Source organism: Berghia stephanieae, chromosome 6 (assembly GCF_034508935.2).
Source record: "Berghia stephanieae isolate SIO BIC M18660-M18661 chromosome 6, UCSD_Bste_1.3, whole genome shotgun sequence".
NCBI lineage: Eukaryota > Metazoa > Mollusca > Gastropoda > Nudibranchia > Aeolidiidae > Berghia > Berghia stephanieae.
The window spans coordinates 17,858,900-17,930,988 of record NC_088365.1 but is presented as its reverse complement, the minus strand read 5'-3'; the positions used below and the strand labels follow the sequence as shown (position 1 = coordinate 17,930,988).

Genomic DNA, 72,089 nt, shown 5'->3' with positions numbered 1-72,089 from the left:
TCTGATCATTTTTTTTTTTTCAACAGTGTGTAATTAAAATAACATCTTATTCTTGATCTTTTATATAGAGCAATATCCACTTAATGTGCTCAAAGCGCTTTACAAGGGGCGCCTGACCAACAGTAACATGTAACATGTAGAACGAGACATGGCGCCTGTTAAGCGATATTAGTCTTTTTTTCCGACAGAGACAACGCTGTTAACGGCCAGGTACTCATTTTACACCGGAGTAGGGTGAGATAATGTGAGTAAAGAGCCTTTTCCAAGGACTCAACTATGCACCGAGCGAGGCTCGAACTCGGGTCCTTCCGATCCGAAAGCGAATGTCATACCACTAGCTGGGTGGGGATCCTGACCTCCCATAGTGGGCAGGGAGGTACATGCTGTGTCTTCTATCCCCCCGTACCCGTTTTCCAATTGTTTACTGCCTTTGTTTTGGAGTGAGATTACTTAGTTTTGTCCTGAACCTTGCCGGAGTTCCTTGGCTGGGAGGGAAACAGTCGAATGTATAGTTATAGTTTTGGGAGATGATATTTTTTCCCTTGTAAATCATCTCTCTGTTATGCATTGTATTGTGTTTTCATTATATTATATATGATTTGTAAAACATTTGAGTGTATTCCTCTTAGTGGGGGCCTGTGCTTGTGTCTGGATGAGAAGTTAAGTGATCTCAAACTAAGTACACTGATAGTGTACTCTTGGAATCTACATCTGTTCCCTATTTGAACCAATTCCCCTTTGTCTGCCTTATTCTTGGATGCTTTAATTGTAATTCTAGAACTTTTTACTATCCCATTTTCTACCTTTTTACTGGCGCTGATATAACCTTAATGTGTTGCAAGCGCCGTAAAACACTTAAAAACAAAAACATCATACCATTAGACCACATAGCCGCGTATTCATATATATATATATATATAAATATATATATATATATATATATATATATATATATATATATATATATATATATATATATATATATATATATATATATATATACACACACACACATATTCATTACTTCGCCATGCACAACTTTTGTTGGTGGACGATGAAATTGCTTTGATCGAGGGTAATTATATCACCGTAATTTTTAAGCTTTAAGGACAACATGCCTACCCTGTATTATAATATAATGGTTTTGATGAAGTTTCTTAAATGCCATTTTAAAATAAATTAAGACGTCTTTTATTTTAAAGACCATTCGTTTAATAATAGAATAAAAAAAATAAAAAAATTGAGCATTTATATAGCGCGATACCCACTTAACGTGCTCAATGCGCTTTACAAGGGGTCCCTGGTCAACAGCAACATTTAACATGTGGGACGAGACATGACGCCTGTTAGGCGATATTACAATTTTTCTGACAAAGACAACGCTGTTAACGGCCAGGTACTCATTTTACACCTGAGTACGGTGAGAGAATGTGAGTAAAGAGTCTTTTCCAAGGACTCAACTATGCGTCGAGCGAGGCTCGAACCCAGGACCTTCCGATCCGAAAGCGAGTGTCATACCACAAGACCACATAGCCGCACCAAGAATAGACCAAGGACTAACAGGAAGTACTGACAATGGGCGCTGAAAGAAAGTTGGCTAGGTCTTTTGGACTTTTTTATAGTGAACAAATGAGTAACAAACAAAAAAAAACAACGCTTGTAAAGGATTTGATTTAAATAGTGCTCACAATATTTATCGGCAATTTGTCATGTATTTTTTTTTTAATTTATTGATGTATTCATTTTGAACTTTCAGACTACATGAAGAATGTTCACCTACCCAAAGACCACGTCGTTATGCTGTATGTACCAGAGTATCATACGGTCATCCAGTCACGTAAGTACTAACAAAATTAAATATAGAATGAATACGTGCGCATGGCATCATTTTAATTTCTAGATAATATGACACAGCTCTATGATGATAGCACTGTGTCAAGATAAGATTTAATTATAGGGAATAAAGATAATATTATATTAATATTATTATCTCTATGTCATGCGTGCACATCCGTTCATTGTACTATGTACGTGTACTACTAACCTCTATCCCCCCTCTCTCTCAATCTCTCTCTATCTCTCTGAGTGTCTCTCTCTTTCTTTCTTTCTCTCTCTCTCTCTCTCTCTCTCTCTCTCTCTCTTTCTCTCTCGGTGTCTCTCTCTCTATCTGAGTGTCTCTCTCCGTCTCTCTCTCTTTTTTCTTTCTCTCTCTCTCTCTATCTATCTGAGTGTCTCTCTCTCTCTCTGTCTGTCTCTCTCTCTCTCTTTGTCTCTTTTTCTTTCTCTCTCTCTCTCTCTCTCTCTCTCTCTCTCTCTCTCTCTCTCTCCTCTCTCTCTCTCTCTCTCTCTCTTTCTCCCTCTCTCTTTCTTTCTCTCTCTCTTTCTTTCTTTCTTTCTCGCTCTTTCTCTCTCTCTCCCTCTCTCTCTCTCTTACCCCCCCCCCTCTCTCTCCTCTCTCTCTCTCTCTCTCTCTTCTCTCTCTTCTCTCTCTCTCTCTCTCTCTCTCTCTCTCTCTCTCTCTCTCTCTCTTTCTCTCTCTCTATTTCTTTCTTTCTTTCTTTCTCTCGCTTTCTCGCTCTCTTTATACTTATCGGCTTTTCAAATTACACACCAACATATCCACTTAACTATCTGTCTGTCTGTCTGTCTATCGTTCTGTGCCATTCTCTGTAATCCCCCTTGTGTCACATACACGCACGCACACACACACACACACACACACACACACAGAGAGAGAGAGAGAGAGAGAGAGAGAGAGAGAGAGAGAGAGAGAGGCAGAGTATATTATATTATAATTCGGCTACTATAATTTTGGTGAACCCAAAAGTTGAGTTATCCGCCATTTTGACTATAAAACCAGCATCGTAACAGACAATTTTAAAACAAAATAATATTTTTAATTTCACGTCATTGGGACAAGTGGATGGGTTTTAATTGGATTAACTTTGGAATATCATTGCTTCAGTCCTCCAATGTTATCCCAGTATATATAATAATATTATACGTATTGGGTACATCATACAAACCTGTTACATTTAATTATGCGTACTGGTGCATGACCAATTACACAAGTTTGCATTTCATTATAGGGTTGTGCCCGGTAATTTGTGCCACAATTTAATTTCATATAACCGTTGCCATGACATCGAATTATGATGGCGATACAGTCATATGTAAATTGATTATGGATTATGCACCAACTATATAGCACATTTTAAAACAGTTCTGTATGATAATAGGATTCAATAGTCTGATGTCACGTCCGCCTAGCAGCGAGCAGCTTGGTTCTAAACAAAGAAAATCGGTACTTTTTATTTTTCATGCTGGCTAGAACTTTTTCACTGTATAGCACATTTTCAACAGTTCCGTATGATAATAGGATAGGATTCAATAGTCTGATGTCACTTCCGCCCAGCAACGAGCAGCTTGGTTCTAAACAACGAAAATCGGTACTTTTTATTTTTCATGCTGGTTAGAACTTTTTCACTGTATAGCACATTTTCAACAGTTCTGTATGATAATAGGATAGGATTCAAAAGTCTGATGTCACTTCCGCCCAGCAACGAGCAGCTTGGTTCTAAACAAAGAAAATTGGTACTTTTTATTCTTCGTGCTGGCGAGAAATTTGTCACATGTCATGTGATGATAATGTATAAAAGTCAAAACATGATCAGATTTATAATGCTTTTCTCCTCTGGATACACTTTAAGGCTCGTCGGAGAAGTATTTCATAAGGGCGTCCGCCATTGTTCCGATAGTTTAGACGTGTGTGTGTGTGTGTGTTTGTGAGTGTGTGTGTATGTATTTCGTCAGTGATCTCAGCAGGCTACGTGGAACCGAATCTCCAAGATATCTGATATACGCCCCTTTTTGTATTGAGAGTCCAAAAATATCCGCCAATGCCTCGTGTCAGGTACTCATTCACACTCTAAGTCGAATCGACTGATTTTAACACTTTTTTTCTCGTCATGATCTTAAGCAGAAGCACTGGGTAGGTTCCTGACCTCCCATATTGGGCAGGGAGATACTTACTGTGCCTGTATCTGCTGTTTTCCAATTGCTTTCTGTCTTTGTCTTGGAATGAGATTACTAAGTTCTGTCTTGACCCTGGCCGGAGTCCTTGGCTGGGAGGGAAATAGTTGAATGTATATAGTTATAGTTTTGGGAGATGATATTTATTTCTTGTAAAGCATCTCTATTATGTAGTTATTTTTTATTTTAACATATGGTTGTAAACATTTGAGTGTATTCCTCTTAGTGGGATTTTGTGCTGGTGTCTGGGTAAGGCATTAAACATTTTCGTAATCCCAAACTAAGTACAGTGATAGTGTGCTCTTGGAATATACATCTGTTCCCTTTTTGTACCATTCCCCTTTTGTATTACTTTTTCCTCGAGTCCTTTTAATTGTACATCTAGATTGTTTTTTACTATCCAATTTTCATCCTTTTTACTGGCGCTGATATGACCTAAATGTTTTGAAGCGCCGTAAAACTCTTAAAAACAAAACAAAGCATATTTAATGTTATGTAGGTAGGGGGGCAACGTGGATCAGCGGTACGGTCTTTGCTTCCTACCCGAAAGGTATCGAGTTCGATCACCCGCCGCTGCGCTGTGTGGCCTTGAGCAAGTCACCTCGCCTTAGCTCAAGTTGCGGCGCTGCATTGCGGCTGACGCCTGAGTTATTCCAGTCCTCCTTTGGAATAGACCCTAGAGACAAATTTCCCCTATGGGATGAATAAAGGGAATTTTATTTTATTTTATTTATTTAGTTAGAAATGTTGCCTTTCGCATTACTTTGGATCACTTTGTGTCGTGAACCCGAGAGAGATTGGAGACCACGAGTTTGAAAAAAAAAAAAAAAGGCTGTGACGAATTGAATCAATTTAAATAATCGGGCTTTCTTGAGATGGTGTAGGTACTCGAGTCTCGGTGACATTCGTTTATCATTAGGATTGTATCTACAATGGAAGATTTGCTTGGCTTGCATATTTCCCCGTATGAATTTCGTCGTCGTATCGCCTGTTCCAATTCTGATTTTAAAACATAAAAACAAAAATAAATAAATAAATAATGGTAATAAAAAAAATTAATATTTAAAAAAAAAAAGAAATGATTTTTTTTAAAATTTATAAAAAATAGAAAAAAAAAAAAATAGAATGCTGCGTCAGACGACATAACGTAATCGGATCTTCTCTTATAAGATATAACAACGACCGCTATCATTAAACTTTAGTTTTGACTTTGCCTGAACCAAATCATAACAATGTATGGTCAGAATTAATAAGGCCACACTGCTTTACTGTCGTTTTCAAAATATTCAAAAGATCTCTGATTTTCCTCCATTTTCTTCTTTCCCCTCCTCCTCCACCGCCTCCTCCTCTCATCGTTGTCCTCCCCTCCCCCATCCTCTCATATTTATATGTATACTCTCCTCCGCTTTCCTCATAATAATTTGAACGGAACTGACGCCGCTCAGCTCTTTGGGTTTGTTTTCTTTTGTTTGTTTTTAGACATTCTTTTTACTGATTAGTTCTCGCTACATTATACCAATCAGACAATAAACGTTCAAGGTTACACATAGTTTTGTTTTGTGTGCTGGTACGTTATGTCCGGCTGGCGGATGTTGTGCGTATTTTACCTAAACACCCAGCATCAATACCCCCTCCTTCTTCCTCACGCCTCTTGTTTCTCTCTCCTCCCTCTTCTATGCTTATTCCTATTTCCTCATCCGTCTCCTCTCATCTCTGTATTTAATTCTTCTTTAATCCATTGCTCCCCCCCCCCCCTCCCCACCACCCCTTTCTCCCCTACGATTCATTCTCATTGTAATTGGGTTTTGTTTTTTTTCTCCAGCCATGGTCATGACTGACACCAGCGTTGTCACAGACATCCTCAAAGAGGAGGAACATCGCATCAAAGGATTCCTGGAGCAGCTTGGTCTCAAGATGAAGACAGCCGGGGTATGTGAAGTGAACGTTCTCCGTCCTTTTAATAGGATTCATCAATAGTCTGATGTCAGTGCCCAGCAACGAGCAGTTTGGTTCTAAACAAAGAAAATTGGTACTTTTTATTCTCCACGCTGGCGAGACCGTTTTCACGTTCATGTGATCAGAATGTTAAAAAAAAGTCAAAACTGATCAGATTTATATGTTTTTCTCCTCTGGACACACATTTTGCTCTTGGAAAATATTTCATAAGGGCATCCGCCATTGTTCCGATAGTTTAGAACCAGTTGCTAAGTTACCATGCTTATTACGAGGGAAGTGACGTCACGACTGTTGAAGGCTATTAGATCATAATAAGATACAACGATCTTCACCTCATCTATTATGAAAATGTGCACGAGCAACAATGTCAATTCTTTTCTATAGGGAATGAGATTAGCGCACAACCAACATGACGTTCTCTCTCTAAAAACTTTTCCGCCGGTGACGTCACAGACTATGGGTGACGTCCAATCAAGGGACGCTGCTCATTCTCTATTGCTTTTTTTTTCTCTCCTAAAAAGATAGGAGGGAAAAATAAGAACATCGTATATCTGAATAGGGCTGGTGGTTGGTTGGGGGGCTATTGGCAGTCTTGTATCTCCTTAGACTGTAACCCCTGTTTTTGATAAGATAGAAGTCATTTGAATCGTTGGTTGTGTGAAGCAAGAGTATTCTGGCCAACGTTCTCATTACATGTCTGTTTGTTTTTTTGGGGGTTTTTTTTTGTTTGTTTGTTTGGTTGTTTTTTATTTTTTTGTTTTTTTTTGTTTGTTTGTTGTTTTTTTTTGTTTGTTTTTATTTGTTTATTATTTTCGGAGTACAGTAGACGGTATTAATGAAAACTGTTTAATAACTTGTCAACTTTTTGTTTCCTCAGATTGGCGGTAAAGTCAAGAGTGTGGGCGGTAAACCAGGCGAGGTTGTGGTCAGGGTGGCCAACGACGAGAAGGCCAATCTGATCGTGATCGGGTCACGTGGTATGGGGACCATCAGGAGGACTCTACTCGGAAGCGTCAGCGACTACGTCATGCACCACTCACATATCCCTGTCCTCGTATGCAAGCACCCAGATCACCACAAGCATTGATTAGTCGGAACAAAATGGCCGGCCGTACACTGACAAAACTCGAAACGCTTTATTTTTCATTTAGGCCAGAAAACATTTAACTCTCAAATATGTGACCCTTCGTCTCAAAACAGTATTAAGTCAGGATGGTTAAGATGTTGAAAATTGAACTTATAGCCAGAAATATCAAACTTGTGTCGAATTTGTATGTTTTATTGAGGATAAAGGATGCCATATTTTAGGATACTATTCCCAACGATTTATATTCCTGACCAGTTTAACATTTAATTCGGCTTTTGAGCATATGGTTTGTTCAGACTTAACCCATAGAGGCCCGGTGTTTACTAAAAAAAATTCCCATGAGGCCCAGTGTAAGGGGCATAACTCTTAACAAAAAAATACCAACACAAAGTTAAAAAATTATTAAACGAGAACCAAATGACATAAAATTATAATTTTAATTCCTTTTTATAGCCAGATAAATTTGCTTTCGAATGATATATAACATGACATGTTTTGATTTCAATAAATTGGGAAAAAAGTATTAAAAAAAAAAACTCGTTCCCCGCACCCCCATTCCCGTCATTTTCGTCAATCTCGGACTCCGATTCAGTGTCCGAATCACCTTGATCGGGTGCTAACGCCTTGTCTTGTCCATCCCCCCCATCGTTTACATCTTCTCTTTCTAGTTCGATATCGCTTTCATTTCCAAAATCCTCTTCATCGTCCACACCACTCTCCAAAACATCATTTCTAGCGCCACGCAACGTACGGGAATGCCATTTTTCTGAATTCGATTACTCACTTTTATCAAACGATATAACGTCGGTAAAAATGAAAAATAGAACATCGCATTACTTTACGATTTTCCGGTTTAGAATAAAACGAAGTGATTCTTGCATAACAAAGTAAACATGATCCGTTTTTTCTCGGGGGGCCGCGGGCGATGACGGGCGATGCGGGCCTCAACAGTCGCGGGCGACTCCAGGGGAAGCGGGCCTCTATGGGTTAATACCGTTTTGAGACGATGGGTCACATATTGAATGTTGAAAGATAACTCTTACTTGTCAAAAAGTCTTAAACCCGAGACTTCTAGGTCGTGTCAGTTTTAGAGAGTTTGACAAATCGTCTGAATTGATCAATGTTTGAAGTAAAAGGTCTTGAGTCAACATCATAAAAAAATTTAAAAAAGAAAAGTTTTGTCAGTTTGCCTTAGAGGGAGAAGGAGGACGTTGTCATGCTTTTAGTCCACATCATTTTGATTTCATCACAATAGGAATGTCAAATATCCGACAATAAACATAACATTGATATTATGATATCGTAGGTTGTAGATTAATTTGTTCTATCTCCACTTTTGGAAGATTTTGAAATACTGCATGTATTACGGCCAGATTTTAAAGGCCATCTTATGACCAAAAAAAAAAAATGGTTAAAATTGGGAAATTGGCTCAAATTTTATGAAAAAAAGAGTTGCCGAAGTTTATATACAATTGTCAACAATAAATAAACTTTAAATAATTTTTTTCTCAATTTAAAGAAATGTGGAGACAGAACCAGTAAATCTTCAACCCACGATATGCTGACATAACTACTACACATTTATTTATATATACTATATCTGTTACCATTGGAAGCAACCCTGCAATGTTGTATCTGTCAAAATATACAAACACCCTCATATTTTCTATAAGGGATGATAATATGTATTTGTAGAACAGCACCGAATATATTCTGTAAACAGGTTCGGTTCCCCTGATAGAAATATACCATTTATCATAATGCACGCAATTTATTCTTCAAAATCCATACATTCTTTCTTACTTACTTATCCGAACCAGCGACCACCTGAGCTCTAGCCCTTCGGTCTTGTGCCATGACGTAGTAGTTAGACGTCTTTTGTAGTTGTTCCAGGTGACTATAAAGTGTGTTACTGATGTTTGGATTTGGTGTGAGGAATGTGCATCTCATCCATCCATTCAGATTTAGCTACCATTCATTCCCGAAACAGTTTAAACGTCAACAATCAACACTTTTTCTGACATTTTAAAATTATTGATATATTATTTTAAAAATCTAAATGATGTTCCAGCTCCTGCTCAGATTATATTTATATTATCAATTTTTTACCTCAATCACTTATCACTTCAGTTTCTAAATGTATAATGGTATGTAGCTATAGACAATTGCTTCTCTAAAAGATATAGCCTTGAGTTCATTTGACTTAATTAAGGAGAAGAAACTAAGTAAACTAATAAGAAACAATCTGCTTTGGAATTCAAGGTTCTTGCAGAATATGTCTTTAAGAAATGTTTTGATATAACTTATGAAGGTGATTAATTAATACTTTCACATCCTTGTATTCAACGTTGAGATATTTTGTTTTCTTTCTCTCAGTAAAACTTACAATTATTCTGTTAGTTAACTATCCACTTGCGGGGTTTGGGTATTCCAACCAGACATACATCTTACCTTTTTCACCAAGAAAGTATTAACAGTGATACAACTCGAAACCTGGAGCCGTTGAGGTCTTTTCTTTCATTACTGCTACTGTTGTCTTGGAGGGGAAAATAGCAACAAAACGTTGTGATAGTATGTCTGGTTGTAGACCAATTACATCTGACCTTGGGATTTAATTCTCTAGTCCTGGCATTTAAAATTATAAGCAGAAATATACGTATCTGGACATTATAGTCCATTTAAGCAGATATTCACTAAGTTATGTATCTCATAGTTTACGTTTTATACTATTTTGTAGAAGGCATTTTTTGACATCTTCGAGAAATGTATTTATTTATTAAGGATTTCGAATTTTGATTTAATTTCAGAGCAAATACTTAGGTCAAGTGATAAGTTATCAATGTATTTTTTTCTCTTAGTGTCTTTTAAATTTGATTCCTTTATTCCTCAGTCGGTTAAGCAACACTGGTTTGTTTATGCTTTATTTTGTTTTGTTGACTGTATTACTAGTCGGATCTTTATGTTAAGGGAAATCCTACATGGACAGATAAGTGCTTTGATTCATGGACAGATAAGTGCTTTGATTTTGTGTTCAGGGGTAAATATAATTTGTTCATGCTCTATACCTCTGTTAAAGGGACTATTAAGTTTTTTGTTATTGCAAAATTATGTTGTTTTTTTTTAATAGTATTAATTCCAATTAAGACTTGTAATGTCATAATAAATTCTCTATGAAAGTCAACAGCTTTGAGTTATTTAATCTGATTGGTCAAGATGGTTGGTTGAAGTATTTTGACCTCCCTTATATCTCTTTTCCTTTTGTCTTAGAATGATACTGGTCCAAAGAGAAACGGTCAAATGCATAGTTTCAGTTTCTGAGAGGTGCGATTTTTTTTTACATTTTAAATCATCTGTTATTTAATATCATAGGTTTTGCTTTGAATATAGTATTTTTTGTAAGCATTTAAGTTAATTCCGCATGATGGGATCATGTGCTTATGTCATGATGGGACGTGTGTGTGTGTGTGTATATTTTGTAGAGATATTTCTTCCCTGTAACTCCTGTATAACTTCTTTTTGGAGGGGAAGGGGGGGGGGGGGTGTTCCTGTGCCTGCATCTGTAAGTAACCTTCATAGAATCATTGCCTGACACTGACTAAAAAATTACATCACAATAAATAATAGATGGCGTCTAACAAAAGAAAATGTTCAAGTGGAAGATGTTTAAATGTAAAACCACTCTCTTTTGGTGTCAAGCTATAAGTCAATAAAGGCTAAGATTTGTATGGCTTTGGGTGGCATTAGGCATACGCGTAAATTACTGCTGGGATCGGCTTTTCTTTCCTTGAAATAATCCCTAAATAATTACAAGCCTACTTGTGAAAAATAGAAAGTAAAGAAATGTGGACATTTATTTTTGTTTTAGATAATGTTGCAAGGGAAAACGAATCTTGGCGCCAGCCACAGTGCAGCGCCTCAAAGTGAGCTATGTCGAAATGACTTGCTAAGGCCACACGGCGTGGCAGAGAATTATGAAGAAAAGACCTTGCCATTGTAAGATCAGCTCGTCTTTAGTTCTTTTCTTCTCGGCGCCTGTGGCCATGTATGTGGCTGGCATTGACTTGCTCCACTACTGTAATCTGGCACTATGCCTGAGTCAAAAGATACTCAAAATATGATGTTCGCATGGGTGTACGATCCGATAGTGATGTCGTTTCTTCTTCTCTTTACTAGCCTATCCTGCTTCTTTGGTTTGTGATTGTATTTTTGACAGGGGATATTTTTTTTCCTGTAAATCCTCTGCCTATTTGTTCTTGGTTATTTATAATTTAGCTTATGATATCTTTAGGTTATGATTTTGATTGACATTTGTACTATTTTTGTTAGATTGCTTGTTTTTTTGTTTCAGCGGTCTCTCATATAACCTCAATTGTGTTGGAAGAGACCTAAAGCAACAAACAAACAAAACAAATCAAAATTTAAATTTAAGTTATGAGAGACGAAACATTCATTGTTCTTATGGGATTTTTTTCCGTTTAAAAATATAAACTCATTCGGAGTAGAAAGCGGGTGAAGTGGCAGAGTGGTTAAGGCATTGCACTGTGACCCGGACGGTCTCGGGTTCGAGCCCCGCTTCAGGTTTTTTTTTTCCTTGAGCAAGATTATTAACCCCCCAATTTGCTCATTTGGACAACATGGGTGATTCCTGTAGACATCAAACTTCTTACTTGTTGAATTGTCTATATTCCTTCGTGGAATGTCTAGGCGACGATATCTTATGATATCATTTTAATTTTCAGTAGAAAACAAAATATTTCCTTCTAAAGGTTAAATATTTTGAACAGCTGATTACATTTTCACCACTTATCTAACCCGGACAAAATAACAATTGTGTCGGAGGATTACGTGAACCTCATTCTTTCTTCGAGCAGTTTGTTATTTTTCACGTTTTCCAATGTGCTGCTGTGTTCGAAAGTTGGCACAAGCATCGCCGCACCTTTATAATTTATAGGCTACATCTAAATCTGAAAATGATTCATATTGATACCACCAAGCCAATAGATTTGATTCAAAGTTGGTACAGCTTTGTAATGTCTGTTTAAATAATACAGATACATTGCTTTGCACAATAATGAAATCATTTATCATCTACAATTGAACAATAACAAATAAGAGATAGAATGCGTTGTTGTTTGTTGTTTTTAAGGGTTTTACGACGCTTGCAACACATTTAAGTTATATCAGCGCCAGTAAAAAGGAAGAAAATGGGATAGTTAAATGGTCTAGAATTACAATTAAAGCACATAAGAAAAAGTAAGACATAGGGGCAGTGGGAACAAATAGGGATCAGATGTAGATTCCAAGAGCATACCACCAATGTACTTAGTTTGAGATCACCTATAAATCTCATCCGGACACAAGCACAAAATCCAACAAAGATAAATACACTCAAATGCTTACATTATACATTAAAAATAACAAATATAATGATACATAACAGAGAGATGATTTTCAAGGGAAAAAAAGTATCATCTCCCAAAACAATAACTATGCATTTGACTGTTTCCCTCCCAGCTTGGACTCTGGCCAGGGCCAGGACAAAACCAAGTAATCTCATTCCAAGACAAAGACAGAAAGCGTGTTGGAAAACAGACATCAGGGGATAGAAGACACAGAATGTACCTCCCTGCCCACTATGGGAGGTCAGGAACCCCACCCAGAGATAGAATTCGTGTCTCGCTAATTTCAAATTTCACTTTTCCTTTTTATATAGTCTGATTTAGTGGCGACCTATGAACTCTCAGAGAGGAATTAAAAAAAAAAAAAAAAGATAAGAAATATCAAGACTATCTCAGCGGAGTAAAACTAAGAGGAAAAATAACGAAAAGAAAACAAACTAAATTGAGCATAGATCTATATTTTTTTGCGTTTATTATCATATATTTAGTAAAAAAAAAAAAATCAAAAAATCAAAAACAATTTATTTGCACATGCATCATGTACCCGAATTACATAAAAAAAAAAACAAACTGATAAATAATGTTGAAAAAAAGAAGAACAAAAACACCCAGATAAATTAAATCATCAAATATATTATCACTGATTGGTTGATAAGAAAGACAACGTCAAATTTCACACTGAATTTTCTATATTGAGTTGTCTCTCTTTTAATACACGAAAAACTGATTTGATTTTAACTCACTCAACCCTAACAACGACTATATCCGTAGTTTACCCAGGTTACTTCTTACCCCATGCCTATTTATTACATTTTTCTGAGACAAATTATGGAGGAGGGGACAAATTATATCAAAGCTAATGTTTTTTGTTTTTACATGTTAATGGTAGTTGAATATAACTATCGATCTATGTACATGCTCAGTTTTAGTACTTTTAAAAATTCAATTTTGAAAAGTAGCTAAAATCTCTAGGATTGAGTGAGTTAATAAACTATGGTCGACTATCCTCGCAGAGATCTGCCGTACATTGAAAAAAAAAAAACTACACATTAAAAATTGTGACCAGAAAACTTCAAATATCGATTGATTAAAAATGACTCCAAAATCCCAGGTTTGAGAGGCTTTAACAAAATGGGGGGTCATTTTAATTGAATCAGGAGTCTGGTCGAATTTTTAATGCGTTTTTAAAATGTGTTAGTTTGGGTTTTTTGTTTTCAGAGTACCCGGTAAATATGTCTATTAGCTTAGTAATAAATAATAATAGAAAAAGGAATGGTAGCTTCAATATTTTTTTTAAATCAAAGAAGACGGATAATGTGGACGTTTCGAGGTTCCCCTTTAACAACAAAATAAGATGAATGGAACACTAAAGATGAATGCGTGATGTGAGAATGGTGTTGTTAGGGTGAATAAAACAACGCTACTTTCCGCTATAATAATCTTCACAATAGAACTGATTGAACCACTCGGGCTTCTTGGATAGTGAGTACTCACAAATCTGCTGCATGATATATCTACAAAACAGGTCATATCATAACAAAACTATCAAAATTGGTATTCATCACTCAACCAAAGAAATCGGCATGCAGCAACAGAAAGCAAGATTCACCGTACCACAAGCTTGATAAGTCGCATAATCAAAGTATCGTTACCTTTATAATGAATACTGCAAGGGACAGGATAAAACCAGAGACAGGACAGGAACAATGTAGTTTTGCTGAATGAAAAGGCACAGTCAACGCGATTAACACAACGAAATCTAATAAAAAGAAGTTTAGAGGTCAAAAAAGACATTTATTTATATGTCATTGACTATACTAAGGCACTTGACTGAGCGAGATATTCTGGTCTAATAGATTTTCTCAAAGAATTAGATGTTGATGGCAAACACCTGAGAATCATACAAAAAACATGTACTGGGAACAGTCAGCAGTAGTGAGGATAGAAAAACAGACAAGTGAATTCCAACCCAGACAAAGAGGAATGTTACAAGGGTGTGTTCTCTCTCCAGACATATTCTCCACTAACAGCGAGATAATTATAGACAAATCAAAGATATATCAGGAATAAATGTCAATGGACAAACTATAAACAACATCAGAGATGCAGATGACACAATCCTTGTGGTAGAAAATAAGAAAGACCTACAAGATTAGGTAGAAAACATTGTGACTGAAAGTGAGAAAATGGGTCTCAACCTAAAGGAGAAGAAAAAACGGAAACAATGGCAATTACCAGTAAGAAATGCATACCGCGTTGTTCCATAAAAACAAAGGATAACGTCCTGAAACAAGTAAGGAAATTTAAATATCTTGTCACCATCATAACAGCCGATGGTTGTTCAAAATAACACAAAGGATGGGGAAAACATAAATATCCATTAAAAGAATCATAATAATAGAGGTCCTCGATAAAGCATTGAGTTATCAAGCTTTTAAATTTGGATATGGTTATGATAATGGAGATAATGTTGGTGAAAATGATGATGATGATGATGATGATGATGATGATGGGTGGATGGATGACTGTGACGACGTAGACGACGACTATGATGCTAGTAATACTCGTACTATAATATTATGTGAGCTTTTATGAGTTATTATGCAGCGCAATATCCCCTGCATTATGTGCTCAAAGCAATTAGCAAAAAGTGCCGAGCCAATAGCAATCCATAACATGTTGACCGAGACATGATGGCGTCTGCGACAACGACGACAATGGCGATGATACCGAAGAGGTGGCACTGATGATGGGGATGATGATGATGACGATGATGATATCATTAATAATGTAGTGTATTCCTACCGAGCCGTTTCTTCTTTGTTCAGGTTCTTAAACATTTTATACGACTGGGAATAATAAAACGAGACATACAGCCCGAGTCCTCTAAAATGCTTCTATTATCACAACAACAGTGAATCATCAGTGAAGCAATTATCTTTAACAAGGACTGTGTTATTTGATGATAACACAACTCAGCATGTAACATATGATGAAAAAGGAGACAGACAGAAATAATGAAATATAGATATATAAATAGATAGAACACACACACACACACACACACACACACACACACACGCACATATATATATATATATATATATATATATATATATATATATATAGAGAGAGAGAGAGAGAGAGAGAGAGAGAGAGAGAGAGAGAGAGACCGACAGAGATAGTAGATAGATAAATAAATAGATAGATAGATAGATAGATAGATAGATAGATAGAGAGGTAGAGAGACGAGAGAGAGGGAAGGATTATGATAGCCTATAATAATATACGATTCTTTACTTTTGCTCTGAGTACCCATTCAATTCATTGTTTTACTTTTTGCGTCATTCACTGTAAAAGCAACATCAATTGTGAATTTCTGTAAATTAAGTAAATAAAATACATTTTGACTTATGTTATCAATTCGTTATTTCATGGGACACATCCTTGTCCTAAATATAGCGATATAAGGAGGTTTTACTGTACATAGATATTGTGATAGATTGCTATTATTGTTATCCGCCAGTGATGAGGACGTTCACACACTTTTTTAAGTTCCTCCATAGTTGCTGTGGCGGACAACATTTGCATTTTTGAATCACATAATATAAAATCCAGACAACATTCATTCTCATTCTTTCACCAATGATCAACACCACATAATCTTTAATTTAACCTTAAGTATTTTGTCATCATTGAGAATATAAACTATTTTATCACGAGTTTTTTTACCATTCCTTGAAAAGACCAGTTTAGAAACGTCACCCGCCAGTCGCTCGATTGGATTCCCATAGGGACACAAAAGGGTGGGACGTCCGAAACAGACCATGGAGATTCAGATGCTCACTGTCTGAAGATGGCAGGCCTCACTTGGGATGTTACCACGAAGATGGCCAAGGACAGAATTAGATGGCTGACGCTTGAAGAGGCCCGATGTTCCACAAATGAGCGAAGAGGATTAAGACAGTTATTTGGCATTCACTGATATCAATTAATCAGATATTATAGAGACTAGAAATACTCTTATCAAGTCATTGTCATTTAGCTCTAAAATATTCCGCTGCCACATTTTACAATCGACTTACAAATCGATTAACTTCTTATCCTTTGCCATTACATGTCATCTTCGAAATCAACAACATGGAGCTTCGTGACTTCCGCCATCTGGTGTTGCATTTTGGGAAATAGAATGAATACTTTGAACTTTTTCCACTTTCGGCGCCTGAAAGCAATGATCGTCTGACGTCACAACCACTTCTACTTTGTCGTCATTTTCAGGCGGCACCAAGACAACTATGCTGTCTGTGAGATGACGTCCCATACTTTCAGGAATGACGAGGCAAACCAATATTGCCACCACAAACATTGCAGCAGTGCTCGCGTATGCTACGGCTGGATGACTGTCCTGAAATTTAAAAAAAATGAAAGAAATTATGAATACACGTTTTTTGTCGAAGGTCCTCGATCCCCCGCCCACCCCCGCCTCGGACTGTGAAAATTATTGTATTTGGAAGCACCTGAGTCCGGAACCATGGGCCTTACTTTGCAAAACTCCTTTAAAATGATTCCGATGTGGTAAGCCACAAATAATTGTATTGTGTCGGGGAGATCTTGATACAGTAGTTCTTCAGAGCAATTAGGCCCATGGTGCTGAAGTTGATCCCGGGCAATAGCAATTTCTCTATTTGTTGTTTGTTTTTAATGTTTTTTCGACGCTTGCAACACTTTAAGATCATATTAGCGCCAGTAAAAAGAAAGAAAACGGGATAGTAAAAAGTTATAGAATTACAATTAGCTCCAAGAGCACACTATCCAAGTACTTAGTTTGAGATCTCCTAAAAGTCTTATCTAGACACAAGCAGAGGTCCCCACTAAGAGGAAGACACTCAAATGTTTACAAATCATAAATAATATGTAAACAAAATAAAATACAGTGCATAACAGAGATATAATTTACAAGACAAAAAAAACATCTCCCAAAATGCCAACTATACATTTGACTGTTTCCCTCCCAGTTAGGGTATCCGGCCAGGGCCAAGACAAAGCCAATTCGAAGGCGAATGTCATTCCACTAGACCACATAGCCGCTTCTTCTTCTTCTTCTTCTTCTTCTTCTTCTTCTTCTTCTTCTTCTTCTTCTTCTTCTTCTTCTTCTTCTTCTTCTTCTTGCGTACCCTCTGAAGTAGATCAAATCTGGATTTCGATAATGGTTACGAATTCTAGTCCTCCGATGTTAATCCACATTGCCATATAGATAGAATGCGCTTGGCCAAGGAGTTCACAACATTGCCATCCGGAAGTATAACGGACCAACACACAAACTCTGTCTAACCATGAACTTTTATAGTCTGGTTAATACAGTTTAGTGAGAACAACTCACAAACGCGGATGGCAAAAACAATAACAAAGGCCCGAGTGACGTCATCTGCATACTATCTATAGAGTTGCGTAGTGATATCTGTGTTTTGAAGCCAGCATCCTGTTTCTATCCATAGCATAGTGTGACTATGGATTCAATATTCAGTGTCTCAATAGCCTCGACAAAGTACCATTTTGAGGCGGTGGGACACATAATTAAGGAACTATAAAAATTTTAAGAACAAAATAGAAGGAATGAAGTTGACGTCACTCAGATCTTTTTTATTGCTTTTAGACCGTCATGATAATGATTAGTTTCAAAATATTTTAAAAAATAAAAATTGAAATTGAGCTTTTATATAGCGCAATATCCACTAACGTGCTCAAAGCGCTTTACAGGGGGTCCCTGACCAACAGCAACATTTATCATGTAGGACGGGACATGGCGCCTGTTCGGCGATATTACATTTTTTTTCGGACAGAGACAACGCTGTTAACGGCCAGTTACTCATTTTACACCTGAGTACGGTGAGAGAATGTGAGTAAAGAGCCTTTTCCAAAGACTCAACTAAGCGCGGAGCGAGGCTCGAACCCAGGATCTTCCGGTCCGAAAGCGGGTGTAATACCACAAGACCACATAGTCGCACAATGATTAGTCCTCACTAAATTGTATCAATCACTACTACAAACGCGCAAGATTACACATAATTGTGTGTGTTGGTAATAAATAATATCCTGCTGGCGGATGTTGTGAGTATTTTACCTAAACGCCTAGCATCAATAAGCGAAAGGGTAGAGCTGGAATGAATCAATGCAATAAATCGCGATTTTAACTCACTCAACCCTAACACCGACTATATCCATAGTATACCCGGGGTTACTTTTACCCCATGCCCATTTATTACATTTTTCTGATACAAATTATAGGCGTAGTAGTATCAAAGCTAATGTTTTTAGTTTTTACATGTTAATGATACTTGAATAAAACTATCTACGTACATGCTCATTCTTAATACATTTTTTCCAATTTTGAAAAGTAGATAAAATCTCTAGGATTGAGTGAGTTAAGCAGCTTACCAGGTCCATGACAAAAGGAGCTGCTATTCCTCCAAGCTTTGCCGACGAATGCAGGATTCCTGAGCCAACGCTTCTGAAATTTATAGAATAGAATCCATTGCTATAATCTAATATTAATCTTCAGCTTTTATATAGAGCTTTATCCACTAAACGAGCTCAAAGCGCTTTACAAGGGACATCTAACATGTTGAATGAGACATGATGGCTGTTAGGCGATATTACAATTTTTTGTTTGCGGACAGAAACAACGCTGTTAACGGCCAGGTTCTCATTTTACACCTGAGTACGGTGTGAGAATGCCAGAATCTGACCGCAATATCCACTAAACGTGCTCAAAGAGTTTTACAAGGGGTCCCTAACCAACAGCAACACTAAACGTATAGAACTAGGCATGACGCCTGTTAGGCGATATTACAATTTTTTTTTCGGACAGAAACAACGCTGTTAACGCCCATGTACCCATTTTACATCTGAGTACGGTGAGAGAATGTGAGTAAAGAGTGTCTTTTCCAAGGACTCAGCTATGCGCCGGGCGAGACTCGAACCCAGGACCTTCCGATCCGAAAGTGAGTGTCATACTAACTAGACCACATAGCCGCATATGTGGTAGGTGAGAATTAAATATACATATTATAATATATTATGTCCGGCTGGCTGAACTAGATGCTTAAATGAAAAATTAAAGCCAAACTATTAAAAAAGTATGGAATGTTGGTTTTTGGCGTTCTGAAGTTATATATTTATTCTCCTCGTTAACTCACTCAACGCTAACACCGACTATATACGTTGTATACCCGGGGTTACTTTTACCCAGTGCTTATTACTTTTTTTTTCTGAGACAAATTATTGGCGTAGTATCAAAGCTAATCTTCTTAATTTTTACATGTAAATGTTATTTGAATAAAACTATCTATGTACATGCTTATTTTTAATACATTTTTCCTAATTTTGAAAAGTAGCAAAAATATCTAGGATTGAGTGAGTTAAACAGATCACTTCATCTCCAGTCGTTTACTGTATTGCTGGTTGTAAATTCAATTTTAAGCCTTCTCACTCATACCGACAGGATACCCTTTTGAGTGGATGGGTCACATATGGTGAAAATGTCAATTTTTCATAAATTATTGTTGCCAGTATGGAACCTGGTAATGTTGAAATAGGTCGCTTTCAAGTGTTTAAAAAACTGGCCAATTCTCTTTATTCGTGTTTATAATCTTGAACAGGTCACTTGAACGACTAAGAAATAACAACGGGTTTCTAATGAGAAGAGTCCCGTTAGCTCAGTTGGCAGAGCTCTCGCTTCACAGGCAAAGAGACCAAGATCGATCCCGTTTCAGTCGAGATTTTTTTTTTTTTCTGGCCACCTTGTCCACCCAGCAAGATAGGGTAGCTGGCTCTGTTAGATCTGGCGGAAAGTACTTTGCGGTAGATTAGCGTCCTATTCAAAGGGTAGCAAGCAATTGCTATTGTCCGTTTCACGCTGTAGAGACGGGGATACACTCCGGCTCCATGGGTCCAATGTCTCTGAAGGACTAACTTTTTTTTTTGTCTAAAAAACAAAAACAAAACAACAAAAAAAAAAACAGAAAAAACATTGAGGATTATATAGCGCAATATCCAATAATTGTGCTCAAAGCGCTTTACAAGGTGAGAATGTGTTGAGACACTTACTTACCTCACGACTGTTGGGTATAGCTCTGTAGACCAAACATTGACAGCCGTAAAAGCAGCCCCCAACCCCATCTTGGCCAACAAACTAAAGCCGATTATCCAATGACCTCTGGACTCTTCTGAAACTGAAATAGGAATAAAATTTTGAGCTTTGAGCTTTTTTATATATTGCGCAAAATACGCTAACCGTGCTCAAAACGCTTTACAAAGAGTCCATGATCAGCACGCAGCACGTAACATGAAGTACTACAATTGTAAGGCGATATTAAAATTGTTTGTTTTGTGTTTTTTTTTTAAAAAAAGACAACACTGTCAACGGCCAGGTACTCATTTTACATCTGAGTACGGTGAAAGAATATGAGTAAAGAGCCTTTTCCAAGGACTCAACTATACGCCTCGCCGAGCGAGGCTCGAACCTTGGACCTTCTGATCCGAAAGCGAGCGTCATACCACAAGACCACAGAGCCGCAAAAATTGGATTAATTCCATTCATTGACACAAAAAGCATTTTCCAAATGTTGACCAGAATATTCTATTTTTATTTTTACTTCAATTATCGATGGGCAGTAAGTTGACACAGCGGATGGTCCTCACTCAATAACCAGGAGAAATACATACCAAATTCGAGTCCCGCCTGCCACGCTGTTTGGCTCTGAGCAAATCACCACATCCTAGCTCATGTCTACTCGTACTCAATTATCTAATCATTTATCTCATACTGATAACTTACAAAAATAAACCAACCACCCCCCCCCCCCCCCCCCCCCCAAAAAAAAAACCCCAAAAAAAAAAAAACAAAAACAAAAACAAAACAAAAACAGACCAAAAAAAAAAATACAAGAACAAACAACAAACTTCACCCCCCCCCCCCCCCCCCCCAAAAAAAGAAAAAAAAAAAAAAAACCACAAAAGCCCCCCCCCCCCCCCCCCAACCCGCAAAGAAAAACAAACGAACAACAAATAAAAGCCCCAACCTCGATTATGTGTAGCATTAATCAGCAATTTGTGGTGAGTTACAGATTATAGAATTTACGGCTTCGTAGGTATCTCATATTTTGTGGGGGAACGTAGTACATAAATATTCAGGTCAGGTAAAAAAAAAAAAAAAAAAAATGGAGCTAACCTAAAAATTGTGCCAAAAAACAACCAATGGATCCAAGTAACGAGATGCTATAGAGCCCCAAACACGTCTTTTTACGGCCAAATCTGGGAAATGAAATAGAGAAAAAAAAACCTCAAATTACATGTTTTTGCCTTGATGAGAAACACACTCCAAACAAATATATATATGTTGGTGTGAGGAAGATAAAATGAAGTGATATGCGTATAGATAAGTAGCTTGAAATGGAAGGAAAAGAGAATGGAAGAAGAAGAAGAACAGCAACAACACACAACAACATCAACAACAACAATACTACCACCAACACTAATACCATCATCACCACCAAAAACAAGGACAACAACATTAAGGCAACAACAAGAGCAACAACAAGGCGAAGAAGAAGAAGAAGAAGAAGAAGAAGAAGAAGAAGAAGAAGAAGAAGAAGAAGAAGAAGAAGAAGAAGAAGAAGAAGAAGAAGAAGAAAAGAAAAAGAGAAGGAGTGAGAAAAGAAGAAGAAGAAGAGAGAGAAGAGAAGAGAAGAAGAGAAGAAGAGAAGAAAGAAGAGAGGATGAAGATGAAGGAGAAGAGAGAGGAGAGGAGGGGGTGAGAGAGAAGGAAAGAAGAAGAAGAAGAGGAGGAGAGTGAGGAGGAGTGAGAGAATAAAGGATAATGAGAGGAATAGAAGAAAAAGAAATTTAATATGAAGATTGAGGAAGAGAAACAACAACAACAACAACAATAACAACAACGAAAAGTAGAAGAGCAAGATGTGTGAGGAAAGAGGGAAAAATCAAAAGAAAGTGGAGGAGAAAGTGGAGAAAGAGAGGTGGGGGTGGGGGCGGGGGGGGGGGGGGGGGAAGGGGAGGGTGTCATCTTCATACCTGTTGTTTAAATAAAACGTGCTGATTATCGAAGGCTGGTCGATGATGTGTATCAGAAAGATATTCAACTCCAAAGTCCCAGCGAGAGATGCGGCCCCAAAGGAGATACCGTAGAAAACCATGGCACTTGTAAACCTAATGGAATGGACCGACAAAATAAATGATTGTCTATTATAAATACACCCGAATTTAAACAAAAAAAAAAAAAGAAAATTGTGACCATCGCCTCATAACGGTATTCTATTAGGATGACCGAGATGGTGAAAATTGAATTTATTACCATAAATATATGACTTGATTCTTGGTTCTCACAGTGCTGAATACTCTATACAGTGCATTATTTAAATTAAACAAAATTGAGCTTTTATATAGAGCAATATCCACTAAATGTGCTCAAAGTTCTTTACAAGGGGCCCCTGGCCAACAGCAACAATTAACATGTAGGACGTGACATGAATCCTGTTAGGCGATATTACAATTTTTTCGGACAGAGACATAGCTGTAAACGGCCAGGTACTTATTTTACACCTGAGTGCGGTGAGAGAATGTGAGTAAAGAGTCTTTGCCCAGGACTCAACTATAAGCCGAGCGAGGCTCGAACCCAGGACCTTCCGTGTGTCATATCACCAGAACACATAGCCGCACAATTTACCCCCTCAACAAGCCATCTAATTTAGTATCAATTTTTCATTTGTTACCCTATTTTTTAAATAGAGCGCTTTTAATATCTGCTGCTCCTGCCTATATCCAAATACGTAATCAAAACTATACCGAGTGCCTTTCTCAAGGACACAATACATGAGGGGGAGGGCGGGCAAAGGTTAATTATCATTTCTACCAATCCTGTTACTGATCATGCTCATTATTGCTTTACTTTACTGCAAAACGAGACGCCATATTGCCAGATCATCAACATCATCAACATCAATACCAATATTATATTGAGTACACTTACCACAGGAAACAAAAAGTTAATGTTAACTTTGTAAGGTGACGACTTCTAAATAAATCCCAATAAGTGTACTTTTTGTCATGCGCTGCGGATGACGCCTGTTCTTCATCATTGATAGCCTGTTGATAAAGTGAAATAACACGTTAAAAACATATTTTAATTTACAACTGCAGGTAGGATAGATACTGCAGGACTCTGCCAAAAAAATAAAACAAAAAATAAATAAAACAAACAAACCCGTCCTTTATCTCTCTCCTTACCAGCTATTTTTAGAATTTCCCCCGAAAATTCACACCAACTCGACTGTTCCTAATCAAACAAAAAAAGTAACAAGTGCATTCTATACAGAATGTTGTTCAGCAAAATGATGTCTACAACATAGTGTTTAGTATTTATTGCTGTCATCAAAGCATTTCTTTAAATTTTATGATGTACTAGAGAAATCAGAATGAGAAAATCGTCGGTTGAATCGTAACGAATGTGACGATTTTCCTATAGGTGGTAAGGAGAGGGTTAATTATCGATTAATTAAAATAGCCCTTATAGTCTCAAAAAATTAAATCCTAGAACTTAAAGGAAGTTATACCAACACTTTAAAAATAAGTCCCAGGTTTAAGAATTTTTAGTAAGTTGAAAGTCATAGTAATAGATCGATTTTTGAAGGACGTATTTTCTGCCCTAAATTTTTAAAATGTGTTTTTCAGTAAGGCAGTATGTTGGTTGTCGTGTCGTATAAATATAATAATTCAATATAACGTATTATATGATAATATGATATAATTATAAATATCTTATGGTATAATAATAGGATATGTAAAAATGTAATACTGTATCTGATATATATCTTATATATGATATATAATATAAAATATATAATTCTCTATATTCATCTTTAAAGGGAAGATGGTATGCGCTTGGCTAAGAAGCTCACAACACTGCCATCCGGAAATATAACGGACCAACACACAAAACTATGTGTAACCATGAACTTTTATAGTCTGGATAATACAGTTAAGTGAGAATTACTCATAAACTTGGATGGCAAAAAAAAAAAAAAACAATAACAAAGACCCGAGTGACGTCATCTTCATTCTATCTATATTATGATAAAGATAGTTCGAAGATGACGTCACTCAAGCCTTTGTTGTTATATTTTGCCATCCGCGTTTGTGAGTTATTCTCACTGAACTGTATTAACCAGACTATAGATAGAATGCGCTTGGCCAAGGAGTTCACCACATTGCCATCCGGAAGTATAACGGACCAATACACAAACTCTGTGTAACCATGAACTTTTATAGTCTGGTTAATACAGTTTAGTTAGAACAACTCACAAACGCGGATGGCAAATACAATAACAAAGGCCTGAGTGACGTCATTTGCATACTATCTATAAAAGTTCATGGTGACACATACGTTATACTTCCGGATGGCAATGTTGTGAGCTTCTTATCCAAGCGCATACTATTTATAGGAGGTCTACCTTTAAAACAATTCCGGTTTTATTTGGAAAAGGGCGTCCATTGATCCAAGCCATTTTAGCGATGACCTTCTCAGCCTCCTTGTTACGACCTTGAAGGGTCAACCATCGCACACCCTCGGGGACAACGCTTTAAAAAAAGGAACAGAACAGAATTTAAGTATGTTTGTACGCACTACAGAGAATTTTCATATAGGGAATGAGATTAGCGGAAGAGTAGAGTCCCTTGATTGGGCGTCGCCTTACAGAGAGAACGTCAACTTAAAGATCGCTGAGAAACTATTTAACTAACCGCGCGGTTTCACAGGAAGCGAGGACGAGAGACGCATGCCCGAACCATAATGACGTTCTCTCTCTAGTAACTTCTTCGCCGGCGACGTCCAATCAAGGGACGCTACTCTTCAGCTAATCTCATTCCCTAATAGTTTTTTTTAAAAGAACGAAACGAAGTTGGGAATAGGTATACACTACAATAGATAAATATTAATGTTGACTTTTAAAAATTGAAAAGTAATTAGATATGTTTGTACACTACAGAGAATTTTCATATTGATTCATTTTTTAAAAAGAACGAAACGAAGTTGGGAATAGATGTGCACTACAATTTATAAATATATTAATGTTGAAAAAATTAAAAGTAATTAGATATGTTTGTACACTTAAGAGAATTTTCATGTTAATCTTTTTTTTTTTAATGAAAAGCTCTTAGGCCTGTTTGCATAATGCAGAGATTTTTCATCATCATACATATTTTATATTCATTTCAGGTAAAGACAAAAATTCTCAACTAATCACTTCTCAAGGTAATTCCTGTTGGATTATAATATATATATTATATATATATATATATATATATATTATATATATATATTATTTTTTCTTTTTTTTTTTGTGATGTTTATAAAATAAAGGGGGAAAGAGAGAAAGTAAGCAAGAAATTAACAAAAATGTTAACATTCTCTTTTCGTAATAATTTTTTTCCTATCCATCAATTCGATATATCGTTGTCATTTGTGTTTTTTCTTCGATTGAAAGAAATATATATCTATACCACATTATTATTATTATTATCATTAATACTATTATTATTATTATTATTATTATTATTATTATTATTATTATTATTATTATTATTATTATTATTATTATTATTATTATTATTATTATTATTATTATTATTATTATTATTATTATTATTATTTTATTTTATTATTATTATTATTATTATATTATTATTTTAGTTATTATTATTATTATTATTATTATTATTATTATTATTATTATTATATATTATTATTATATTATTATTATTATTATTATTATTATTATTATTATTATTATTATTATTATTATTATTATTATTATTATTATTATTATTATTATTATTATTATTATTATTATTTTACTAATCACTACTACTTATTACTACTACATACTACTACTACTACTACTACTACTACTACTACTACTACTACTACTACTACTACTACTACTACTACTACTACTATTACTACTACTACTACTACTATAATTATTATGATTATTATTATGATTATTATTATTATTATTATTATTATTATTATTATTATTATTATTATTATTATTATTATTATTATATTATTATTATTATTATTATTATTATTATTATTATTATTATTACTTATTATTATTATTATTATTATTATCATTATCATCATCATCATCATCATCATCATCATCATCATCATCATCATAATCATCATTAGTAACATTATCATAAGTGTCGCGTATTATCATATTTGCAAATTCATTCATTAATTAGCATTTTCATCATCACTATCACCTTCATCCATCATTATCGTAAAAGTTGTCAACTTAATCAACAAAACATCATCATCATCATCATCATCATCAACATCATCATCATTCTCATCATCATCAGCATCATCATAATAATCATCACCATCATCATCATCATAACCATCATCATCATCATCATCATCATCATCATCATCATCATCATCATCATCATCATCATCATCATCATCATCATCATAATCATCATCATCATCATCACCACCACCACCACCACCAATACCAGCACTACCATCATTTCTATAATCAATAATATATCATATCACTCACAAGTAGAACACCACGAAAGGCAGCCCGCAGGCACCACATGCTATGTGTAAAAAACGCCAGTCCGCATTCAAGTACGCTGCCAAGGCAAACAGACTGATTCCGGTGGCCATCATTGGGATTACGGCGATTATCGGACGCCATTTGGTCGGTAAGAATTCCATGGCATACGGGATACTGATCACCATCACAGCTCCTGGAAATTAAAAAAAACCCGAAAGTCTTTCATAACCATTTGTTCCATGCAAGCATCAGTAACACACTTTAGTCAGCTGGAACAACTACAAAAGACGTCTAACTTCTACGTCATGGCACAAGACCGAAGGGCTAGAGCTCAGGTGGTCGCTAGTTCGGATAAGTAAGTTCCATGGAGTGGACTTTTTCTTTTAGGAAATCCTCTATTAGATAGTATGCGCTTTGCTAAGAAGATCATAACATTGCCATCCGGAAGTAAACGGACCAACACACAAAACGATATGTAACCATGCACGTTTATAGTCTGGTTCATACAGTTTAGTGAGAAGTACTCATACACGTTGATGGTAAAAAAAAAAAAAATTATATAATGATCTGAGTGGCGTCATCTTCGTTCTATCTATAGATAGTATGCGCTTGGCTAAGAAACTCATACCATTGCCATCCGGAAGTATAACGGACCAACACACAAAACTGTGTGTATCCATGAACGTTTATAGTAAGGTTAATACAGTTCAGTGAACATTACTCATAAACGCGGATGGCAAAAAACAATAACAAAGACCTGAGTGACGTCATCTTCGAACTATCTATAGATAGTATGCGCTTTGCTAAGAAGCTCATAACATTGTAATCCGGAAGTAAACGGACCAACACACAAAACGATTTGTAGCCATGAACGTTTATAGTCTGGTTCATACAGTTTAGTGAGAAGTACTCATACTCGTGGATGGCAAAAAACAAACAAACAAAAAACAAAAAAAAACAATAATAAAGATCTGAGTGGCGTCATCTTCGTTCTATCTATAGCTGATCTTCTAAAACTAAAAGATAAAGGCAACATTTCTGCCAATCTCGTCAGGTCTAAGATATGTCGTCTTGTTATATAAATACAAGGGATGTTGGGTGTTGACAGTAACCAGATGGGAAACAAAGCCTTTGAGTAAAGAACTTAACATATCCCGCATACTCAAGTGTGAATTAGTAATTTCCTATAGGCAATGACGGGTGTTGTGCGGCTATGTGGTCTTGTGGTATGACAATCGCTTTCGGATTGGACGGTCCTGGGTTCGAGCCTCGCTCGGCGCATAGTTGAGTCCTTGGAAAAGGCTCTTTACTCACTTTCTCTCACCGTACTCAGATGTAAAATGAGGACCTGGCAGTTAACAGCGTTGTCTTTTTCCGAAAAATTGTAATATCGCCTAACAGGCGCGTCCCGTCCTACATGTTAAATGTTGCTGTTGATCAGGGACCCCTTGTAAAGCGCTTTGAGTACATTTAGTGGATATTACGCTATATAAAGCTCACTTTTTTGTAAGAGTGCTAATACACAAAAGGACGTCTTACAGGTGACTTGAACATATGGTGTGGAAATCTGGCCTCATATGCTAAATTATTAAGCGTTGCCATAAAGGTGACCCACCGAGTCGTCGATTTAGTGTTACGTCGCAGTGAACCAAATGGAGAAAATTGAGTCCAAGATCAAAACATACAGAATTAGTAAAGTTAACTTTCTTGAAGTTTCAGAGGTAAAAACTAATTCTGATGAATTTATTGTTTCTAAAATTTTTAAAGTTAAGCTCTACATTTATGTTCATTCCGATATAACACCTAATAGACTCGATTGTTCGCAAAGTTCACGTATCCTTATTTGCAGTTATGATAAGCCAACTTGTTATGGGCTCATTGCTGTAATGGAAATATTCTCAAACCAATTAAAAAAAAAAGAAAGAAACAAACAAACAAACAAAAATCCTGCCCATTACAACAATGTTAAATCAAGCCCATATTTGCGTTCCGTTATCAGACCTGCAGGGGCGTGGCTGTATTGGTTGATTTGGTGCCTGGCACCGCATCCATTTTTTAACAATGGAATACAACATCTTAAAAAAAAAAATAAAACTGAGCAATGGTATATATACCGCCTCTTACTTATTTAAGTTGGTCTGTCCTTTAATTTTTTTTTCTATCTTTTGTATTCACAAATATAAAATGTTTTTAGTCATTTTCTTCTGATTCTGGCACCACCTTATACTGTAAGCAAGCAACGCCACTGCAAATATGTGCACGTTGGTCGCAAATAATTCTCAATGAAACAAGAAATTTGGAAAAGAAAATATATATTCATTTGGTAGAAATTTTATTAAGGACGCCTAAGACCTACCTACACATATAAGCAGATATATACGAATCAAATTATAGGCTTGATTAAATATTGTTGTAATAGACATTATTTTGCAACTATCAGCCCAGAACAATTTGCGTCACATAAGACCATTAGCTTTTACTCAAATTTTGTCAATGACGATCATCAAAAAAAAGTTACACAGGCTCAAATATGGAACAATATCCACCAAATGCGCCAAAAGCATTTTACAAGTGGTCCCAAGCCTATAGCGACAATGGAAAGTTAGAACGAGATATGCAAAACAGTGACAACAGGTTCTCAAGACTATATCCAATAATGATGAGATCATAACATATAGGGAATGAGATTAGCGGAAGAATAGCGTCCCTTGATTGGACGTCACCCATGGTCTGTGACGTCATCGGCGGAAAAGTTATTAGAGAGAGAACGTCATGTTGGTTGTGCGCATGCGTCTCTCGTCTTCGCTTCCGGTGAAAGCGGCTTGAGACACTTCAAAACCAAATTGACGTTCTCTCTGTAAGGTGACATCCAATCAAGGGACGCTACTCTTCCGCCAATCTCATTCCCTATCGATAAAGCGTCTTTGCCAATGACTAAACTTTGTGTCGTCGACAGCGGGTTTAAACTGTCAACCTTCAGGTCGAAAGAAGAGTATTTTGTTCTGTACGCTCTGTAGGGAATGAGATTAGCGGAAGAGTAGCGTCCCTTGATTGGACGTCACCCATGGTCTGTGACGTCATCGGCGGAAAAGTTATTAGAGAGAGAACGTCCTGTTGGTTGTGCGCATGCGTCTCTCGTCCTCGCTTCCGGTGAAAGCGGCTTGAGACACTTCAAAACCAAATTGACGTTCTCTCTGTAAGGTGACGTCCAATCAAGGGACGCTACTCTTCCGCCAATCTCATTCCCTATCGATAAAGCGTCTTTGCCAATGACTAAACTTTGTGTCGTCGACAGCGGGTTTAAACTGTCAACCTTCAGGTCGAAAAAAGAGTACTTTGTTCTGTACGCTCTGTAGGGAATGAGATTAGCGGAAGAGTAGCGTCCCTTGATTGGACGTCACCCATTGTCTGTGACGTCACCGGCGGAAAAGTTATTAGAGATAAAACGTCAGAGAGAGAGAGAGAGAGACGCATGCGCACAACCAACATGACGTTCTCTCTCTAATAACTTTTCTGACGATGACGTCACAGACTATGGGTAACGTCCAATCAAGGGACGCTACTTTTCCGCTAATCTCATTCCCTGTTGTACAGTCATGCTAATCTTTTTACTTTTAGCGATCAGTACAGACTAAAACTATAGAAAGAAGAAAGAATGAAAGAAATTGAGCTTTTATATAGCGCAATATCAACTAAATATGCTCAAAGCGCTTTACAGGGGGTCCCTGGTCAACAGCAACATTTAACATGTAGGACGGGATATGACGCCTGTTAGGCGATGTAACAATTTTTCTCACAAAGACAATGCTGTTAACGGCCAGGTCCTCATTTTACACCTGAGTACGATGAGAGAATGTAAGTAAAGAGCCTTTTCCAAGGATTCAACTATGCGCCGAGCGAGGCTCGAACCCAGGACCTTCCGATCCGAAAGAGAGTGTCATACCACTAGACCACATAGCCGCACCAAAAAAAATTGAGCTTCATATAGCGCAATATCCACTAAATTAGCTGAAAGCGCTTTACAAGGAACTAAGGAAAGTCTTACCAGCGCCGACGCCCAGAGCAAACCTAAATCCTGCAAACATCTCCCAGGATGTGGAGAAAGCAGCTCCAAAATTGAGCAAGGAATGACACAAGACGAATCCAAACAACGTATTCTTTCGGCCGATGGCATCGGCGAGTTGACCTGCCAGAATGGAGCCCACGAGAACTCCCGCCATCTGGATGGATGTGATCGTAGCTTTAATCCATTTCCGGTCGCAGACAATGTCCCACTGAAGAAGGTAAAATTGATTATGAAAATGATGATGATGATGATGATGATGATGATGATGATGATGATGATGATGATGATGATGATGATGATGATGATGATGATGATGATGGATTAAGATGATCCTAACTTGTAAAAATGTCTTAATTGTCTCAGTTTTAATACAATCTTTTTTTCGGAGACTTATTTCAATTTATATAAATAAATATATATATAAATATAAAGCCACAGAAACGAACGTCTTGGCCATATAATGTGAGTGACAATTTATATTTTATATATTTACATATATATATATATATATATAATATATATATATATATATATATATAATATATATATATATATATATATATAAAGCATAAGCTTTCTAATTCTAAGGATAATGCAAACATGTATTTTTCTACGTACAGCATAACACAGGCATACCTCAGTAATGATGGTGACCCTTGCAGATTCCTCGAAACGATGCTCCAGGCAATTTACTATCCGTTGTTGCCATGTAGAGTCACTAATATTGAGTGAACATTTGTTTAATGTTGATATGTTTTTGGTGGTTTCGTTGACATAGAAGCTAGTATAATCCGATTCTGGTCCCGTCTCGCAGTACCAGTCAGGAACGAACCCCGCATAGCTCATCTGTAGGAAGATCAATTGAACAGAGAATAAGATATATATATTATATATATATATATATATATATATATATATATATATATATATATATATATATATATATATATATATACGATCAGATTTATAATGTTTTTCTTCTCTGTATACACTTTTATGCTCGTCCGAGAAGAATTTCATAAGGGTGTTCCGATAGTTTAGAACCAGTTACTAAGTTACTATGCGACACGACTATTGAACCCTAGAGATAGATCGAAGATGACGTCACTAAAGCCATTGTTATTGTATTTTGCCATCCGCGTTTGTGAGTGATTCTCACCATACTGTATTAACCAGACTATAAAAGTTCATGGTTACACATAGTTTTGTGTGTTGGCCCGTTATACTTCCGGGTGGCAATGTTGTGAACTTCTTAGCCAAGTGCATACTATCTATTTCTCCCTAAAATCACAACAACAAAGTGCTAGGTGACGTCGTTTTCGTTTTTAAGGGTTTTAAGGCGCTTGCAACGCATTTAGGTTATATCAGCGCCAGTAAAAAGGAAGAAAATGGGAGAGTAAAAAGTTCTAGAACTACAATTAAAGCAGCCAAGTAAAAGTAAGACATAGGGGAACTGGGAACAAATAGGGATCAGATGTAGATTCGAAGAGTACACCACCAATGTACTTAGTTTGAGATCACCTATAAGTCTCATCCGGAGCAAGCACAAAATCCAATAAAGAGGAATACACTCAAATGCTTACATTATACATTTAAAATAACAGATATAATAATACATAACAGAGAGATGATTTACAAGGAAAAAATATCATCTCCCAAAACAATAACTATGCATTTTACCGTTTCCCTCCCAGGCAGGACTCCGACCAGGACCAGGACAAAACCCAAGTAACCTCATTCCAAGACAAAGACAGAAGCAAATTGGAAAACAGATATAGGAGGATAGAAGACTCTGTAAGTGCCTCCCTGCCCACTATGGGAGGTCAGGAACCCCACCCAGCTAGGTGACGTCAATTTCTTTCAATTGTTCCCTACCTGCATCATACTCCACCCAACTGCCAGTTTGTGAATACAAATTCCAAAGATAATTAAGGCCTGGAATTTCCCAAAACCACCACATTCGTCAATCAGGTCTTCCATATGACCCATTGGTCTGTCAGGGAATTGGAGATGTTTTTGTGGCTGCTGCTGCTGCTGCTGTGGCTGCTGTTTCGGCTGTTGTTGCTGCTGCAGTGAGTTGTACGACTTGTACCTGAAATGAGTGAAAAGTGAGATTGCTAGAAAGTATGCTCTTTGAGTGTTGTTGTTTTCTTGAAGTACCGTGTACTTAGACTAGCAGTGGTAGTATAGTAAAAAGGGTAGTAGTAGTAGTAGTAGTAGTAGTAGTAGTAGTAGTAGTAGTAGTAGTAGTAGTAGTAGTAGTAGTAGTAGTAGTAGTAGTAGTAGTATCGTAGTGGTAGTAGTAGTAGTAGTAGTAGTAGTAGTAGTAGTAGTAGTAGTAGTAGTAGTAGTAGTAGTAGTAGTAGTAGTAGTAGTAGTAGTAGTACAACAACAACAACTACTACTACTACTACTATAGCTACTACTACCACTAGTGGATGTAGTACCTCTTGGATTTATGACTCTCTCTTAATCGTCCCAAGAGCCAGATATCCCTTAGTAATATGTCTTTTTCTGTAAGTGGCCCCATGTTGTGGAATGCGCTCTCCCCAGATGTAAACTAATTAGGGATAGTCAGTCTTTCAAAAAAAAACACATTAAGATAGAACTTTTTTTTCCAGAGCTCACGAATAGTCTCAGTAGTAATAGGAATATTATTATTATATTATTATTATTATTATTATTATTATTATTATTATTATTATTATTATTATTAATTATTATTATTATTATTATTATTATTATTATTATTATTATTATTATTATTATTATTATTATTATTATTTATATTATTATTATATTATTATAGTATCTTAGTATAGTAGTAGTAGTAGTAGTAGTAGTAGTAGTAGTAGTAGAGATAGTAGTAGTAGCAGTAGTACTAGTACTAGCAGTAGTGGTAGTAGTAGTAGTAGTAGTAGTAGTAGTAGTAGTAGTAGTAGTAGTAGTAGTAGTAGTAGTAGTAGTAAAATTATATTGTGCAATTGTGATTTTGATGCAGGCATATTGAATCCAAACCCCACCCCCTGCTAGATCTTGAAGAAAGTACTTCGCGTTAGACTAGCGTCCAGTCCAAAGTGTACAACAATTGCTACTGTCTGTTTCAGGCTATAGACATCGGGATAAACTCTTGCTCCATGAATCTAATGGCTCTGAAGGAATATAGCTATAAAAACCCATTTTGACATCTGACTTACACCAACACATAATACAATTTTAAGGCGATGGGTTTACATCGACGTCTATATTTTACAGGTCTGGTAACTCAAAGTATAATGAGCTTGTCGTTATAATAGAAATACTCTCAAACCTAAAGCAACTCTTGTCAATGACAGCAATGTTAAATCAAACTCCATAATATTATTATGTTATATAAACAGAATTCCAAATAGTTACTTGAGGGTTTATATATACACAAAGTCCAAAGTATAATATTATAATAAAATATCCGAGTCCCGAACACGTTAAATTGTGAGAAGCTTGCAGCAACTAGTTATATACGTGTTAGTTATACCTCTCTGCTAAATCACGAAGGAGACCAAAGAATTAGACTACAGTTAAATTAAGGAAATGATCACGAATGAGCATAAAATACGATGTGGTCTTTTGGTATGACACTCGCTTTCGGAACGGGCGGAAGGTCCTGGATTTGAGCCTCGCTCGGCGCACAGTTGAGTCCTTGGAAAAAAGCTCTTTACTCACATTCTCTCACCGTACTCAGGTGTAAAATGAGAACCTGGCCGTTAACAGCGTTGTCTCTGTCCGAAAAAAATTGTAATATCGCCTAACAAGATTGTAACATGTTGTTGTTGATCAGGGACCCTTTGTACAGTGCTTTGGGCACGTTTAGTGGATATTACGCTGTATAAAAGCTCAATTAAAAAAAAATTATATAAAAAAAAGATATGTAACTATTTAAATGTACACATTTATGAAGAAGGAAGTGATCAACATATTGAATACGGTACATACTGCTTTGACCAGAGATAAAAACTTAACGTTAAATTATTAAATTATTTGTCTGGAGAATTCTAATATTGACGTAAGTACCACTCCGCTTAATCTTGTAAGGAGACCAAAGAATTAGAGTTGAATTAAGGTAATGAGCATGAATGGGCAAAGGAATTTATGAATTTCTAAATCTAAATGTAAACATTTATAAAGAAGAAAGCGATCAACTTCCTGAATCAGTTATTGTCCGATTGAACCAGAGAATGAATATTTCATTGACTTTAAAGTCAAAATCTTAAGTCAAGCGTCAACATTATTTAATAATTTTTTTATTGTGGGGAACTGCAATAATATTATTGGTGTTAGCACCATTCTGCTAAATCTTGAAGAGGACAATAGAATAAGAGTTAGATTGAGGAAATAAAGATGAATCTGCATAAAATTTAATTAACAATCAAGTACCACGCTGATAAGTCTTGAAGAATCATAATTGAATTAAATAAAAATAGAATAAAGTAAATAAAATAAAATTCCCTTTATTCATCCCATAAGGAGAATTTATCTCTAGGGTCTATTCCAAGTGAAGCCTGGAATAACCCAAGCGTCAGCCGCAGTGCAGCGCCGCAAAAAATAAGCTAGGGCAAGGTGACTTGCTCAAAGCCACACAACTTAGCGGGTTTCGTACTCGGTACATTTCGGGTACGAAGAAAGAATTGTTAAATAACTATAGGGAATGAGATTAGCGGAAGAGTAGCGTCCCTTGATTGGACGTCACCTATAGTCTGTGACATCACCGGCGGAAAAGATATTAGAGAGAGAACGTCATGTTGGTTGTGCGCATGCGTCTCTCGTCCTCTTCTATGGGTGACGTCCAATCAAGGGACGCGACTCTTCCGCTAATCTCATTCCCTATATGAGTAATCTGGAGTAAACATTTATAAGATAAGAAAAAGACCATCTTCCTTAATCCGATACTGTCAGTTTGGACAGTGGGTTCTTGACGGACGTTTTGAAATAGTCTAATTTAAGAAAATATATTTTGCGGCAATGTGGTCTTGTGGAATGGCACTCGTTTTCGGATCGGAAAGTCCTGGGTTCGAGCCTCGCTCGGTCCATAGTTGAATCATTGGAAAAGGCTTTTTACCTACATTCTCTCACCGTACTCAGGTGTAAAATTAGTACCTGGCCGTTAACAACGATGTCTTTGTCTGAAAAAAAAATTAATATCGCCTAACAGGCGTCATGTTTCGTCCTACATGTCAAGTGTTGTTATTGCTCAGGGACACCATGTTAAGCGTGTTGAGCACATTTCGTGGATACTGCCCTATAGATAGAATGAAGTTAACGTCACTAGGGTCTTTGTTATTATTTTTTGCCGCCCGGGTTTATGAGTAATTCTCACTAAACTGTATTAGCCAGACTATAAACGTTTAAGGTTAAGCATAGTTTTGTGTGTTGGTCCGTTATACTTCCGGACGGCAATGTTGTGAGTTTCTTAGCCAAGCGCATACTATCTATATAAAAGCTCAACTTTAAAGAAGCACAGCTGTTCAATGAACGGTGCCCGTTCAATGAAAGTTATGATAAGTCAATCACCTCAAAATTTATGATTCAAGTGCTGAATAAAATTTGAACTCAGTTTCTATTTTCTAAATAGACAATATATTTTTCGACTTCGTGAAAGAACTCCCCGAGGCTTTTATTTGGACGTATATAGTCAGGTTAATACAGTTCAGTGAGCATTACTCATAAACGCGGATAGCAAAAAACAATAACAAAGACCTGAGTGACGTCATCTTCGAACTATCAAAATATTTCGCTCACTAATTGTAGAACTTTTTCCCAATGGATCTTATAAATTTAAAGAAATTGATTGTAATCACAATAATGAGAGGAACCACTAACTGGCATGGATTCAATGCAGGTACTCCAACCTCATTGTCATACTCACTAACGGTAATTAGTTGACACACAACCCCACCTGCTAAAATTGACGGCGTCTTGTTTTCGATGCTAATTTGACGAAACAAATTTGATCGATATAATTGGATTCATTAGTCTGATGTCACGTCGCCCAACAACGGCGGCCATCATGGTTCTAAAAAAATTAAATCGGTACTTTTTATTCTTCATGCTGGCTAGAACTTTTCATATGTCTTGTGATCAGAATGTGTAAAAGTCAAACATGATCAGATTTATAATGTTTTTTCCTCTGGACACGCTTTTATGCTCGTCGGAGAAATATTGTTCCGATGTTTAGAGCCAGTTACTAAGTGACCATGCGTCATTGCGAGGGAAGTGGGCGTTAGGACTGTTGAAGCGTATTATCGCGATGTTTAATCAAATTCATCATACATGAAAATCACCATACAGAATTTGGTGATGATTGGTTCATTGCTTGTGGAGCTGTAATGTTGAGAAAAAATACTTACCTGTTCAATCAATCATACCAAATCACAAAATGATGTGTTACATTTAACGTTTAAAATATGATTGAGAGAATATTATATATATATATATATATATATATATATATATATATATATATATATATATAACAGTTAAGGGTTTAACAGACCAACTGGCCTTTAAACACCCTGTAAAGAGACATCAAATCGGCATGTAAACAAATATGAATCGGAAGCATAATGTTGAATGAGAAAGAGATGCACGAAATTTTAGAATTAGAAATGGAGAAAAAACTAAATTCAAACAAAAAGAAAGAAAAGGTTTCATCAGTCATGACGACACAAACAGACATATCAACCACTATAGATAAAATGAAGTTGACGTCATTCAGGTCTTTGTTATTGCTTTTTGTGTTGTCATACGCGTTTATGAGTAATTCTCACGAAACTGTATTATCCTGACTATAAAAATTCATGGATACACAAAGTTTTGTGTGTTGGTCTGTTATACTTCCGGATGGCAATGTTATGAACTTCTTAGCCAAGCGCATACTATCTATATCAAATTATCTTTAGCAATCAAAATCATATTTTAAAGAGTGCAGTTCATTATAAATGGCATTTTTGAAAGCATTTATAACATTGTGAGAAATGATCACCCACTTAGCGGTCTAAAAAATAAAAGTAACAAAAAGCAGATTGACATCTATTTCATTCATATTCTTATATTATTTGTAAACAATCAGCTGTGTTTGTCCGAGCGAACTTGAGGGAGTGTCACTAATCCCGTATTTGGATTGGTCAAACATCTACTAGTTCGAATTCTATTGTTTTTCCCTAACTACCACCACCACCACCCCGTCGCTCTCTCTCTCTCTCTCTCTCTCTCTCTCTCTCTCTCTCTCTCTCTCTCTCTCTCTCTCTCTCTCTTTCTCTTTCTCTTTCTCTTCTATCTCAGTCTCTCTCTGACCTAGATGTTGAAAAATGATTTTATAGCCACAATCATGGCACTTGATGTCAATTTCTAATCGTTATTGTTGGGATTAAATCAAATTTTGAACCTTGAATTATTTTTTTTTTTATTTAAAAAAATAATATTATCTATCATCTTGATTCTGAACTCACTTTTTGGGGTCCGATTTAACACACACAGTCTTGAGGCGATTGGTCACATATCAAAAGTAAAATAGTCTTTCATAGCCATTAGGTGCATTATTATTATTGTGCGGCTATGTGGTCTAGTGGTATGACACTCGCTTTCAGATCAGAAGGTCCTAGGTTCGAGGCTCGCGCTCGGCGCATAGTTGAGTCCTTGGAAAAGGCTCTTTACTCACATTCTCTCACCGTACTCAGATGTAAAATGATTACCTGGTCGTTAACAGCGTTGTCTATGTCCGAAAAATTGTAATATCGCCTAACAGGCGTCATGTCCCGTCCTACATGTTAAATGTTGCTGTTGACCAGGGATCCCTTGTAAAGCGTTTTGAGCACGTTTCGTGGATATTGTGCTATATAAAAGCTCAAATTTTTAATTTTTTTTTTTACATGGAGCTGGAGTTTATATAGCGTGAAACCGATAGTAGCAATAGCTTTGGATTTGACGCTAGTCTATCGCAAAGTACTTTCCGTCATATCTTAAAGACCCAGCTACCCAATTACTGCTGGGTGGACAGGGGGAGGGGGGATCAGAAAAATATCTCGACTGCACCCGGGATCGATCTCGGTCCTTTTATTTGTGAAGCGGGAACTGATCTATAGGGACCCCCGATTGGTCACATAATATACTATATACTTAATACGGAGATAAAGATAAAGGGAGTAAATCTGACTCATGAATGAACAATAACACAAAACAAACGACTCATTTAGGCACCTCTATTTATTAGTTAGACTTAATACTCGCGGTCCTTTCAAAGTTTTGTGAAAGAGTAATCAAGGAGATGGTATGGAATGTCGTTTTTAAGTTAAGTAATAGTCTTACACCCATCGTAGAACTTTGGCATTAACACTTTAATTCTTTATTTTGATGCTATCCGTTTAGGTAAATACTCACAACATCCGCTAGCCGACATAACGTGCCAAGAGAAAACCATGTGTAACCTTTAAACGTTTATATTCTGATAGAATGTAGTGAGAACTTACCATTAAACAATACCAAAGAGTTAAGTGACGTCAATATCGTTCCTTCTATATTTTGTACTAAATATGGTAGCAAAAATTTTGGATGATGTACCTGACCCGAATAGAGCTAACCTATTTTCCCCCGGAGCCTACATTTTAAAAAATGGCAGCAAATGATAATTTATAGAGTTATGACGTATAGTATGACATTTAAAGTTGCATCGCCTCACTGGAGGTGGTAAAGAGAATTTTACTTTCTTCTTTTGTTTATTTCAAATGGCCGACATTTCAAACTGAGGAAATCTTACCTTCATCGGTCTTATCAGACTAGAATTGTAGTATTTTTAGAGACAACAAATTTGAAAATACATACCCCCCCCCCCCCCCCCCCTTGCGCGCCCTGTCGTTATTAAAAATCAAGGACAGACAGAAAAAGGAAGATCCCAAACGGAGAGGGCAGAAAAGGCAAAAAATGTTGTTGTTTATTTTTGTTTTTTTTTGACAAAACATTATTTTTTTATTCTGGGATAGAACAAATTTGAAAATACATACCCCCCCCCCCCCCCCCCCCCCATCTCTTTTGCGCGCCCTGTCGCTATTAAAAAACAAGGACAAACAGAAAAAAGAAGATCCCAAACAGGGAGTGCAGAAACGACAAAACTGTATTTTTTCTTTGACACAACATTTTTTTTTTCATTCTGGGCAGAACATTTTGACTTTAACCAGTGACTTGCCGTGACCTGCCTCGGAATGCCAAGTATTTAAAAATTTGGCCAGAAATCTCGTCCTTCAACTATCGTTCGACTTAACTCTCTCCTTACCGACAATTCTCAAAACTTTTACCAAAAACTCATCCATACCCAACACAAAAATTGAATTTTTAAACTCAAATTTAAGCGCACAAAGTGCATGATATATATATATATATATATATATATATATATATATATATATATATATATATATATATATATATATATATTATAATATGTGGATCAAAACAAACGATACAAAACAGTATTAAGTTCTTGTAAGTATAACACCTTTTCTTTAAATATTGTGATTTCAATAACAAATCTGAGTCAGAAAAATGTTGGTTGTATCGTAACGAATGTGACGATTTTCCTATAGGAGGTAAGGAATAAAAAAAAATAAATTAAAATTGAGCTTTATATAGCGCAATATCCCCTAAATGTGCCCAAAGAGCTTTACAAGGGATCCCTTGTTATCCTGTTAGGCGATATTACAATTTTTCGGACAAAGACAACGCTGTTAACGGCCAGGTACTCATTTTACACCTGAGTACGGTGAGAAAATGTGAGTAAAGAGCCTTTTCCAAGGACTCAACTATGCGCCGAGCGCGAGGCTCTAACCCAGGACCTTCCGATCCGAAAGTGAGTGTCATACCACAAGACCACATAGCCGCACAAGGAGAGGGTTAAATGACCCTCAAACACGGGCCTTCTCGAAGTGCGGCTATGTGGTCTATTGGTATGATACTCGCCATGGGACCGGAAGATTCTGGATTCGAGCTCCAATATGCAGCGGTGTATAGTTGAGTTCTTGGAAAAGGCTTTTTTACTCATATTCACTCACCAAACTCAGATGTAAAACGAGCACGTGACTGTTAACGGCTTTGTATTTCGTAAAAATTGAAATAACGTCTGAAAAGCATCATCTTTCGTCCTACTTGTTGAGTGTTGCTGTTGTCTTAGGACCCTTTGTAAAGCGCTTTGAGTACGTTTAGCAGATACTGCGCAATAAAAAAAAGCTCATGTATTTTTAAAGTGCATAAAGTGGCTTAACCCTCTCCTTACCAGATATTTGTAGGGATCTCTAGCCGTAAACAATCGTACGGCTATAGTGACCATGGCGATGGTCATTCCTACTTCCGCTCTGCCTCGTCCCGAGATTACCCGGCTCATATAAAAGTCTAGGGGACCTCTCGACTTTCTCTCATTCTCACTCACTCTCCCACTCGACATTCATATTCTTATTACCACTACCACCTAGTTCAGGGTAAGCTATATTTTATATCCAGTTTTAACGTAGTAATTCCGTGATCCTAGCCATGGAGTCCTACAGCCAGAATACCGAGTTCTGGCAATCACGGTAGTTACTACATATTTGTAGATTTTCCCCCGAAAATTCACACATACCCAACACAAAAATAGACTTTTCCTAATCAAAAAAAAAAAAAAAAAGAAAAAAAAAAGTAACAGGTGCATTCAACAACACAATTTTTAGTATTTATAGCTGTAATCAAAATATTTCTTTACATTTTGTGATGTACAAAAGAAATCAGAATGAGAAAATTGTTGGTTGTATCTTAAAGAATGTGACGATTTTCCTATGGGTGGTAAGGAGAGGGTTAATAGGCAAGATTTTCCGAATAAAATGCTAGATTAGTTCTCAAACGGCCTGTTAGGGAAAGCACTGTGAAGAGCAATAAGCCCAGGAAATCGCTAGAAATGCGCAACATAATTTTTTACAAATTACTTATTAGAAGAAACCATTTCACGACTTTCAAATTTCGACATGATACATCGATCTATAATTTTTTTAAGTAGGTGAAATTAAATGTTTAGAAGAAATGAATGGTTGCATGAAATTTATAAGGATTTCAACTACCTTACTCCCTTAAAGGGGTATCTATTTTGTAATCGTTTTCACCTGCCTTAACTTAAAGCGCTTGACTATAATATTATAAGCTGATTAACTGCACAGCTTGGAAAATCGGACTTTAAAGTGTGTATGAACAATTATGTATATATATAAATATATATATATATATATATATATATATATATATATATATATATATATATATATATATATAGCGTAAATATCCTTTCATTCATCCTGTGAGAAATTCTTCTCTAAACATTTATATATTTCTTTCCTTCATTCTGATTACCTATATGCATATTCTACCTATCAGGCTACCTATCTTTCAATATTTCCATCTATGCATCAATCTATTTCTCTCTATTAAATAGTTATCTATTCATACATTCTATTTATCTTTCTGTCTATCAGTTTATCTATTTATGAAGCATACGTATTCATCTAAAAAAAAAACGAATATAATAAGTCTCTCTACCTATCCGCCTTTCTGTTAATAAGGCCAACCGTCTTTCTGTCCATCCTTCAATCTTTTTGTCTACCTATTCATCTGTCAGTTTGTCGATCTATCTATCCATCACTCTATTTATCTAGCGACCTATCCATCGATTACTTAATCTATTTGGTCACACAGTAGCCCAAATATATTACTTTCTAGACTCTAAAACTGTCGCTCGTCCACGAGAGGGAGTGCTAATTATGTAAATGAAGTCGGGAAATGTCTAGCTGTCTCCATTCTTTTTACTCTATCTTGATTTAGTTTTAGTTTTTGTCTTTCTCTTGCAATGTCCCTACTTTCCTTTCTCTTTCGCTATTCTTGGCACTTAAATTCCTTCTCTTTTAACTCATACTTTCTCTAACGATAGACCAGTTAGTCGAGCACTCGCCTCAACAATCAAAGTATCTATATCTATTCCTGTTGAATTCGAGACCTTTTTTTCTGACCCCCTGTCTACTCATATTTGATTAGATAGCTTGGTCGATTAGATCTAGCGAAATTTATCTCCGATAGACCAGCAGCGTCCGATACAAATGGCATCATTCAACCGCTTCCGTCCCTTCAACGCAACGGATGTAGGGATAAAATCGGCTCAATTGGTCCTCCTTGTTTAAAACGACTACTATTAAAAATGACAGAATATTTCCTTCATGCCAACAAACATGTAGGGAGACCACCAACATCAATAGTATCTACCCTGAACCAAGATCTCTCTACATATCAGAAATTTTTGGATTCAGATGAGGCCGAATTAATCTTGAAGAACTAAAACATATCGCAGTGCCCTCCGTACTAAAGTCACAACAAGATCTTGACAGCCTTAAAACTCTGGCCCAGAAAACAATGGAAACAATTAACAACATGGATGGAGAGAGCAGAAATATTCACCATGATTAAATCACACAGTTCTCAGCAAGCATCATTCGGACTGCGAGGCTTACTACTACTACTACTACTACTACTACTACTACTACTACTACTACTACTACTACTACTACTACTACTACTACTACTACTACTACTACTACTACTACTACTACTACTACTACTAATACTACTACTACTACTACTACTACTACTACTACTACTACTACTACTACTACTACTACTACTACTACTACTACTACTACTACGATTAAAACTATCATTAAAATTGTTATAAATTAATTTCCCCATTACTTTAAAAAAAAATTACTCATGCTGTAGGAAACAACACGGTCCTAAATTTTATATCATCCGTGTTAAAATAAAATAATTAGATTTTCGTAGAAAATGAACATTTACATTATCTTAGCCACGCTTATATCATTGTCACATTATTAAAGTCAAATGAGAAAACCAGAAAATAACAAGATACTCAGAAAAACCGTATTTATGATGTAGGCAGTGGGTCTCATAATCGTATTGTATCGTATCGTTTAAGAGCTTATAGGTTCTAAAAACATTTAAATACTCTCTTTAACTTTGCATAGAAACGGTTTACCAAAATTATAAAAACACCATTCAATGTTTATAGATAATATTGACTATTAAATCTCTAATACAGAAATAAGTGTCATTGTCAATATTCGTATTATAATTAACTCTATTTATATTCATTTGGCATGTCCAAATAGATCTATATACATTCGAGAGTTTCAAATAGATATAAAAAAGCACTAATATCCAATGTCATGTTACGTTATTCATCGAAATCAAATATAATGTTGGTAAGTTCCTTATCAATGGCATTCTTAAAAACATTATCGAATTATAATTTTTTTGTCTCAAACTTAGACTATTCCGAATTGCCACAGTTCTATGAATTTGGGTATTTTCCTTATATACGAATTACATCTTCCAATAAATATCTTCAACTTATCTCCCCTAGTGTTTGTAACATGCGACTAATTAATCAAAAGATAATAATGTGAAATGGAATGTAAGCTTCAATTTAATTACAAAAACATATCAATGAACGTTTCGGGTTTCCCCTTTATCAACAAAACAGGATGAATGAAACACCACAGATGAATGATATTATGTGGTGGTGGCGTAGTTAAGATGACTAATTAATCAACACTTACTTTCAAGTTCAGATTTAGTCATTGATATACAAAGCAATAATGAAGAATAATGGGTTATCGACAAATGGATGATTCCAAGTCTGCAAAGATAGATCATCATCAAGCCCTACTGCAACCTCCTCGTGGTGTCGAACGGTAACAGGTCAAGCTGGCCAACTGCAGAGGGCGACAAGAATAGGCAATGGCAAACCATTCTTGTAACTTTGCCGAGTTAACTGCATGAATAAGTCCAAAAAGTTAAACGGTGACAGCGTAAAGGGGAGCATGTTTTCACGGAAGACTGCTGCCTCGCTCGGTTGGGAGCGTGATGTTCGTCAGGTCACACCGAACCGTCAGCCAGTTACTAGGCGAAATAAATTTAACAAATGTGACAAAACCAAAATTGGGACATGGAATGTCAGGACCTGTGCCCAAAAAGGAAAACTAAACAACATTCTGAAAGAAATGAAACGGATCCAAATAAATATTCTTGGCCTGGCAGAGATGAGATGGAAAGAGCAGGGAACCATGTCAAAACAAGAAAACAACACGACATATAAGATCATATGGAGTGGTGGAACCTCTTTCCAAAAAGGAGTAGGGATGATCTTAAACCAAAAATCAACCAAATTTTACAAAGGGCACGTAGCAATCTCAGACAGAGTTTTGCTGGTTAAGCTAAGAGGACCTGTAGTTGACACCAATATTATTCAAGTTTATGCACCAACAGAAGAGGCGACAGATGCAGATATGACAGAGTTTTACCATTCACTAGACAAAGCAAAACGAATGTGTAAATCACAAGAAGTCCTTATGGTAATGGGGGACCTAAATGCTAAGATTGGCAGAGGCAGAGATGGTGACATAATCGGACCACATGGACTCGGAGACAGAAATGAACGAGGAAACATCTGGGCAGATTGGTGTAGAACAAATAAATTAATGATTTCAAACACCTGGTTTCAACAACACCCAAGAAGAACCTGGACATGGCAATCACCAGGGGACAGAGCAAGGAACCAGATAGACTTTATAGCAGTATCATCAAGATTCAGAAATGGCATATTAAATTGCAAAACCTATCCAGGCGCCGATGTAGACAGTGACCATGTCCCAGTTGTTTGTACAGTAAGGATAAAGTTTAAAGCTATTCAGAGAACAGCTGGTAGAATAAAGAGGGATTACAGGTTATGCAAAGACAATGGCATACAAACAAAAATGAGAGAAGAATTTGAAAATGCACTCATGATACAAAGCCAAAGTGAACCTGATAACGAAAAATGTGAAAAACAATTTGATATATTCCAAAAGTGTGTCAAAGCAACTGCAGAAAAGCATTTACCAATAGCTCAAATAAACAGCAAAAAGGAATGGATGACAAATGAAATTCTAAACCTATTTGAAGAAAGACGAAAATGCAACAGAGGGTCTGCAGAATACCAAACATTGAACAACCACATTAAATCCAAATGCATCGAGGCACACGAGAACTATCTAGACTGGAAATGCTGCGAAATCGAAAGAGAATACAAACCCAACCCCCAACAAGCTCACCAAAGAATAAAAGAACTATCAGGGAAAAGGAAAAGCAAAGCAGCAAGAAGTTGTATCCAAAACAAACAAGGGGAACTGCTATTTGAAGAACAACATATAGAAAGCCGATGGGTAGAATACATAGGCGAACTGTACAATGATCCAAATAGAAATGAACCACCACTGAAATTCAAAGAACCATTAAGCGGACCAAACATCACCAAAAGTGAAATTGAACATGCCATGGAACGAATGAGGGATGGTAAAGCAACAGGCCCTGATGAAATATCTGTAGAGGTATTAAAAAGCCTAGGAGATCTAGCAATTGATGAACTTCACATATTATTCAACAATATATACAATACTGGGAAAATTCCAGAAGATCTCTGTAACTCTATTTTCATAGCAATACCAAAGAAAGCAGGTGCAGTCAGATGCGAAAATTTTAGAACTATAAGTTTAATAAGCCACATCAACAAAATACTGTTGCGTATAATTATCAACAGGCTAAGGAATAAGATTAACCCCGAAATCGCAGAAGAACAATATGGATTCCAACCTGACAGAGGGACAAGGAACGCAATATACCTCCTCCGTGTTTTAAGTGAAAGAGCTATACAGGCTCAGACCCCACTATACCTCTGTTTTGTCGACTACAAAAAAGCTTTTGATAGAGTACGCCACGAAGAAATACTAAAACAACTGCACTCCATTGGCGCTGATGAGAAAGACCTCAGACTCATGCAAACATTATACTACACCCAGCAGGCATCTATCAAAATCGGAAACTCTACAGGAAATTCCATTCCTATTAAGAAAGGAGTCCGTCAAGGGTGTGTTGCCTCACCAGATCTGTTTAATCTATACCAAGAAACAATCATGAGGGGCATAAATAATATGGAGGGAATAAAAGTAGGAGGTCACAACATAAATAATATAAGATACGCAGACGATACGGTACTCATTGCAACATCAGAAATCCAACTTCAAAAGATTGTTGACAAAGTGGTAGTAGATAGTGAAGCCAAGGGAATGGAAGTGAATATCACCAAAACGGAATGCATGGTAATACAGAAAAACCCCGAAAACAACAACACCTGCAATATAACGATTCACGGCGAGCAACTTACCAACGTAGAAAGTTTTAAATACCTAGGTTCAATAGTGACAACAGATGGAAGATGTAACCGAGACATACGAGCAAGAATAACTCAAGCCAAACAGGCCTTCATGGACCTGGGAAACATTTTGAAAAACAAACAGATGTCGTTCGGGATTAGATTCCGAGTCTTGAAGTGCTACGTGTGGCCAATCTTGTTATACGGATGCGAAAGCTGGACTACAAATGCAGAAACACAAAAGAACATTGAAGCTTTTGAAATGTGGTGCTTGAGAAGGATGCAGAGAATATCGTATACTGCACACAAAACGAACGAAGAAGTGCTAAAACAAACATACCAACAAAGGAAACTAATGTCCTTAATAGTGGATCGACAACTATCCTTTTTCGGACACATAGTAAGGAAAGATAAGAATGAATTACTGGCAAGTTGTGGAAAAATACCTGGTAAACGCGCCCGGGGGAGACAAAGAAAAACACTCATAGACCAACTGAAGGGCCTCACCAACCTAACAATCCAAGAGCTGTTTGAAAAAGCAAGAGACAGGGAGGAATGGAGAGAGATAATTCATGCAGTATCCGAAGCCTGGACCAGGCATGGAACCTAGAAGAAGATACAAAGCAAATGTTTTCAAGCCAAAGTGAAAACGGGGGTTTTTCGCATGAAAAGCTCGAATAAAGTTTGGGGGAAAAAAATTCAAACTCACCTGAATACCATGGTGGAAGTTATTTTTAAAGATACCTTGTCGTATTAGATTTAAGTAAGTTAGCAGAGCAGCTTATATCGGTGTTGTTTCTTGAATTTTTCTCTTTCTACACTGAAAAAAAGAAGCAAAACTTAGTTGATGCTATGTTTTAAGTAAAATACTCACACTTCGTCTCTTAAGTGTTATTTCTATACTTACACTCTTATACTATCCGTCACTGAATGTAGCCAATACACATTCACACTTGAGTCAAGTAAGGTAATGTGTGGAAGGTGCCTTAACCAAGGACACGACGTCTAGACTAGAATTATTCACAATCACTGTCACCCATCCTGCCCATTCGTTTCTTAACCAGCCAACTGCCATATACTGGAAAGACACGTATTTTAAAAATTTGGCCAGAAAACGCCCTTCAAACATCGATCGATTTAAATGATCCTCATCTTGGCAAAAACTCTTAAACCTGGGGCCTCGCAAGGTCTTCCTTATGTCCCAGGTTTGAGCGTTTTTGCCAAGATCAAAGTCATTTAAATCGATCGATATTTGAAGGACGAGTTTTCTGGCCAAATTTTTCCAGAGTACGGTGGCTAACTGATTAAATATATCATATAATAACATGACCCAAATCTATAAATAAATGGCTATAAATTAAATTTTAGAACGTAAATAATCTCGACACAATACCGTTTTGAGAGGAAGGGTCATCAAGACACAAAGAAATAACCTTAAATAATTGGAAATAGCTATTTTTGGCAGCACACTTCATAATCTCACATATAATGTTGATGTACAGAATTGATGAGAATGAAAATACATGTGACAAGTCCTAAACTCATCGTGTGTAATAATAATTAGATAGATAGGTAAGATACAATGTTATGTTTTAATTATCGTGTTAATTGAATGATTCGCATGTTGTAAATGATTGAACAATTTCTGGATTTCACAGCATTTGGCGTTTGACACACCGGATATTTGCTTCTATTTTTAATTTTGTGACTTATCGCTTCAAACGGTACAATCTTGGGGTGGTTTAGATACTAAAATCGAACTTTAGTAAAATAAAAAATATTTTAAAAACTGGCTTAAATTTATATTGTTTTATTTAGGAGGTTAGGTCAAAATCTTAAATCATGTTTCCAAACTTTATGCACGTTTGTGCTGCTGTGTGGTCTTGTTGTATGACCCTCGCTTTCGGATTGGAAGGTCCCGGGTTCGAGCCTCGCTCGGCGGATAGTTGAGTCCTTGGAAAAGACTCTTTACTCACATTCTCTCACCGTACTAAGGTTTTAAATGAGTACCTGGCCGTTAATAGCGTTGAATTTGTCCGAAAATATTATAATATCGCCTAACAGGCGCCATGTCCCGTCCTACATGTTAAGTGTTGCTTTTGGCCAGGGACCTCTTGTAAAGCGCTTTGAGCACGTTTAGTGGATATTGCGCTATATAAAAGCTCACTATTTTATATACGAGCTCCTAGTACCTTAAGAACTATTCTGTTATAGACGTTGAAAAACATTTTTTTATCATAATTCAGAAAGTTAAGAGAAAGTGTGGAGTGGACCCTTGTATCAATAATGATGAGAAAAATAGGGATGGAGAAATGTCAATATGAAGACAGAATAAAAAGTCACGGGCTGGATGGCTCGCTGTTCTCTCTCTCTCTCTCTCTCTCTCTCTCTCTCTCTCTCTCTCTCTCTCTCTCTCTCTCTCTCTCTCTCTCTCTCTCTCTCCTCTCTCTCTCCTCTCTCTCTCTCTCTCTCTCTCTCTCTCTCTCTCTCTCTCAGCCAGACGGAGAGTGTCGTGTCAGTTGGGTCCTCCTGAGTTTGGCACTGACCCCGTGACTTTTTATTCTCTATTTTCATCTGGCACTTCTCCACACACTATTTTTCTCATTTCTTTTTTCATATTGGCTTTAAAAAATTCTCAGTTTCTTAAGGTGAGGAAATTTAATGTCAAAAGGGCAAATATACAGGGAAGTTATAGAGGGAAGTTTTAGGGTGTTTTAGGGACAGTTTAAACCTCTCCTTGCCACCTAAAGCAAAATCGTCACATTTGTTACGACACAAAATACATTTTTTTCTTCCTCAGATTTATTTTGTACATCACAATGCTCTTTGTTTAATTAGTAAGAACATAAAGTTGTTTTCTAGAGAGATTGTTTGAGTTTTAAAAAACAACTTTTCTGTTGGGTAAGCCTGACATTTTTGGAAAATACTGAAAATGGTCGGTAAGGAAAGAGTTAAGGAACTACCATATTCATTTTAATGTTGAGTATAAATCTAACTCAAAGTTTTATATTTTGGACTATGTATTCAATTTTCAGCGTCTTCTTTATTCTGAAATAATAGCGTTTTGATGTATAGGTTCATTGTGTACTTGTTTTTAGGTCTGATAACCCAAACTGTAATGGGCTCATTGTTATAATGGAAATACCATCTGACCAACGCAAAATATTGTTCATTTTAAAAATGTTTAATGAGGCCAATAATCACTGCGTTCAGTTATCAGACCTGCAAATGTGTGCACGTTGGTCTTGACCCTAGTTCGAATAATCGACTGGTGAAACGGATCAAATTAGGAGCGTGTATTATTAAATACACCAAAAGAAGGCTACCGGACCAAGTATCTGACTGCTTCTAATTTTCAACCATCCTTCCGGCGGTCGGAATCCTGGAAGATAAAAAGTAGTCAAAAATGTTTCGATTTTCGCTGCTGTGAGTTCATATTCTTGAACCGTGTGAAATTTACAATAGGTGTAATACCAAATACCAGGTGTTAACTTGAAAATTAAGGAAAATATAAATTAGTTTTATTAAGACTATTAAGAGCCCGCAATATTTGAGGGAAAATAGACTAGTACGGACAAGTGGGTACACATCTATTTTAATTATTATACAACTGAATTGTGGAAATTAACACGAGACGAATATTTTGAGCCATCAACGATCTAAATTGGTCCGGTGATAAAGTTTGTAAGTGCGCTCAAATTAATCTGGCAGTAGGACAGTCACATGACGATTCCCAAGGTCAAATCAAGGACCGATCATTATGCCCTGGCAGTTTTTTAAATTAATCATTTGAGTCAACGGATGGTAGAGTAACCCTTAATTTACAATAAGAAAAATGTTTGCAAGAAACTCGTATATCAATATGTTAAAAGTAGTTTTATAATTTTTAGATTTGCCAGTAATTCTATGCTCGTTGGAAAACATTTAACATGGGCTGTACGGAACAGTGTTAACCCCCAACCCAACTTTCAAGAAAGATAGTTATTTATTCAATTTGATATAATTTACGAAAACTTTGAAGTAAACATAGGATAAGGAAATTGGATTCACTAGTCTGACGTCAGGTCGTCCAGCAACGGCGAGCAGCCTGGTTCTAAACAAATAAAATGAGTACTTTTTATTCTTCATGCTGGCTAGAACTTTTCGGATGTCATGTGATCAAAATGTATAAAAGTCAAAACATGATCATATTGTAATGTTTTTCTCCTCTGGATACACTTTTATGCTCGTCGGAGGAATATTTCATAAGGGCGTCCGCCATTGTTCCGATAGTTTAGAGCCAGATACTAAGTTACCATGCGTCATTAGGAGGAAGTGACGTCATGACTGTTGAAGCGTATAGCGCCTGATAGCAGATTTGTAGAGTTTCAGGAATGCCCATTTTAAAAATTAACTAGGTGAATAGTCTGACGACCTCTGAAAAAAAAACAACAACATAATTTAACCAGAAAGCTTCAAATATCAAACGATTAAAATCATCCACATCTAGTCACAAACTTTCAAACCAGGTACTTTTTTGGATCGATGTTTGAAGGGCAAGTTTCCTGGTCATAATTGGATTCAGTAGTCTGATGTCACACCGCCCGGCAACGGCGGCCATCTTGGTTCTAAACAAAGAAAATCATTACTTTTTATTCTTCATGATGGCTAGAACTTTTCCATATGTCTTGCGATCAGAATGTGTAAAAGTCAAAACATGATCATATTTATGGGGGTTTTTTCCTCTGGATACGCTTTTATGCTCGCCGGATAAATATTTCATACGGCGTCTGCCATTGTTCCGATAGTTTAGAGCCAGTGTTACTAAGTCACCATGCGTCATTAGGAAGGAAGTGACGTTACGACTGTTGAAGAGTATTCTTTTTAATGCGTTTTTTTTAAAGTCAGATTACGGAAGAGTTTGGACTTCCTCGTTTAATATGGACCACGATGGTCGCTTGATTTTGGTTGAAGTTACAGTTGTCAAATAGTATAATTTTAAGTTTTTGTGTTTTTGGTTACAAAATCTCTTGTGTATTATCTGTTGAATGCTATGTCAGAATGTATGTATGGTAAAATTGTAATTATCAATCCTAATCGCCTTGTTTTTGTAAAGAATATTGTTGTCTATATTTCGACATTTGAAAAAAGAAATGACTGTTTTGCGGTTTGGTTTAACCAGAAAGTATCAATCAAAAATATCTGGCTCAAACTTTTATTAGGGTCGCGCATCGTAGCCATCGTAAAGTTATGGCCTGACACTGGCCAAATAATGACGTCAAAATGCCAGTCTTTTACCACAACAGAAAGTAAATCGTGAGTTGTATTCAATAGTTCAACCAATGAAATGACTTGTTTCCATGAGCTCTACTAACGACAACTCACCAGACGGTGCAAAAACCAAATAATGACGTCAAACTGCCAGTCCTTTTGGATTTCAGTGTCAGGCTATAACATGACGATGGCTACGCGCGCATCCGGTTGGATTGCTTATTGTAATGAATGGTAATAGATAGGTTGAATTAAGTACGTAATATAATATAATTACGTTCATGCATCATGCTTTTCCCCTTCTCTCATGTTTACTAAATACACACATTCTCCTTAACGCAAGTCTGTGAACAAATATTTGAATTATATCAAATTGTTATTATTACCTGAACGCTAACGGTTTTTATTTTGATCTTTTAAAATCTTTAATTTGTTTCTTTCTTCCCGTTAAATATTCATTCGGAGCCTTTAGGCCCATGAAGCTGGAATTTATTTCGATTTCTATAGTGTGAAACCGACAATAATAGCAATTGCTTGCTACTCTTTGGATAGGATGCTTATCTTTCGCAAAGTGCTTTTCACTTATATCAAACAGACCCAACTACCCAATCACTCACTGCTGGGTGGACAAGGGGGGGGGGGGGGGGGTGTTGAAAAATCTCGGTTGCGTCCGGAATCGAACGTGGGCCACTTTGCGTGTGAAGCGGGTGCTCTACCGGAAAATAAGAAAACGTTCTTATATAGATAGTATGCGATTGGCTAAGGAGTTCACAACATTGTCATCCGGAAGTATAACGGACCAACACACAAAACGTTGTGTAACCATGATCGTTTATAGTCTGGTTAATAGATAGTGTGCGCTTGGCCAAGGAGTTCACAACATTGCCATCCGGAAGTATAACGGACCAACACACAAACTCTGTGTAACCATGAACTTTTATAGTCTGGTTAATACAGTTTAGTGAGAACAACTCACAAACGCGGATGGCAAAAACAATAACAAAGGCCTGAGTGGCGTCATCTTCGAACTATCTATAGAGTTTAGTGATAATTACTCATAAACGCGGATGGCAAAAAACAATAACAAAGACCTCTGTGACGTCAACTTCGAACTATCTATATGATATAATCTTCTTCATTCTGACAAAAGGTACTTGTCTCATTTTGGCTAGAAACCTGTTACTTCTTAGGCATGTATCGATAGATACTATAGTGAGTAGGAAAGTGCCAGAAGACAACAGAGAATAAAAACTTCGCGGCGGCGATGGGGGCTCGAACCGTAGCCATCTTTATATTATAGCCTGATACTGAATCCCAAAAAGACTGGAAGTTTGGCGTCATTATTTGGTTTTGCACCGCCTAGTGAGTTGTCGTTAGTAGAGCTCGTAGAAACAAGTTATTTCATTGGTTGAACTATTGAATTCAACTCACTGGCATTTTGACGTCATTTTTTGGTCCGTATCAGGCCATGACTTTACGAAGGCCACGCTGAAACTGACCAAAAAATGACGTCAAAATGCCAGTCTTTTGCCACAATAGAAAACAAATCGTGATTTGTATTCAAGACTTCAACTTCAACATAATATAGGATGAGACATGACGCCCGTTAGGCGATATTACATTTTTTCCGACAGGGACAACGCTGTTAACGGCCAGGTTCTCATTTTACAACTGAGTACTGTGAGAGAATGTGAGTAAAGAGTCTTTTCCAAGGACTCAACTATGCGCCGAGCGAGGCTAGAACCCAGGACCTTCCGATCCGAAAGCGAGTGTCATACCACTAGACTACATAGCCGATATGAGTCTTATATTATAATGTGATGTAGATATAACATTGTTTGAGGATAAATATTATATATATATATATATATATATATATATATATATATATATATATACAATGCATCGTGCGTCATCTTGCGTCTCCGATGTGTGTGCTCTCATCTACTACGCCATCCGTGCGGGGAAAAGAATTTAAAATATTTATATAATGATATCTCATTTTAGTTGGAAAGCGTTTACTTCATTAGAGAGAGAGAGAGAGAGAGAGAGAGAGAGAGAGAGAGAGAGAGAGAGAGAGAGAGAGAGAGAGAGAGAAAATAAGTAGGAGTGAAATATCTGTTCAATGTTATAGTTATCATTTAACGTTATAACAAGTGTAACTAAATGACAAATTGCCATATTTATGGACAATAAAGATCTATTTATTATTATTATTATTATTATTATTATTATTATTATTATTATTATTATTATTATTATTATTATTATTATTATTATTATTATTATTATTATTATTATTACGCATATTATTATATCGAAAGATTAAGCTAAATCTCAACTTCTGAAAAGATCTCAATCCTTAGACTATTTTGGAGTCTCGGGTTTAAGAATTTATGTTTCAAGCTGAGCGGTCATCGTAAGGTTACGATAAAAAACGATAAAAACGATGTTATGTCAAAATACTACAGACTCGCCGTCAGTTTAAATGACAAAGATATAGATAGTATGCAGATGACGTCACTTAGGTCTTTGTTATTGTTTTTTTGCCATCCGCGTTTATGAGTAATGCTCACTGAACTGTATTAACCTGAGTATAAACGTTCATGGATACACATAGTTTTGTGTGTTGGTCCGTTATACTTCCGGATGGCAATGTTATGAGCTTCTTAGCCAAGCGCATACTATCTATAGATAGTTCGAAGTTGACGTCACTCATGTCTTTGATATTGTTTTTATTTTTTATTTATTTCTATTTTATTTTTTTGCCATCCGCGTATTTTAGTAATGTTAACTAATCTGTATTAAACCGTAGCCATCGTTATATTATAGCCTGATACTGAAATCAAAAAGGACTGGCAGTTTGACGTCATTATTTGGTTTTTGCACCGCCTAGTGAGTTGTCGTTTGTAGTGCTCATGGAAACAAGTTATTTCATTGGTTGAACTATTGAATACAACTCACGATTTGTTTTCTTTTGTGGCAAAAGATTGGCATTTTGACGTCATTTTTTGGTCAGTATCAGTCCATGACTTTACGAAGGCCAAGATTAAACTGACTATAAAACGTTCATGGTTACACATAGTTTTGTGGGTTGGTCCGTTATAGATAGATCGAAGATGACGTCACTCAGATCTTTGTTATTGTTTTTGCCATCCACGTTATTGAGTACTTCTCACTAAACTGTATGAACCAGACTAAAAATAGAATGCGCTTGGCCAAGGAGTTCACAACATTGCCATCCGGAAGTATAACGGACCAACAAACAAACTCTGTGTAACCATGAACTTTTATAGTCGGGTTAATATAGTTTAGTGAGAACAACTCACAAACGCGGATGGCAAAAACAATAACAAAGGCCTGAGTGACGTCATCTGCATACTATCTATAAAAGTTCATAGTTACACACAGTTTTAGCCAAGTGCATACTATCTGTAGCAGGTTGGTATAGATAGTATGCAGATGACGTCACTCAGGCCTTTGTTATTGTTTTTGCCATCCGCGTTTGTGAGTTGTTCTCACTAAACTATATTAATCAGACTATAAAAGTTCATGGTTACACAGAGTTTGTGTGTTGGTCCGTTATACTTCCGGATGGCAATGTTGTGAACTCCTTGGCCAAGCGCATTCTATCTATATTAGCCTTTGGAATGATGTGGACATAACGTTGATTGTTTGAGGAGAAAACTAAAAGTTTATCTTGTGCGTCGTCTTCTTACGTCACCGCAGCGCGTGTAATGTGGGGTGGATTTTAAAAGGAAGATGTTTGCACGAGGAACGAAACCAGGAAGACCACACATAGCTGGTGACGTAAATTATAAGATAAATAATAATGAAGATGATCATAACTGCAATAATGATAATGATGCTGAAAATTCAAGAATGGTAACCCCCCCCCCCCCCCCTTGAAAAAAAGACCCCAATAAAACAAAACCAAAAAAAATGAAGAAGAAAAAGGAAAGGATATATTATATCATCATTGGTGATCAAATTTTAGATCTTTTATAACGATTCAAATAAGATATTGCCCTTTTTATTTTGTGTCCAAAATGTGAAATAACACAGTGATTTAAATTATGGTCTCAAGACATAGATACGGGATAAATTGAAGATGCTCAAAAATATATATTATACTAATTGGGATTTGAGTAATATTTAAGAGGGAAAGGAGGGAACTGTTATATTGGAAGGGAAAGAGAGTGGGGAGGTGAGGGGGGAGGGGGGGGGCGGTATGGAACGAGAGGCTGTAGGTTTGTATGTGATTGAATGGGTACATTGAGGAAAGGTGGAAAAATTTGGGAGGGAGAGGATAGAGACGGAGGGGGGGGGGAGGGAGAAGGGAAGGGGGTGGAAGGGAGAGACCTAGTCATTGATCACATGATTTGTTACTGGACAACAATTGGACATTTCTCAATAAATGTAAACACGTTGCTTTGTTTATGAAATTTGTAAACATATGAATGTGTCAAGCTGAACACATTGACCAATCGTGGTATTAAAAGTTTCAAAAACTGTGAACACTTTTCACTTTGTGGGTCACTTTGAACACGCTGTGCAATGTAACCAATGACCTCGAGGACATGGAAAGGTAATATAGATCATCCCCATTGGTTGTTGTGCTTTTTTTCATTGGGGTTAGTTAGAACTTGCTTGTTGTGATTCGTGATTTTCTGCTTCATGTTATAATATAGGCAGCTGGAGCTTATTTTTAAATTTATGAATCCAATGGTCATGGGGGAAGTGTGCATCAATGAGAGTGAGAAATTGTTAGCCAATATTTGTTGGGACTGATTTTTGGGGAATGGTGGGTTGAACCAGATTATGTTCCGTTTTCTATTGTGTTTTTGTGTCACCTGGTGGCCCACTTGTAGGGTGGTACCGCACTAGGACAGGACTGTCCCCGGACGAATTTGTCATGTCTCACTGAAGAAAACTTCTATTCAAAACAGGTACCGCACTAGAACAGGGCTGTCCCAGGACACAACTCGTGTATCGCTTGCCCAAATTCATTATCAAAATGGATGAAATGGAGGTTGCATATTTCTGTGCATATTTCTACTACGTAGAAAAAAAAAGAAAATGGAAAGAGAAAACAATACTGGGTGCATCCTTTATTGACTCAAAGATTGCTCAAGGGTCAAATAAGTCAGTTTGTGATCGTGACCTCTGTGTTTAAGTGCCGTCTCATATAAGGTTTTGGTTTCATTGAAAATTGTTTCATTCGAAGAAAGGCCAGTCAATCGCTGTTCAATCATTTCTGGAATTTGTTTTAGTATTGTGGGCGGTTATTAATGTATAGACGCGGGTGTGTTATTTGGTTTCCTGTGTGCCCTTAATGTGCTGGTACGGAGGCATAGGGTGGTATCAAGGAAATCCACTTGGTTTAAATTTGTTTGGATTGTGATTTTTAAGTCGGCATTTTTTAATATCAAAAAAATAATTTTCTTCGTTCGTTCAATGTTTGTCTATGTTGTTTTGTGCACTCCGAGCCCTTTGTCTCTGTAGAGACCGAAGTTTATGTCTAGTAGTTCATTTTTCATCACATGTGTCAAGAAAAATACAATTAATATGCATATTTCGGCTCCGTCGTATGCTCCCACTCAAAACACATTATCTCCACCCGACACAGGTGTAAATGAGTACCTGGTTTTGGACAGTGACGGCTACTGAAAGAGTTTTAATGTAAAAAGATGCCTAACAGGCAACCAATACTGTTTGAAATTGAATCATTGTTCCATATGACCTGCTGGAGGAATAAATGAAACATTTTTAAGCGCATTGAGTATGCTTAATCCATGGAAATGCTCTACATAAATGTTTATATATTTGTTTTATTGCTTAGGATTACCCTCAACCTAACATCAAATATTATGAAATCTCAGGCTTAAAACTTTTTTTTTTGCGGCATTTAGATAAAATTGATTAAAACAGCTTTCTTCGCAGGTTCCAGGTTTGAGAGTTTTTATCAGTATGAGGGTCATTTAAATCGATAATTATATATATATATATATATATATATATATATATATATATATATATATATATATATATATATATATATATATATATATTTGAAGGAATAGTTTTTTCTAGTCAAAATTTTTAATAACTGTCTTTCCAGAGTACGGCAGTTAACTGGTTAAAACTGTTCTATTCAGTTTTGTTTTTTAAAAAAAATTGAGCTTTTTTTTTGAACAAAAAAGAGGACTTACCCAATTTTACGACATTCAGCGGGAAATCCTGATGATCAAAAAAACGTGCCGTTTTTCTTACCGATCATCAGGAAACGAAACGAAACAAAAATAAATAACTATGGTAATCTAATTCGCTCTTCACCTGGTTCTATCGGCCGCTATTGTTTAATATTATTTTTTATCCTGTGATTGGAAGGGAAAATTGAGAGGTAGGTACTCGGTGGTGAAGGGATATTTAGCGTATTTATTACTTATGTGGTATTCCGTGTCTGGTGGTATGATTAAGAAGTATGTACATCCATGCTTGCTCTCGCCCTGTCTCTCTCACTCTCTCTCGCTCGCCCTCCCGGACGATATCGCAGCAAGACATTCATACAAATAGTCTAATTCAATTCTACATCATGGTTGGCGGTGATCGTGAAACATTCTAGACCCAAAGTTGTGTTCCTGGGCAAGGCACTCAATACACATTATGTCCATTCCACGCAGGTGTGGATTAGTACCTCGCTACGGGCACTGACGGTTACTGTAACAGTTTTTAATACAAAAAGGACGCCTAAGAGTGACGGCTACTGTAAGAGTTTTAATACAAAAAGGACGCCCAACAGGAGACCAGTACTGTGTGAAATGGAAATATGGTTCCATATGGCCTGCTTGGGGAATGAATGAAACATTGTGAAGCGCATTGAGTATGCTTCAACCAATGATAACTAAAAATCCAAGTTTCTGTGTTTCTATATGTGACCCACCAGTTAAAAACGGTGTTATGTCGGAATGAACAAGGTGCTGGAATTTGAATCTATAGCCACACATATGAAACTTGGGGTTACTTTCTTTCCACTATGGCGGAGAATAAATACAGATTTTTACAGTACAAAAAACCCTGAAAGATCCCATTTCTTATCATTTTCATCCTAAATCCACTTTTCGGGGTCCCATTCATCTCAACATAAAATCGTTTTGAGAGGCAGGTCATATATTATTTCCGTGTACGAATCTGTGAAGGAGAGAAAACTAAATAAACAATTTGCCTCCATTGGTTTTTCTAGGTTAAATGATGAAATATTTTTAAAAATAAATAAACAAAAAAAAAAAAGACTTGAGCTTTTATATAGGGCAATATCCACTAAACGTACTCAAAGCTCTTTACAAAGGGTCTCTGACCAACAGCAACACGCAATATATATAAACCAAAACTGACAATCTAGCATCAATATTGTTGTTACAGAGATAAGAGCCGCTAGACCTACCCATACCAAGCTCGAAAAAAAACAAAAAAACGGCAGAACGTCGGGTGCCTGGTATGGGTAGGTCTAGCGGCTCTTCTCTTTATTCTTAGTATTTTGTCCCTGCCCGATGACTTTATCCTGAAGACCACAGAGGACGGCAATGCCGGGTCGTCGGAGTCAGTCTCCGGTGTGGGTTAGCCCTATTTCTGACCTAAAACATTTATTTTATCTAATCTTATCTTACTAAAGGCTTAATAGGAATTATCCTTTAAATGCCTTATACAATAGTTTATAAGTACTGAATCTCATATAGCTTGCATTGTGTCATTCACAGACAGTTTTACACAACTTTGAATGTCAGGAAAAATGTATCAATACGGCAATGTTAAATCGAAAAATACTGTCATAGAATACTGGTAATTGAAAACTGGTCAAGATCAAATGAATCATAAATGTACAAAGTTCGTAGTACAATGAAATATTAATGACAAAAATAATCATTTACTCTTCAAACATTTATTCATTGAGAACTGATCCAAAAGTGTTCTAAAAACAACGAGTCTTGTTTCACTTTGTTAGTAGGAAACTGCAAGAAATTTCAATTTCAGATAATACGTTTTCGTTCGGTTCCTGTTTAGTTCTGTAACTAAAAACGAGTGAGTCTACAACTAAAAACGAGTGAGTTGAAATCACTTTGCTATTATAAAACAAGACACTGACTGAGAAGAAAGGTCAAATGAAAGGCAAGACGGACCGGAGAGGAAAATGAATGCACTCAGTTTGCAGCCTAAGCTTTTGTTCATTCTTAGCAATCACCAATCCTATAGATAGTACGCGCTTGGCTTAGGAGTTCACAACATTGCCATCCGGAAGTATAACGGACCAACACACAAAACCTTGTGTAACCATGATCGTTTATAGTCAGGTTATTACAGGTTAGTGAGAATTACTCATAAACGCGGAAGGCAAAAAACAATAACAAAAACCTGAGTGACGTCAACTTCGAACTATCTATTCAAATAGCGTTTCTATGTGATTTGACTTCGTAAAATTGTGTGGACTATGGATACAACTAAGGGAAAGAATCGCTGCCAAACGCATTCCCCTAATAAAGCCAATATTTTATTATGAAATTGTGCCTTTTTATGAATCTTTCATCTGATGTCCTAGTTCAATATAACTGGATTTAATAAACTGGTTTCATCTTGTTGGGAATATGATTGAATGAGATTGAAGGGCTGGGGGGAAAAAGTAAGGAATTGAATAATGAGTTTGGGGTTGGTGAGGGGGTGGGTGTGTAAATAATGGATAGCTTGACCAGGGAAAAGAATTAAGAAAGCAAGAAAGGAATAGAGAAAAAAAAAGCATGACTTGTCTAGTAAGGGAATGGTGAGATATTAACTTGAGCTGTGGTACAGCACAATAATAGGGCAGATAATTCATGACGTCACACCTTTCCCTCTTCCGGTTCAAAACTCCTTATAGTCATGTGTAATATCGTATATTTATATATTGCACACTATTACTCCGGAGAACTAGTTACACACTTCCTAGGATTTTGAACCGGAAGAGAGGAAGGTGTGACCTCATGACTTCTCTGACCTATTATTGTGTTATATCATATTTAGCAGACACACACACACACACACATATATATGAGAGTTGGTGGGTACTTGTAGGTACGAGAGTGCTCGATAATGTTGGTTAGAGCTAATATAAAATATAAATGGAGTCACTCACTTATTTATGGCCGAAACACATGTTTCTGCCAATAAGTGAGTGACTCCATTTATATATATATATATATATATATATATATATATATATATATATATATATATATATATATATATATAATATATATTGGGATGGTTTTCTTCTTTTATTACTTTATGTGATTTGTCTGGACCTGTTCAAATACACCTTTTCATATTTATTTTATCTTGCCCCAATGCCTTCTTCCCTCTAATTTATTACCATGAATATAATACAACATGTTCATACTCCATTCGGGTTTTTGATATCGACACGTCACACCTAACCATTGATTCGCTGATATAATTCAATGGAGACCAAATGATGCATGTAATACAATTAACTCACTCAACCCTAACACCCACTATATCCATAGTTTACCCCGGTTACTTTTACCCCATGTCTATTAATTACATGTTTCTGAACCAACTTATAGGCGTAATATCAAAGCTAATGTCTTTAGTTTTTACATGTTAAAGGTAGTTGAATAAAATTATCTATGTGCATGCTCATTTTTAATTCTTTTTTGTTCAAAATTTGAAAAGTAACAAAAATCTCTAGGACTGAGTGAGTTAATCTGTGACGAAAATGACCCTGATTTCACTTATTTATTAGCATCGAGCGAAGCCGCACCTTAAGTGAAATTGATACCATCCGGTGAAAATAGCTTACTTAATTACTCCCCGGGGGTCCCGATAGCTCAATTGGTAGAGCACAAGCTTTAAACGCAAAGGGACCACCGAGTCGATTCTGGGTGCAGTCGAGATTTTTTCTGACCCCCCCTGTCCACCCAATAGTGAATAGATAGCTGAGTCCGTTAGATTTTGGTGGAAAAGACTTTGCGATAGACTAACGTTCTATCTAAAGGATAGCAAACAATTGCTAGTGTCCATTTTATGCTATAGAAACCGGGATAAATTCCGGCTCCATGGGCCGAATGGCTCTGAAGGACAACTTAATAAAATAATACCCCCTATAGGGAATGAGATTAGCGGAAGAGTAGCGTCCCTTGATTGGACATCACCTTACAGAGAAAACGTCAAAATGGTTTTGCGCATGCGTCTCTCCCGTCCTCGCTTTCGGTGAAGTGTCTCATGCCGCTTTCACCGGAAGCGAGGACGAGAGACGCATGCGCACAACCAACATGACGTTCTCTCTCTAATAAATTTTCCGCCCGTGACGTCCAATCAAGGGACGCTACTCTTCCGCTAATCTCATTCCCTATATATGCTTCTTGAATATAACGCTGGTATTGAATGTGAAATAATAGAAGCTGTAGATATATCACCATCACTGGCTTGTTTTTTCTTTAGACTTTAAATTTTAAAAAAAATTCTGCCACAGTCTAGAAAAATGCATTTGAAAAAATTTGTTCAGGAAACTCGTCCTTCCAATATCGATTGATTGAAAAGGGGTCTCATCTTGTCAAAAACTCTCAAACCTGAAACGTTTTGGATGTCGATCGATATTTGAAAGACGAGATGTCCATTGTCACTTTCATGTACGTACGGTTATATAATCTATTGATATGACACTCGCCTTCGGATTGGAAGGTTCAGAGTTCAAATCCCTAGGGTGGCATCGTTGAGTCCTTAGGAAATGCGTTTTACTCACATTCTCTCACCGCACTCAAATATATAATGAATACCTGGAAGTTAACAGCGTTGTCTCCGTCAGAAAATGATTGTAATTTCGCCTAACAGGAGTCATGTCTCGTCCTTTATGTTAAGCATTGCTTTTGGCTATGAATGGACCCATTGTAAAGCGCTTTGGGCACGTTTAGTGGATATTGCGTAAAAGAAAAGGTTTTTTTTTTAAATCAGTCTATTAGCTTCGACTTCGATCTTATGTACAAAGGTTACAAATCATCATCACTATCATCATCATCATCATCATCATCATCATCATCATCATCATCATCATCATCATCATCATCACCATCATCATCATCATCATCTCTACCATCATCATCATCATCATCATCATCATCATCATTATCATCATCATCATCATCACATCAGCAGCAGCAGCAACAACAACAACAACAACAAACAGCAACAACAACTACAACAAACATCAACAACAACAATAAACAACAGCAACAACAACAACAACAAACAGCAACAACAACAACAACAGCAACAACAAACAGCACCAACAACAACAAACAGCAACAACAACAACAAACAGCAGCAACAACACCAACAACAACAATAAAAGAACCAAACCCGCCAGTCCAATAAAACACTGATGTGATATTCCAGTCCTTTTATTGCCACATTCACACGGTCAAGGTCAGGCCATATCCAGCACGACCATTGTCGTTAGAGGGGACGATAAAATATTCACTTTGATGCATTTTACCCTTTCTCTCCATCAATCACCACATTCACTACCATCACCACCACCACCTTCATCAATCACCACCATCATCGCAATCATCATTATCATCACCACCACCACCACTAACACCATCACGACAACCACCACCGCCGCCGCCGTCGCCATCATCATCATCATCATCATCATCATCATCATCATCATCATCATCATCATCATCATCATCATCATCATCATCATCATCATCATCATCATCATCATCATCATCATCATCATCATCATCATCATCAAGAACACCATCATCTTCATCATCTTCCTCTTCTTCTTCTTCTCCTCATCGTCCCCCTCCTACATTGTCATTAACATTACAACCATCAATTCTAAAATCATCATCATCATCATCATCATCATCATCATCATCACCATCATCATCATCAGCATCAGCATCATCATCATCAATATCATCATCAGCAGCAAATGCATTCCTCATCACCATTATAACTACTACAACCATCACACACCAACTCCGTCGCCCCCACAATCAAAGTCATCACGACCAACACACAGGAAATAACCCAATCTACCTCCAGGTGATAATCAATTCCGGCATTAGGAAATCACTTAATGAATTAGTCAGGTCAATCCAATCGTTCAACAAATGCTGAAGCCCATTTATCCCAATTTGCAGGCTTGATAACCCAAATTGGATTCAATAGTCTGGTGTCACGTCGCCCAGCAACGGCGGCCATCGTGGTTCTAAACAAAGACAATCAGTACTTTTTATTCTTCAGGCTGGCTAGAACTTTTCATTTGTTTTATGATCAGAATGGGTAAAAGTCAAAACATGATCAGATTTATAATGTGTTTTTTCCCTCTTGATACGCTTTTATGATCGTCGGGGAAATATTTTATAAAAGCGTCCGCCATTGTTCCGATAGTTTAGAGCCAGTTACTAAGTAACCATGCGTCATTACGAGGGAAGTGACGTTACGACTGTTGAAGCGTATTACTATGGTCTCATTGTTGAATGAAATACTCACAAACCAACGCAAAATATTGTCGATCACAACCGTGTTAAATCAGGCCTATAATTGCATCCGGTTATCAGAATGATTGCATCTTCTATATTTCGTGTCTACTTGAAAAAGGCCAAAGACCGAAACATCCTTTGTTTTGTGTTGTGAGTCACATTTACCCCCTTTATCTTTCTCTCCATTTTATTGACTCATTTAGGCATCTCTATATTTCGGATGTAGTAAGTGTCTTAGTGCAGAAAGGTCGTCTAACAGGTGAAATATATCGTGGAAATTCAATATATATATATATAATATATATATATATATATATATATATATAATATATAATATAAAATATATAATACATCATATTATAATTTAATAAGATTGATAATATTATATTAATATAGATTTATTCATCAAATAAGATGAAATTCGTTAAGACTGATCTAAATGTATTAACCAAAGGAGAATCTTGGCACAAGAAAGACTTGGCGAAAAAAGTGATGAGTAAAAAAATGTATATAATATTATATTATAATATATATATATATATATATATATATATATATATATATATAAATATATATATATATAAAAATATTTATATTATATATATAATATTATACATAATATATATATATATTATATATATATATATATATATATATATATATATAATACTTCAAGTACAATTATGATAAACGTCTACAATACATTGCAGAATTTGATCATAATACTACTTGAAATATTTTATCAATAGCACCTTTTATCAAAAAGTTGAGCAACATTATTTCATGAATTTTTGTTTTTTATAATCATATAGCCTTTATATAAACGTTCATATCATTTCTATTTTAATTTTATATAGTGTGCATCTATAGCTCTCTTATCTGTGATATCTAAAGCTCCTATAAAACGGCCCCGTGGGTGGCATAAGATCATAATCGTCTATGTGATTGCCTGACCTTTTTCCGCTCAGATTTGACAGGAACCATAAATAAACAATCAATTCTAGTCACGCAGCAACGAATCAAAAGCTTGAAAATGGATTCCACTTAATTCAGGAAAAGATAAAATCTAGAATCAGAATTTGTTCATTCCTTTCTCTTTGTAGAATAAATTGTTGCCAGATACCACAATAGTGAATTTGAGCTTATCGGGTGTTCTTGCATGCAATAAGATACCTAAAGAAGGAATGAAATTGACGTCACTCAGCTCTGTGTTATTGTTGTTGTTTTATACAGCCATTTTGGTAATGAATCATCACTAGATTATATTATAAATCGGACTATAAATGTTCAATGTTACGCATAGTTTTGTGTGTTGGTACGTAATTTCTGACTGGCGGATTTTGTGAGTATTTTACCTAATATTTATCGCTAGTACAGCAATTCTTTAAAAGTGTTGAGTGTGAATCAATCGTTTTAGGAAATAGTGTAAATGAAACTGCTCAGGTTGTTCGAAATTTGGGTGTATTTATTTGATTCAGGTTTGTCTTTTACCAGCCAAGTAAATCATATATCGTAAGGTTAATAATGTACATGGAAATGAGAAGAATACGTGGTGTTAGACATTTCATTACTAGAGACATCTCTTCCTTGTTAGTTAATTCTCTAATCCTGTCAAAGCTAGCTTACTGGAATTCTCTCCTCTCTTCTAAAAATAAAGACAAAATAAAATCCCTTCAGGAAGCGCAGAACGATGCTGCCAGGCTTATTTATAGAAAGAGGAGAAATCCATCTGCATCGGGTTTGCTGAGAAGAACCCCACTGGCTTACCGTTGAGAGACTTATAGAATAATATGTGATCTGTACTATTGTTTTAAATCGCTGCACTCTGATTGTCCTGGATACATTAATGCCATGCTTAAAATCCACGTCCCAGCCAGAATCTGAGATCAAAGTCTGATAATCACATTCTTGTGAAGACAAAAATGACTCGGAAAATTGGCGACATGCTTTTGAATATTCGGCACCGCTTATCTGGAACTCCCTTCCAAGATATATCAGAGACAGTAATGATGCAGAATTCCTTTTTAAAAAAAAAAACGTCTTAAGACGTTTATTTTTAAAAATGTAATACTGTAAAATTATATTGCTTTGTTTCAAATTGCATGTTCGAGTGGTTGTATGTTTGAGTGAATGTTGTCACATTACTGTTAATCGCTTTGGAACTTGTTGAGATACGGGGCAAGGCGCTATATAAAAAAACATATATTATATTATATTATTATTATTATTATTATATTATTATTATTATATTATTATTATTATTAGTATATATATTATTATCATTATTTTATTATTATATCATCATCATCATCATCATTATTGATGATGATGATATATTATCATTATTATTATTATTATTATTATTATTATTATTATTATTATTATTATTATTATTATTATTATTATTATTATTACCTAAACTCATAGCATTAATTGAAATAAGCTGTTTAGACGCCTTTAGTAGAAATCCCCTTTATCAATGAATCATGATAGATGTTAAGAATCTCTAAAGTAGACTACAATATTGGATGGTATTCAAGATAGATTCTCATGGGAATTCCTTTTATTGATGCTATGCGTTTAGGTATTCAGCCGAAAACAGCGTACCAAATCACAAGGCCATGTGTAACCTTGAACGTTTATAGAAGGAACAAACTTGACGTCACTCAGCTTCTTGTCATTGTTTTGGACATACATTTTTGACGATTAGTTGTCTATAAATTATATCAATTCGACTATGAACGTTCAAGGTTACACATAGTTTTGTATTATACGTTATATCCGGCTGGTCGAAAATGTGAGTATTTTATCAGGATTCATACCATCAATAAAAAATAACCAATAGGCAAGAAAAGTGTGATGTCCAAAAAAAACTGGTTCCTATTTCATTTGAAGTGTAGAACCACTCTTCCGGAGGATTTTGCTTGTGTAATTGATCATCTGGTTCTGGAGTGATGGATGCGGCTATTTGGTCAAGTGGTATGACACTCGCTTTCGGATCGGAAGGTCCTGGGTTCGAACCTCGCTCTGCGCATAGTTGAGTCCATGGAAAAGCCTCTTTACTCACATTCTCTCACCGTACTGCGGGCTTGATATCACGATTTCTGTTCCTTTATTCCTTGGAGAATACGGGTGGTGTCATTTGACTTCTCATACCAGGCAGGCGATCGCCCCATTAAAATCAACTACATTATGAGAGAGCATCCATTTCCCAAAACTCGACGTGAACTTTCATATAGCGCAATATTCATTGATGTACTCAAAGCGCTTTACAATGAGTCCAAAGCCAACAGCAACACTTAATATGAAAGACGAGATATGACGTTTGTAAGACACTGTAATATATTTTTTGTGGAATGAGACAAACCTGTTATCGGGAAGGTACTCATTTTACATCTGAGTGCGGTGAAGGAATGTGAGTAAACAGCCTTTTCCAATAACTCAACTTTGAGCCTCACACAGAGGGATTTACCCTTTTAGTTTTATGGATTATTTTCAGTAAACAATACAAAATCTGTTCTAGCTAACACAAATTATGAGCATATTATTATCATTATCATTGATCATATTTTTGTCTCACGTTCATCCCATCTCAAAATCTCATTGATTTATTCATCCACAAAATAATTTAAATCTACCCCACTCCTGACGTTTTCCATAATTGGACGCTAACACCTCAATTACTCTCACGCACGCAGTCAGTCCAGACCTTGTTATCTGTCAAGTGAGAGCTCACGTTCAGCTCGCGTGCGAGATTTTTGACACATGGATGGTATTCGAGTTTGCGGTGAGCATTCCCATCCATAGGTTTTCTCTGGTATCATTTCGTGTCTAAGTACGGTGTGTATCTGTCTATTTGTTTGTTCACCACCCTGTGTCGGATCCTATTTGAATATTCATGACGCAGGAATTGGTATTCTATTGTTTCATTTTTTCCCAGGCTTATACGACAGAATTTTGTGATATATTCCAGTTTTTTGGGTGAGTTTATTCTGGTGTAGTGTATCTATTATTAGTAAGAATTCTTTTTTTTTTTTTGTGAAAGCTGTTGATTCCTATTTACTTAACAAAGTTAGAAAATCGAACAGTTTCTTATTGTGCTTTTCAATAAATTAGAAGCTGGGTTGACATTCAAACTAATCAGTCTAATTTGGCATTTTTGCCAACTTTCTTCAAATGCTTGTATGTGGATGTGCGTGTGTGCGCGCGCGTGTCTGTGTGTGTATGTCTGTTTCCATGTGTGATTTGAATTAGCTACCTGACTACCTGCGTGTATTAAGTATTGAAAAGTGTTGAGCCCTTTTCCTACTCTAGACTTTCATAATCAGAAACTCACCATATTTCTTGTTCTATTTATCTATTTATCTATTACTGATTTATCTATTTAGTTATTTATATATTATTGTATTTACATAATACGAACAATATTTGAATTTATCGCTGAGACTTTACCTTGGTTATAGTATAGTCCGCTTTACAAGGGCCCTGTAGTTACATTGGTAAAATAGTGTCTCATTCTTGACACTGTGAACTTGTGACAATAAGCCAAAATAATAATCTACAATTATAGTAGTGGCTTTTACCTGTCATTAACCCAAATAGACTTATGGAATAATTAAATGTTTTGAGTAAATATACAATATTTATTAATAGACGACAAAAATTTGGTGAGCGCTCCATTTTTGAGAAAATTATAATATGAATGTAGTAACTTGCATACCAGTAAAAACCTTAATAAGAAGTAGAAACACCCCACATTTGTAATTAATGTAGTTGTTGTAGCCGTGTTAGTGGTAGTAGTAGTAGTAGTGGTAGTAGTAGTAGTAGTAGTAGTAGTAGTTGTAGTAGTAGTGGTAGTAGTAGTAGTAGTAGTAGTAGTAGTAGTAGTAGTAGTAGTAGTAGTAGTAGTAGTAGTAGTAGTGGTGGTAGTAGTAGTAGTAGTAGTAGTAGTAGTAGTAGTAGTAGTAGTAGAAGAAGTAGTAGTAGTAGTAGAAGTAGTAGTAGTAGTAGTAGTAGTAGTAGTAGTAGTAACATTAGTAGTAGTACTAGTAGTAGTAGAAGAAGTAATAGTAGCAGTAGTAGTAGTAGTAGTAGTAGTAGTAGTAGTAGTAGTAGTAGTAGTAGTAGTAGTAGTAGTAGTAATGCGCCTCTTAGAGCGGGACTAGAACCCTGGACCTTCCCCATCCTAACGTAAGTGTCATAGCACAAAACCACATAGCCGCACAAGAAGAAGAAGAAGAAGAAGAAGAAGAAGAAGAAGAAGAAGAAGAAGAAGAAGAAGAAGAAGAAGAAGAAGAAGAAGAAGAAGAAGACTTTTTAAAGAAAAATCTCGATTAAGGGTGAAAAAAAAAATAGCGCGTTGTATACACTATTAACAAAAATGTCAAAGGTCAAATCACCATCAGCACTTGACACGATGTGTTCTAATAATAATAATGTAAACACAGGGTAGATCAGTATGCTTTCACCTGAATGACATAATATTGGTGTGGTGCCACGTTCTTCAAATTTTGCATAGAGTAAAGCAACTTCAATACATGGGGAATAGCAAAAATAGTCAGCCCTCCATATTTTGAATATTATTATTATTATTATTATTATTATTATTATTATTATTATTATTATTATTATTATTATTATTATTATTATTATTATTATTATTATTATTATTATTATTGTTATTATTATTATTATTATTATTATTATTATTATTTATTATTATTAATTATTATTATTATTATTATTATTATTATTATTATTATTATTATTATTATTATTATTATTATTGTTATTCTGATTGTTATTATTATTATTATTATTATTATTATTATTATTATTATTATTATTATTATTATATTATTATTATTATTATTATTATATCATTATTATTATTATCATTAATATTATTAGTATTGTAATTATCGTTATTATTATCGTGGTGGTAGTAATAGTAGTAGTCGTAGTAATAATTGAATCGTTATAGTTAAATTTACAGATTTAACAATTTTCCCTCACACTGATTAAATGACACTCAAAAATCCTTAATCTCGAGCACTTTGGCATCAACTTTCATTTTTTTCAATAAGTTTTAATGACGTAGAGATGCTCTTGGAGTTCTGAAATTGAAGCCAAAATTTCGTATTTCTACGGATTTTTCGTAGCAATAGGCAGGTCTGTAGCGATTTGACAAATAAGAGGGTAACAATACGACAACTGGTAATATAGATAGTATGCACTTGGCTAATAAGTTCACAACATTGCCATCCGAGGTATAACTGGCCAGCACACAAAACTGTGTGTAACCATGATCGTTTATAGTCTGGTTATTACAGTTTAGTGAGAATTACTCATAAACGCGGATGGCAAAAAACAATAACAAAGACCTGAGAGACGTCATCTTCGAACTATCTATAGTGGATCAGCGCGTGGTATACACTAGTAACGCATTTCCTGACCAATAATCGTAGATTTTCTCTGAACATATATATAATAATACGACTACGACTACTACTATTATTACCACCATCACTACTACTACTACTACCACCACCACCACCACCAACACCACCACCACCACCGCCACTAATACCGCTACTACTACTACTACTACTACTACTACTACTACTACTACTACTACTACTACTACTACTACTACTACTTCAACTACTGCTACTACTACTACTACTACTACTACTACTACTACTACTACTACTACTACTACTACTACTACTACTACTACTACTACTACTACTACTACTACTACTACTACTACTACTACTACTACTACTACTACTACTATTACTACT

General features: G+C 36.2%; 4 protein-coding genes across 8 annotated transcripts in view; 3 read left to right on the top strand and 1 right to left on the bottom strand.

Annotated features, from left to right (window-relative positions):
- Window positions 1–10,256, top strand: part of LOC144974592 (universal stress protein Sll1388-like) — a 128,403-nt gene extending 118,147 nt beyond the window's left edge. Inside the window, exon 5 of the mRNA XM_078917610.1 lies at window positions 7,331–10,256. The gene's annotated coding sequence lies outside the window, so the exon portion shown is untranslated. The remainder of the gene's footprint in view (window positions 1–7,330) is intronic.
- LOC144974591 (universal stress protein Sll1388-like) overlaps window positions 1–10,256 on the top strand; it is a 19,815-nt gene extending 9,559 nt beyond the window's left edge. For both annotated transcript variants that reach the window (XM_078917608.1, XM_078917609.1), the window contains exons 2-4: window positions 1,757–1,837; window positions 5,855–5,961; window positions 6,866–10,256. In XM_078917608.1, the coding sequence (XP_078773734.1) occupies window positions 1,757–1,837; window positions 5,855–5,961; window positions 6,866–7,075 (398 nt within the window). In that variant the 3' untranslated portion in view covers window positions 7,076–10,256. The remainder of the gene's footprint in view (window positions 1–1,756; window positions 1,838–5,854; window positions 5,962–6,865) is intronic.
- Window positions 10,257–16,606: 6,350 nt separating this feature from the next.
- On the bottom strand, window positions 16,607–48,304 carry LOC144975783 (organic cation transporter protein-like). Its single transcript, XM_078919971.1, has 13 exons — window positions 48,195–48,304; window positions 33,633–33,764; window positions 33,061–33,277; window positions 31,822–32,031; window positions 31,165–31,393; window positions 27,120–27,312; window positions 24,999–25,125; window positions 23,519–23,634; window positions 22,564–22,698; window positions 21,704–21,786; window positions 20,585–20,705; window positions 18,910–18,982; window positions 16,607–16,879 (listed from the first exon to the last, which is right to left on the bottom strand). The coding sequence occupies exons 2-13, from the start codon at window positions 33,713–33,715 to the stop codon at window positions 16,607–16,609; spliced, it is 1,860 nt and encodes a 619-aa protein (XP_078776097.1). The 5' UTR covers window positions 33,716–33,764; window positions 48,195–48,304.
- A 20,679-nt stretch (window positions 48,305–68,983) lies between these two features.
- The window catches only part of LOC144974586 (uncharacterized), a 66,269-nt gene continuing 63,163 nt past the window's right edge, over window positions 68,984–72,089 (top strand). The window contains exon 1 of one of the 4 annotated variants that reach the window (XM_078917600.1): window positions 68,984–69,070. The gene's annotated coding sequence lies outside the window, so the exon portion shown is untranslated. Of the gene's footprint in view, window positions 69,265–72,089 lie in introns of all 4 variants that reach the window. The other 3 variants (XM_078917599.1, XM_078917597.1, XM_078917598.1) reach the window with 3 other exon arrangements.

Bases quoted from the DNA above. Each gene is read 5' to 3' on its own strand.
- LOC144975783 (XM_078919971.1), bottom strand. From the start codon at position 33,715: ATGGGGCCACTTACAGAAAAAGACATATTACTAAGGGATATCTGGCTC. The intron at 32,032-33,060 runs GTAGGGAACAAT...ATCTTCCTACAG, and splicing joins TTGGGTGGAGTATGATGCAG to ATGAGCTATGCGGGGTTCGT. The intron at 18,983-20,584 runs GTAAGTAAGTGT...TATAAATTTCAG, and splicing joins CTATACCCAACAGTCGTGAG to AAGCGTTGGCTCAGGAATCC.